The sequence below is a fragment of the Papaver somniferum genome, chromosome 9 (assembly GCF_003573695.1).
Source record: "Papaver somniferum cultivar HN1 chromosome 9, ASM357369v1, whole genome shotgun sequence".
NCBI classification, from domain to species: Eukaryota; Viridiplantae; Streptophyta; class Magnoliopsida; order Ranunculales; family Papaveraceae; genus Papaver; species Papaver somniferum.
In genome coordinates this window covers 112,982,695-113,054,783 of record NC_039366.1, presented here as the reverse complement: position 1 = coordinate 113,054,783, position 72,089 = coordinate 112,982,695, and the positions used below count along the sequence as shown (strand labels likewise).

At 36.8% G+C, this 72,089-nt stretch overlaps 3 protein-coding genes and 1 long non-coding RNA gene across 6 annotated transcripts; 2 read left to right on the top strand and 2 right to left on the bottom strand.

Annotated features, from left to right (window-relative positions):
- Positions 1-1,310: 1,310 nt before the first annotated feature.
- On the bottom strand, positions 1,311-2,709 carry LOC113312435. Its single transcript, XM_026561189.1, has 2 exons — positions 2,196-2,709; positions 1,311-2,053 (listed from the first exon to the last, which is right to left on the bottom strand). Exons 1-2 carry the CDS (start codon positions 2,707-2,709, stop codon positions 1,311-1,313), a joined length of 1,257 nt encoding a protein of 418 aa, XP_026416974.1.
- A 31,339-nt stretch (positions 2,710-34,048) lies between these two features.
- LOC113307561 lies at positions 34,049-36,668 on the bottom strand. Its single transcript, XM_026555997.1, has 3 exons — positions 36,492-36,668; positions 35,555-36,006; positions 34,049-34,406 (listed from the first exon to the last, which is right to left on the bottom strand). The coding sequence occupies exons 1-3, from the start codon at positions 36,519-36,521 to the stop codon at positions 34,241-34,243; spliced, it is 648 nt and encodes a 215-aa protein (XP_026411782.1). The 5' UTR covers positions 36,522-36,668; the 3' UTR covers positions 34,049-34,240.
- A 4,714-nt stretch (positions 36,669-41,382) lies between these two features.
- LOC113312434 lies at positions 41,383-49,022 on the top strand. Its single transcript, XM_026561188.1, has 2 exons — positions 41,383-41,855; positions 47,857-49,022. Exon 2 carries the CDS (start codon positions 48,309-48,311, stop codon positions 49,020-49,022), a length of 714 nt encoding a protein of 237 aa, XP_026416973.1. The 5' UTR covers positions 41,383-41,855; positions 47,857-48,308.
- A 17,148-nt stretch (positions 49,023-66,170) lies between these two features.
- Positions 66,171-67,845, top strand: LOC113314013. 3 transcript variants are annotated; one of them, XR_003342217.1, is made up of 3 exons: positions 66,171-66,335; positions 67,056-67,238; positions 67,506-67,845. It is a non-coding gene; the product is annotated as an uncharacterized LOC113314013 (long non-coding RNA). The 3 variants fall into 3 exon arrangements; XR_003342220.1 differs by having other exon boundaries at positions 67,056-67,242; XR_003342218.1 differs by having other exon boundaries at positions 67,056-67,374.
- Positions 67,846-72,089: the final 4,244 nt, after the last annotated feature.

Below are 72,089 nucleotides of genomic sequence, written 5' to 3'. Positions count from 1 at the left end.
ATTCAAAAGATCCGGAATCACGTTTTCGTATTGCAAAAAGGAGTGTTGAAGTGCGATTGATACTGTTGGAGTGGTTGTATTTTTATTGCAATTAATCAATAATATAATATCTCTACAAAATTAGTCGATATTGTATTTACAATTTACAATTATTATTCAACATTCAAGCTAGGAATTATTCTTCAAAACTATAAAATAATAATTTATTATATTATTGATAATATAATGTCTCTTTAAAGTAATAAATTTTCTTGGTCCCAAGGCTATTATTTTATAGAAGTTATACTGTATATGTCCGCCCAATATTTACCAATGTTGAATATTATTCTTTGGGTTTGGGAGCTGTAACTGAGGGCTGAACATGGTTTCGGTTTTCCGCCGGAACCGGACCGAATCAAACCGATTAGGAAGAAACCGAACCAAACCATTTACTAATGGATTGGTTATGGTAAAAAAATTGAAAACCGACATTACTGGTCGGTTTTGGTTTGACCTGAAAACCGAACCAAAAACCAATGCAAAGCCGATAAGTATAGTCCGTTGATTAAAATCAGATAGATTTAATCTACCCCGTCCATCTCACTCTTTGTAAACCTAAGTTCTACCCTTCCCCCAGACGATCGAGTTCACTTTTTCTCTTCTTCTTTTCTTCGTCTCCAGTCGGCATTCGCCAGAATCTTCAACTGAGTTATGAATTTGGAGCATGCAGAACTTGGAATTTATGTATTTTGAATCTGTAATGTTTATGTTTTGAACTATGCTTATAAACTTGAGTTATGAACTACGCTTGTCTGTTAAAAAAATTCAACAGTTATTTTTTAAAAAGATTTGAACTGTCAGTTTCAGAAAACTGACATACAATCGGTTTTCCATTAACCCAATGGAACAAACCGAAACCGGCTATAACTATTTAAAAACCGAACCAATGATTAATAGATTGGTTTGGTTTAAATTTTTAGAAACCAATAGTATTGGTTTTGGTTTTGGTTTGGCAGGAAACCGAGCCAAAACCAACCATGAACAGCCCTCCGCAAGGGATTGTTAGATGAACGAAAGACCAGTGGTAAAGAAATCAGAGTTTTATTAATAATAAACTCATACCGATGAATATTGTTTCTTGCGTACATGGGCAAATAATTATTTCCCTTATTTACATTCTTAATTAATCAGAAAATTAAACGCAGCCAGACAAAGAACCATTAGTTCATTCTTTCGAAAATGTGAATCAATGAATCTTTCTGCATGTCAGTACATGATTATCAAGTTAGAATGCTTAACTTGGCTTTTATTGATCGGATAGTAAACGATATCTAAACCACCATACTGATGGCACCCAACTCGGATTTCGTGGTTTTACCGGTGAACCTGCAACGTTTGCATAGAGGAGAAAGAAGGGAAGGTGTTTTGAAATATCCCTCTCCACCCATCATTGGCATCGCGACGCCAACCTTGACGGGACTAACGTAACCGGACTTGTATGTCTGGCCTAGAACTCCATCAACTGAATCTGACAAATTCTTAAACTTGAATTGAGTTTCAAGATGAGCAAAAGCATCATCAGATGGAATTTGATACTTGTGGACACGGTTTTCTTCAACGCCAATTGGTGTTACTTTTACGTCCATTTCAACCAACCCGGTTACGCTTACTCTTACGCTGTTTGTGTCGTCGGTTCTCTCAATTATAACTTCTCTATCTCCGTCTACAGTGACTCTCCACTCTGCCTCCCCATCTGTGGGGATTTCAATATTTTCTCCATCCCATCGAACAATAAGAGAATCGACCTTGTCGTCCCATGTTGAGACTCTCTTGGCTGCAAGAACAAGATTGTGAGTATCGAACATAACTGAGAGAGCTTGAATCCAGGTGAAATCACGGGTACGTCCTTGTGGTCTGGTTCCAATGAAGTGTGCATTGATTTGGAACTCATCGTCAGTTACAAGTGCAAAGTCACTTCCGGTGGCTCCATGGAAGTAGAACATAACACCGTCACCACCAACAAATCTTGGATCGTAACAGATGGATCCGTAACCTTCACAGTTTGCTCTCCTAACTGTAACAGAAAAGACATGGTTAAAAACAAGCACCCTCTCATTTTTATAAATTTATTATTTACTTGTTGATGGAAATAACCAGCGTGCAGGTAAAAATGGCTTGCTTACAGAAGTCATTTACGTAAGATTTAGGAGACTTACATTTGCAAGTTGCCTCACAAGTATTACAGTCGATGTAGCATCCCTTATTCCTCTTGTTCTTCTTAGGTTTTCTTAAAGGGCATTCAGGAGGACAAATAAGGGGGACATTGGAGCATCGCCCTTCAGCAGTGGCAGGACATGTATATTTATCTGGGCTTCCATTGCCATTACCATTGCCATTGCCGTTGTTGCCATTTCCATTTCCATTACCGTTGTTACCGCTTCGGTCTCCATTACCGTTGTTACCATTTCCATTCCCGTTACCGTTGTCATTTCCATTGCCGCTGCCGTTATTACCATTTCCATTTCCGTCAGAGCCGTTACCATTACCATTGCCATCACCATTGTTGCCATTTCCATTACCATTGCCGCTATTTCCATTGCCATTTCCATCGCCGTTGTTACCGTTTCCATTGCCGTTGCCAGCACTATCATCACTTTGAACAAATGTTGCTTCCATGGCGATGAAGGCAACAAGGAAAGCCACGAAAAAACATGCGAGTCGCCTATCCATCTTATTAATAATTAGCTAGCTAATTAAAATTTATTAGTTAGCTAATTATTAGTAAGTGTGGTTTGTATTAATGAAGAACAGATGCAACTCTTTATATAGTGAAAAATTGGCGTAGGAAATGAGAGTGAAAGTACAACTGTGGGCTGGTATGTTCATGCATGGAGTTCGCTCTAATCGATCCCAGTTCACTCCCTATCGATCGATAAACAATTAATATATAACCAGCTGACATAACTTAATACTTTTGTAACTTATATTGTAATGGTAACTGCAAGATGAAACTTAGCTTATATAAAGACAATTTTCTTTATTGATGTTTAGAAAATCTCTCAAAACTAAACACAAGCTCTAATCTTGTTCATATGATCATATATATATAGAACTATGAATTCTTTTTCCTAGTCCTATTACCTTATTACATGTCTTTCCTTTTCTTAGAACTAGATGACTTCTAATTCCCTTAGAATTACATCAATTTCCTAATTTTGTCCTAACCAACTTGTTAGTGACTTCTATGTTGAAGTTAATCCAACATTTGGTATCAGAGCAAATGTTGGATTAACACCGATATTGTTTTTAGGATTTTCACGGACCGCCGGACCCTACTTCTGGGCCCGACCACATAGCACCGATATTGTCCCCACTTAACCACCTGTTGCAGCAGGTGTGGGATTTTAATCTAAAAGGCCTCGGTGCTATGTAAGGAGATGCCCAAGCTTATTAAACACCACATGTACTTCCTCTTATTCCATGTGGGACTATCCTAGCTATATATATGTGGTTTACATCGCGCCACATACTCCAACAATCTCCACCTTGGCGAGATTAAACCACCTCACCAATCCAATCATACTCCACCATATGATCATCGTCCGTATATGTTACCCATCGAACATGATTATTGTCACTACGCGCCCTGGAACCCTACTCCACCTTGAGTTAATGGGAAGGATAGCACTAACTCCACCTTAAGCACAACCTTGCCCATCATAGAACCATGCTCCACCTAAGTTAATGGGGTGCGGCATTAACTCCACCTTGAGCAGCTCTACCTTGGGCCTTGCCTGCTCCACGTGCGCCGTACCGGGTGACATCCACAACCACTTCTCCGTTCGGACAATAGCCCCAACCATAGGTTCTGATACCAGTTTTTAGGATTTTCACGGACCGCCGGACCCTACTTCTGGGCCCGACCACATAGCACCGATATTGTCCCCACTTAACCACCTGTTACAGCAGGTGTGGGATTTTAATCTAAAAGGCCACGGTGCTATGTAAGGAGATGCCCAAGCTTATTAGACATCACATATACTTCCTCTTATTCCATGTGGGACTATCCTAACTATATATATGTGGTTTACATCGCGCCACATACTCCAACGTACTGTAGTTCTTTGGTTGACAGAAGAGCACTTTTCTCTTTATTTGATCCTAATACGTAAATGGGATGCCAAAAAGTTGCTAGTATATAAGAAGATTCCATAACACATAAAGATACATGACTGGTTGGAGTTTTAAGGTTGTGTACTTTTGAGATTATTTTCCATTTTTATTGTTATGGGTAATGGAAGAATTTGTTGATTGTGAAAAGGGCAAAGTTATTAGATTGGGTTTTCAGATTATTTTTTTCTCAGGAGATTATTAAGTAGTACGGCAAATATTATTTGACTTTACCGACCAAAGGATTTAAAAACTAGAGTTGAAAAACTAGAACTTTGAGGAGATCCAAAGCCATGATTTTTTTTTTTTATTATTATTCTACGGTCAATCTACCGAAAATGATAACATGCCGCTGATTCTTCAAACTAAACTTAAGTTTCATTCGGCAATGGCTACTGTTTGATTTGAGAGAGGGACATTCTAAACCATCTCGGCATTAAATTTGGCGTAACGATGTAAAGTTTTTGTAAATGATTAGTGTACCGCAATAAAATTCAAAAAATTTCATCGTATGAGAAAGGTAGTGGGCCCACTTAGAATCGGTGCGCAATGCGCATCAGAAATCTGAACTTACTTCCTGCATCCAACAATGCCATATTGGCGGAACTCATAGAACCATTTTTAGGGATCATGATTTTTTTGGGGACCATGGTCTTATTAGGTCAATCTCCCTATATTTATAAGGGGTGTCCTAAAGTTAGGTAAATACACATTTACCCTTTACTTTAATTTAAATTAAAACTAACCTAATAACTATATAAATCTAATCATATATATCTAATCTAAATGAATTAATTAATCAAAATCAAAATCAAAAATAAAAACAGTGGGGAATCGAAATTTTTTAGTTTTGAAAAAGAAAATTGTTCTCTTCTTCTTCTCTCTTTCCTTGACGTTCCTCGTTCGATTGAAAAATGAGTATTAACCATCAAATGAGTTGAAAATGGAAGTTGCAGAGAGAAGTTCGGCTAAGAATTATGTGAAAAACTTTGTCTAACTAACCGAACCTAATGGAAATGATGAACATGAAGAACAGTTTGGCTATTTCGCAAAACAAAATTCCCAACCGAACCTTAGTTCGGTTATGTCGCAAAAAACATTCCAACCGAACCCTAATAGTTCGGTTAATAGCAAAAAACATTTTCCAACCGAACCCTAATATTTCGATTAGTTGCAAAAACATTTCCCAAGCGAACCTTAGTTCGGTTATTTCGCAAAGATATTTCCCAACATAATAACAGTCTGTTTACGTTGCAAAATATTTCCCAACATAATAACAGTCCGTTTACGTTGCAAAAAACATTTCCTAACCGAATTAAGGGTTCGGTAAAGTCGCAAACAATATTTCCCAACCGAACCCTAATAGTTCGGTTAGTAGAAAAAAACATTTCCCAACCGAACATAATAGTTCGGTTAGTTGCAAAAAAACATTTCCCAGCCGAACCTTAGTTCGGTTATTTCGCAAAATATTTACCAACCGAACCATAGTTCGGTTACGTTGCGAAAAACATTCACAAAAAATACTTCCCAATCGAACCTTTGTTCAGTTTTTTTAATTTAATTTTGATTTAATCTTGCACTAATCATTTAGTTTAGTTTAATTTTTTTTGATTTAATCTTGCACTAATTACTAATTGTGTTAACCTAATGATACAACTAATCATTACACTAACTTAATTGAAATGGATAATTTTGATATTAATATAAATATTTTTTGATTTAAGAAAGAAAAAAAATATAAACTGTGCACATATAGGAGTCGGGTTGCATAAAAAGAGACACCAAAGTGAATCAACCACACTCGTCCGATGGTCAAACCTAACAGGAGCAATAACAAGTTTCATGCGCTTTTCTCCTAGGCGGTTCAAGCCTTTCGTACCCCTTTTCAGATCAATAAAATTCTTTCTTTATCGATCAAAAAAAAAAAGAAAAAGTTTCATGCACTTTTTGTCCACCCTTGGATTAGGCTTGATTATTATTTTTAACCTTTTAAAAATAACCTCATTCATTAAGTATAAAACTTTCATTGATATGTGCCACTGTAGTATAGTGGTAAAGTTACTGGGTGTTGATATCAGTGACCTGAGTCCGAAACTCGACAGCATCAAATTCTTTATCGATAAAAAAAAAAACTTTCATTTACATTAGGGGTTTTCTGATGTTACCCCCCTACAAAATGATATTCTGGGGTTCTCCCCCTATATACAAAATCACTGGCTTTCCCCCCCTGTCACTGTTTTCGTCCATGACCAGTTAAGTTCGACGCGTGCGACTTACACACTTACGGGTTATCCTAATTCTTTGATTTGAGTGACCATCTTAACCTTCCAAATCTAACGGCCTACAACAACAGATCAAACAGTTCTATATGATCATTGATCTTTTTCTTCTCGTTCCCCACTTCCATTAGATCTTTTTTCTGTGTTAGGATCATAAGTCCTAATATCCTTGTAAACAAATCATGACTGAAATTTATAAATAATGCAAGAATTCTTGTAAACAAATTATCATGACTGAAATTTATAAATAATGCAAGAATTGTATGATTTATTGAATTTGTGTTCCAAAATAGTTAACAATAACAAAAGTTACGTTTCATTTCAGAATATAATTCTGTTTTTAGGTGAACTAAATTATAAAACTTGCTAAATATTTTCATCTGATGGGTTGAAAACGGATTCCACAAAAGAATGTTTCCTTGTTGGGATCAGTTTTGGTGTGAAAACTTGTTGAATTGGTCTTGATGCACTTCGACTGTAACAAGGCAAATGCCCATGAACATGCATGTAGTTGTCCATTGTTGTGGATGTTGTTTGAATCTCTCTATGGGTAGTCGAGTTGTGTGTTCCATCCTTAGCAGCAACAAAACCACCCCTTGTAACACTTATTCCGCCTCTAGCAGCAGAAGATCCTCCTCTAACAGCAGTTAGTCCGCCTCTAACAGCTACAGATCCTCCTCTAGCAGTACTTCGTCCACCTCTAGAAGCAACAGATCCTCCCCTAATAGCACTTAATCCACCTCTCCCCGTTGTAGTATTCTTAGATACAGCTATGAAAGGTGTCCTAGGTTGTACTGGTATCCCTGCAACACTTAATCCACCTTATTCATCACTTCGTTCATTTCTCCTTGTGTCACAACACCTGAAACACCATCTAAAGAAGGAAACTCATCAAGTTCTTCTTCTGGCAAGTCCTCGATATCACGAGTGTCATCGAATGTAACTCCAACGGGTGGAACAAATGTGAATTTTTTCTTCTTTGATGGTCTTGGTTTCATCTTAGTTTTCTCAAGAGTACTCCCATTAGCAATAATGATTTGCTCTACATTTGACGGACAAACATTCCCAAGATTAGCATGATCCAAAAATTTTCAAAAACTATCTTGATTCGCATCATTACCATAATTGTCATCCGCGGCACGGTCACTGTTACCACTAATACTATCAATAACTCTTTTCTTAGAAACTTTCTTTGTTCTTTGCTTCTTAGGAGTCGCATTAACAACAGCAGGAAAAACTTTACTACTCTTTCGCATGGATGTGCTAGAATATAAATACATATACATCCTACCACTTGCATCTTTATCACTACAGTCCCACCATTTAACTAAATCACCATCACATTCGGCATACAATCTACGTCCTTCACTGAGAAAGAAAAAAAACATACCCGTGATCCTTTAACTTCCTTACCTTTCTTTCACATTCAGTTCTCAACATGTCCAAACTCAAGTTACACTTATCAATAGCAGGTAAAATAATTATACCTCCCCCTTTTTGAATAATCTGTACATGCCCAACCTGTTGTGTATTCAGGCCTCTCATTCCACTGACCCCCATAATGTACCACAACAACCCTGCATAAAACAAAAAATACATTATAAACCAGAAATCATAACCGCTTACTCGCTTCCAAAATGTCAAAAAGTAACACCAAATTATTGTCATTTCCAATCAATTAAGCCTTAAATTAAAAGTTGTGTATACAAACAAAAAACACTAATTTTGATTGCAACCCATTGATCCATATGATCATATATATATATATATATATATATATATATATATATATATATACACACACGTACATTTTGTGCAAGAATCTAATTTCTTTTTGATAACAAAATATGAACTAAACGAAAACTCGTACTTTACTCCTGTGATTTAGTAACACAAATCGTGTAAGGTACAAAACTAAACCCCAAAATCAAATATTGATTTCTTTTTAAACTTTTTTTTCGATTCCAGTACTGGAAAACTAACCTGGGTAGATCTTCTACTACTTCCATTGACATCAAAACATTAACCTTCAATCTAAATAATTACCACTAATATACTGATCACAGTTAAATAAGTAAAAATCCTAACTTTATTTTAGATTTTGACTAATAATCACGGTTCACGAGTACTTAACGAAGAAACCCTAGTTTTTCCATTCTTTTCCATCTCGCAGAGAGTATGGGAAATAAAGAAAAAGAGTTTGTGTATACGAAACGTTTTATCAACTTAAAGAATTAGGGTCCTTACGATATTAGTCGTTAGATTTGAAAGGTTAAGATGGTCACTCAAATCAAAGAATTAGGATAACCCATAAGTGTGTAAGTCGCACGCGTCGAACTTAACTGGTCATTGACGGAAACAGTGACAGGGGGGCAAAGCCAGTGATTTTATGTATAGGGGGCCAACCCCAGAATATCATTTTGTAGGGGGATAACATCAAAAAAAAAAAAAAACCTTTACATTAAGATGTGGATGCATTGTGGTTACATAGTTAATACAAATTTGAATGTAGAGAATTTCTATTACAAAAAGTAGAGATGTTAGTTGCTTTTAAATTAGCATATCTACTTATGAGAAAAAGAAAAATACAGACTTTGAAATTGATAAAAGGTGTGTGACTTGTCCACATAGAAAGCTAATGTTGTGTTTGTTTCCTAACTATAACATATCTTCCCATCAACAACATTAAAATGGGTTTAAAATCACTTCGGAAGGTGATATTGTGTCCACTTCATTTTGTTGCCCATTAAAAGGTTGTTTCAACTTTTTTTTGCTCTAACTTTTCTCTTTTTATACAAATGCCTGAAATGGTAATAGGTTTAACATACATGGAGCAATATTTAGTTTCAAGCTCATAAAACTATTTTCGTTGTTTAGTTTTCTTTTCAGGGTTTCCTAAGTTTTATCATGTATTGGGTTTCTTTAAGTTACACATGCGATATAATTCGAATAATACTTTTATTACGGTTGCATTGTTTTCAACAAATAAAGGACTTGTGTAATGACCCAACCCTTCACCGATATTGTCCCCACTTAACCATTGCGGTCATCCGGCAGTGTGGGATTTTCAACGGGTACTACTACGGTCATCTGGTAGCAGCTTCCCAGGAGGTCACGCATCCCTGGATTACTCCCGTGCGGGCATGTTGAATTGTAAAATTTTCTGCCAACTTTAGATCCAATTGTGCTGAAAAAGCCTCGGTGTTAAGGAAAGGAAAATTCTCATCCCTAGTTCCCGAGCAAAAAGGAGGGGGCGCTCAAGAGAATTCTATGACTATTGGGTTATTTTACAATTAACCCAATAGTTAGGGGACTAATGTTGATACATGAAAAAATATATTCCTTAGCAGGTTTGGGCTGCCCCCAAGAGGAGAGGAAGGTCTAGCATGAGACATGGGGACTAAGCCAAGTCCAATGAGAAAACACCCATGAGATAAAAGGACAAGGAAGAGATTAGTGAATAAGGGGGAGGTTATATTAAGGAAAGAATAGCATTAGGGGTAATTAAGGAGGTTTAGGAGATGTGACATGATGTCATAAAAGGAGGGGCTTTTGGAAAGTCTCTATAAGGAAGGACAAGGTACAATAGAAAGGCAACTCTCTCTCTTACTATTCCTAGAAAGCTGAGGTTACTTGGTGCAACTAGGACGGGTAGCACCAGAACTAAAATCACCCCTCAACAAAGAACATGTGAGAAATAGTATTTATTAGGTTAATATAACCATGATGAATGAAAAAAATCCAAATCGTGTCTGGCGTTATTCCGACCCGCCTTGTAAGTAGTGACAGACCTGTTTACAACATTGCTCGGTTAAACCAACAAGTGTTGGTATGTCAAGCTTGTTGTCAATGTTGATTAACCAAAAAAATTTATTGATTTTTGTTTACTAGAGTCATCCTCGGACTAGAATTAAATTTAAGTAGTTGAGTATATCGCCGATATCCTTGAAGATTGAAAATTGAAGATCACGATGGCATCAACCAAAACTGACTATCCTATTTAATCATTATTTCTACCGTTCTATTTTCTGAGATAATGTCTCATTGCTTAAGTATATGATAAGTTACATAGAAAAAGTTTTGAGTTCAATCTTGTACTTCACTAATTTCGAAACACGAACTGAAGAATTTGATTGCATAGGATTTATCGCATTTTAGGTTAAGAATATTTCTTATTATTCAACAAACGATGCTTGCGAAATAAGGTCCTGAAAACATCAAGTTGCAATAGAATCCGCAAACTGAAACTGGTAGTTCACGAAATGTGCACAAAACTTGATGTTATTGAATTGAACTTTTCAACATATTCCAGGAACTCGTGATATTATATATGAGTTGCCGAACTAGTTTTCCTAGTTCATGAATTGTTCATGTAATTGCTTAACATCTAACCACCACACCCAGGTAGAGATAAGCTCACTACGAAGCTAAAACATAAGTAAAGGAATATTCGAGAAATAACTGGTACCTCATTGATAAAATCTTAAAGTTGGGGTCCTCGAGGAGATCAAAGGTTAGATCTGAAAAAGCGGGGGTCTAACAACTACACCCAAAATTTCGGTTAGCAATTTGTATGGACTAACTCCAATATACTTTCAAGAGAATCAACTAGACAGTCAGACTCAATCTTAAGAAAAGTATATCAAAGAGTTATATCTCAATTCAATCTGCAATCAAACAAATTGGAATTTGCGAGCCCGATTGAATATAAGAAATAATTTAGACGGTATCAACAACCAATATCCAAGTGTCAATCAACTTAATCAATAATCAAAGGTTGGATTCACAATTGATTGAACTTACGCACAACCTGTGATATTTCAATTATATAAACAAATATAATGTGGAAAAGAAATAACACAGACACCAGAAGTTTTGTTAACGAGGAAACCGCAGATGCAGAAAAACCCCGGGACCTAGTCTAGATTTGAACACCACACTGTATTAAGCCTCTACAGACACTAGCCTACTCCAAGTTAACTTCGGACTGGAATGTAGTTGAGCCCTAACCAATCTCACACTGATCAAGGTACAGTTGCGCTCCTTGCGTCTCGGAATCCCAGCAGGACTCTACGCACTCGATTCCCTTAGTTGATCTCACCCACAACTAAGAGTTTGTAGATGGTGGATTTTCGACAAAGGCTAAAATCACAAAACCATAATTGTACATATTCCTGATCCAGCAACCAGATGAGTATTGAGGCTCATGTCTCTCATTGAAGCATGAAAAACTCATGCCGTAAGAGTCTCTGACTGAGTTTATTGTCTCTCAGAGCATACGTGAATACGCAGTCTCTCAACTGAGCGAGGCAACGACATATCTCATGAATACTTAGCAATTTCAGTAATCAATTTTATATAGAATTGAACGGTTGGAAGGCTCCTAGACAGCTCGCCTGCTAGTATAGAGCATAACGTCTTCAGGATGTAACAATGTTTTCCCTGACTATATAAAAGACATGCATAAAGAATCTTAACGATTGGACGACTCCTAGACAGATTGCCTGCTAGTATAGAGCAATAACGTCTTCAGGATGTAACAATATTTTCCCTGACTATATAAAAGAAATATGACGCTTCAACAAGCTCATATCGCCCAATTCTTGAATAATTAATGCTCCTAGACGATCGCGCTAGTACAAAGCCATCAATTAATTATTTCTAAATCATTAGATTCATTAACTGAATCCTTAGAAAATATTCTATGTTCTTCATAATATTTCATTACTTCAATTCATGGTTCTTCCCAGCAGAGTTCCATGGGTTAGTGATAAATATTCAACGTACGGGCATCTGAGCCGCCATCGATTAAGCCCCGACCAAAATGGTGCAAGCATACTCAACAATAATGCACTAACGAGCACATGAATACACAAACGAGCATTCAAAAATACGAAGGAACGATGAACCTATGCAAAATAGGAAGAAAAATAATAATAACAAAATTTTAGCTAAGGCGCTAGGGGACTGGGTCCACTGCCCGGCCATTCATGTCGTGGCCAGTCCCACGCCTAATTCTTTATTTTATCATGTTTTATTATTTTTCCTTGATCTCATGAAAATCCCTTCATTTGAACAAATATCCTTAATTTTAATGAAACTCCTCAGTTTCATGGTGTTTCCTCCGTATCAAGGAAATAATAAAAATTAGGAAAGGTGTCGCGGGACCGAGCTCCATAGCCGGCCGGTCATGCACTAGTTGTGGTCGGTCCCACACCTTGCATTCCTTATTATTTATTATTATTATTTCCTTCATCCCATGAAATTCCTTGGTTTCATGATATTTCCTTCACATCAAGGAAAAGATATAAAATTAGGGAAGACTCGTGGGACCGGGCCCTAGCCAGCCGACCATACTCTAGTTGTGGCCGGTCCCACACGCCCCTTATTTTATTGTTATTAATTATCATTGTTTCCTTCATCTCATGGAAACTCCTTCACTTTAAGGAAAACTCCTTTATTTCAACAAACTCCTTGATTTCATGGTATTTCCCTAAAATCATGAAAATAATATAAAATTAGGAAAAGTGCCACGGGACCAGGATTATTGGCCGGCCGGACGGCCATGCCTTGGCCATAGCCAGTCCCACACTTCATGATTACTTATTTTATTATTATTATTTCCTTCATCTTATGAAGTTTCCCCAGTTTGAGCAAAAACCTTGATTTCTTCATATTTTGTCAAATGAATGCTCAAATGCACGCCAGAAAATATCAAAATTCTCAGGACTGAGACATGAACACTTTGGTGACATGAGCATATTACCTTGACCAACCAAGGTTGGCTCTTTGGCTTGCAAGAGGCCGGTCCCACACATTTTCATCATTTGACCTAATTTGTTCACATTAGGTTCAAACTCTTCCAAACAACTTGGAATTTCATAAAACGATCGTCAGTAGGTCACATGACCAACCAAGGCCGGTTTCATGACCACTTGGTCGGTCCTTCATCTCTTCATAATTAATTAGGTTTTGTCACCTAAGGTTCAAACGAGCATTATTTCAATAAATGATTAAACCAACATTTGATCATCTTTTCACCAACTGGTCTTCAAGAGACTTTGGTATTTTGCTCACTAGAGCATCTGGGAGTTACATGGTCGACTCATCATCCCATGTATATGGTCCTTCCTTCATTCTGTGGTTGATTTTCAATAAATCATCAATTGATCGAAATTAGGGTTTTTGGATCCAAGGTTCATAATTCCAGATTCAAATGCTAATAATTTTATGTTGATCCCGTGATCGACATTTTAATTAATTATACTCGGTTCAGTTGCAATTATTCTAAATTAACATTTTATTCGGTTCTGTTACCAATAATTCATCAAACGAGCAACATTTGCTCAGACTAAGGAATATTGGTTCAACTATCAATATTCAACAATCCATCGAGTGAGAAATATTTGCTCACCTTAACTATCAACATTTACTCGAGAATTATACCTCTGTCTCAACAGGCACGTTCAATTCATGAGTCTTAGAACATTTGCAAATCACGTTCGACTCAGAAATACAAGGACTCATCGTCCCATGAAGTCAGCAACTGACTAACTAATTACACGTCTGTCTTGCAGACTCACAATCACGAGACATCAATCGTGTTACATGGGGGATATTAATTAATTAGGGTTTTGGTCTGGCGGTCTGCGACACGTGTGTTCATGCAAACTATGAGAATGTGAGCAAGTCGTGCAATCAGTTGGAGGAGTTAGCAAAGTAGTGGATGGAAAATCAACCAAGTCTCTGCATGATCAACAACTGGTTTTAACACGATTTCCACTTCCCCACTCTTTGACTCCAGCAACTGTCACATTTCATGGGATCAAGGTGTTTACGATTCTAGCAAAAATAATTCCCTGAATCATGATTGAAAGAACAGACATTCTTTCTTCGACAAGACACTCTTTCGTCGAACAGACAACTAGAGCACACGAACTCATCGTCTGAACAATTACTCTCAACAGAGAAAATTCAATCAATCATAACTTATCTTATTTCTTCATGCAGAATACATAATACACCTACAATTTCGATCACCATTGATCTCACACATTTCTCAGCTTCCCTCCTACAGATAGACCCATCCTCTCTTGTGACCGAATTGACTTTGGAACGACCATTGTCTTGGCTTAGACCGGAGTCCTACAGATTGATCTCTCGAATTCAAAGCACTCCCTTTTGCAGTGTATCTGTGTTAGGTTAAACAGTTCGCTCGGTTCAAGGAGTTTCCTCCGCACGGTCGTCTCCTCAATTCCTTAAAAACCAGCAACTCGTTTTGCCCCATCTACAGATTGGCGACCACAGTGGGAGATTAGTCTCTCGGTTGCAATCTCAATTCTCACAAAGATGGTCGATCTTAGGTCTGGTTCAGTTACCAATTCGGGTTCAATACCCAACTCTAACATTGCAAGTTCTAGTGGTACTGCCACTGCAAGTACTACTCCTCTCAACGTTGCAGGCTCTAGTGGTACTGCTAACACCACTCCTCCGGCCAGCAATGTCACGCCACATGTTACTACTCCTCCTCCGAATGTTGGTGCTCCAGTGATCACTCCTGTCAATGCTGCAAGCAGTGCTACTGGCACTATCAACAATCCACCTCTTAGCGAATCTCCTGAAGAAACCAGAGGAAATCAGCCTACCGTAGTTTATCTCATGAAGGTTCAGACTGAAATGGCTGCAATGCAGAAAGATTTGTGTGCTTATCTCAAAACTCTCACGGACAAGCTTGCGTCTGAACAAACTCAGCCTCAACACGAGAAAGGAAAAGCTAAAGAAACATCTTCAACCGATGATCCTGAAATCTCTCCAATCCATGTTGTAGATGATGAAGAAGTCCGCAAAGCTACAAACAATCCACCATCAAAGGAACCTGCAAGTTTCATCACTCGAAAGGACCTGAAGCGCTTTTTAGAAGATCGGGGAAAAGACAAGACATCATCTGTCCACCGTCACCAACCTCCGTACCCTGCTGTTACACAAAGGATTCCTCTGCCAAAAAGTTATACCTCTCCAACGTTCACTCTTTATGATGGAACGGTCAATGCTCGAGAACATGTTTCTCGGTTTCTGGAATCACTAGGTGAACATGAGCACAACCATGTCGTCCATTTGAAGGAATTATCAAAGTCTCTGACAGGCAGAGCATACACATGGTACAACAACATTGCACCAGGAAGTATCACCAGTTGGGGAGAAATGATTAATGCTTTCTACATAAAATACTTCTTCGTCTCAGAGCAGATCACTCTCTCTGATTTTGTAAAATTGTTTCAGAAGAACAATGAACATCCGAACAATTATGTGAAGAGCTTCAGAGTGCAAGCTTTGGATTGTCATGACCCGAATGTCACAGAACAACAACTGATAGACTTGTGCATCAATGGAATGATACCGGTCTATAGAGCCTTGCTGGAAAATCTCCGATTCTAAACTTTCTCAGAGCTTCATGAAGCAGCCAAACGATTAGCGACTACTGCACCTGCTTTACTGGAAAGAGCAAAGTTTGCAAGGTCGAGGAACCTCGAAGCAGCCGACGCCTAGTCAACAATCAGTACAATCTCCAATCTCCGGTCTTCAACAAACGTTGTTGATGAAAGGAAAGCCGAGACACAGCATCAGAACGCTTCTCCAACATCCCAGGCTCCTCTGCAGGCACAAAGAAAAGATAACAAATCCTGAAACGCACAAACCTCGACCCGGCATCAACGAATGAGGAAATGGTCTGGCATACTCAAAATTCTCTCTTCTCATGAAGGAGTGATCGAATTACTGGAAGTCTGGGTTCAATATGGTACAGTAAAATTGTCGTTCATCAGGAGAGAGCCAACTGAAGAAGAAATGGAGAATCTTCGGTACTATCGCCTTGATAGGTTCATCGATCATCCAACAAGTAACTGCAATATTTTTAAGCACATCTTCAAAGAGAAGGTTGATCTATAATAGCTTCAACTTGGGACTGAAGGAGTACACAAAAATCCTCTCCAGTCAGAACCTTTACACTCTCAACAACCAGTCAAAGAAGCAGTTCAATCGTTGATCGAGCATATCTGTGAAATTGCTCTATCTGTCTAAGGCACAAAGGAAAGACATGTTCACAACACCGAATTATTATGTGACAGACGTCTGTCCATCCCAAAAATACTCCTTGAACCTTCATCCATAGACAAGGAGACGCACGACTGAGGATTGCTTACCACGGACCATATCAGAGGAAATGAATTCAGAAGAATGTTGGTCGATGCTGACACCACCATCAACATCATTTCACTGAAAACTCTCAGAGCCGCAAGTATCACTTGACAAGAAGCTACTTGTGATCTATCTCAATCAGAGACCTTGAAGGAACGCTCTGAAATACTTATAGCTATATCAACATAAGTTCAACCTAGGAAGAAACCAAGTTTCACACATAATCAGGAAGATCCAGGATATGACATGTTCTTCAAACGAGCTTAGATTCATGCTGAAAAGATGGCTACTGACAAAGCACTTTTGGTTGCACATCTCTCCAATGAAGAAAGTTCTGATCCAGAAGATTTGGTGGGTAATCCGTCATCAGAGCACTTGGAGGAATTTTGAACTTTGACGAGGTTGAAGAAAGAACCTGCAAAGATGCATAGACATTCATCAAGAGGTTCCGTACTCAGGCAAGTCTCATTCCTCCCATGTCTATGTCTTTTATTTCCTCACATGCTATCTTAGCATGGGCACTTAATATGCTAGCCACTCTTCTATTGCAAGACGAATGGTAGCTTCACCGCATTAGTATTTTACCAAGTGGTTGAATTTGACATTTCTCCGAATTGAACACTGAGACATTCATTACTGAGATGATGTTCAAGCCTGGCAAAGAACACTTTGGACGTAGCTTTGCAGGAGTGTTCATGTGTGCCACAAAATCAGAAAGCTCTGATGTCTGCACAAATGTTGAATCCCACTACTGCAACGAAAGGAGTGCTGAATCAACATAAGATACTCAGGGCCGAGATGATCAAACCTAAGATCTTAAGGGATATGACGCTTCAACGCTCAAGCATCTAAGAAGCCTTAAAATTGTACTACCAATCAAAGAGTACACCTTCTATAATGGAGCCTCTAGCTTCAGCACAAACATCTCGACGATGACACACTGATTCAAAAACAGCACGATCAAAGTGTAACTGAATTTATCCCATGATAAGACTTCTGAAGCAGATGAAACATCATTCATCCATGGATGGCACAAACTCCTTTAACATACACCGGGGACTTGATCTTATTGGAGAAATCAATTCTATTTCAATAAATGTTATCCACATAACAAGTTATTGCAACCTGATGTGATTCCATGAAACTTCATCAACGAGTCTTTCTACATCACAAGCCCCTGCACGACTAAGGAACTTCCTCTCTTCACCGATCACATCCAGAATGGAAACTGCCGTTGCTATCTACCGCAACAACATCGATTCCCTGACAAGGCACTTCACAGTAAAGGTTCGGGAGAATTTGGGTTAAACCCTACACTCTCATCTTAGGGACGCTCAACTCATCAATTAGTTCGTGAATGTAAAGACTCACTGGATGAAGGAGTAAAGATTATGTCGATAATCATGGATCTAGCCTTTTCGGTCTCTAGAGAAACTCCGACCATAGTATCCTCATCAACAAGCATTTCTGGAGAAAATTTTATCGTGATCCAGCGTCAACGACGGTCTCAGGGGCAACATCCTCATGACCAGCTTCATCAACTATCCATCCGTTCTCTAAAGTGTTACTCGATGGATCAGACTTCTCCAAGCACTAATGATTGATATCAAGGTGTGTAGACATGAAATACGTTCACATGAAAGTCTTTCCGAAGCTTGCACAACAGGCGGGCACAATCCCAAGTCTTATATAAGATGTTTTCATCACCTCTACAAACGAGATACAACATACTTCAGCCCATGGGTTTACAAAAACGTACCAATGAGTGAGGAATGGTACAATACTTCCTCAATGAAAGATGTTCGTCTATGTCTCTTCTACAACATACCAAAGGGCGCATCAATCGGACATACGAGCTGTAAGATATGGCCTCCACACTCAAGTTCATGGAATCTGAAAACTTGCACGGGATTACAAGTTCCAAATGTGCACGCTTCGTTGGCTGACCTAGATAAATCCAAATTGGGTGATTCTTTTCTCATATGATAACTCGGTCTCCTAGCTTCAAAAGTTGGGGTCAAGCACCGAATTCCGACGACGTATGAAGTTGCTACAGCCTCCAGAGCATACAACATGCAAGCAGAAATTCGTGGACGGGATTCATAACCTCTACAGTCGATCGATGTCCACCAGGTCTTTTCGCTAAGTCCTTCATCAAGGTACCTCTTACTTCGACCACCTAGGAGTTTACATCAAGTTTTTTGTGCCTAGGTCCTTTATCTAGGTCTTGCCAGAAGAAGGAAAAAAGAAACGGAGAGATTTAACAAAATACTGGGGACTGACGGTCCACTGATTATGACGATCAGTTCACAGTCCAAGACTCGTGACTGGCACCAAGTTCACCTACTCTAATCATTCATCATGAAAAGAATGCTACAACCAATACATACAACCATGGTCATTACATCATCCCCTCTTGAGAGCAACCTCAGTTAAGGTCCCGTGACCAAGGTTTCAAAAGTGATGTTTCTACGACTAACAGAAACAAGATGGCACTGCAAGCACCATGCTCATGTATTAATCACGGGTCCTAATCTCAAATGCGTCGATGCCATTAAAATCCTTCACCAACCGTTCAAGACATAAGCGAATGGTCTAAAGACACAACAGGAGTGTTTTACAACAAGCTCGTCTGAGATGATTTTACATTGACTCGCACAAAGCATCGAGCTGGGAGAAATTGGTGAAGAATCTAGGATGAATCATATACCATTCTCTTTGTATGGATGTCCTCTACAACATATCCAAAACTCACAAAAATTGGATAAACGAGAAAAGAGATGTGGCTGAAACATTGGACTACATGCCAGCTGAAAATTTTCTGAAAGTCTCCTGGAAGTTCACTGTTTCGTCGATTTCGACCCTTAAACGTGCTCAAAAGACGAAACGCTACTTTGATAAAGCTTGGAAATTCTCTGAGGATGAAGAAACATGGGTATATAGTGAAATCCCGACATAGGACGAAGATTCTACAACATTTTTGCTAGAAGACCTAACTTCTGAATTTGCTGATGACGAATTATGATGAAATTCTTCATTCATCAACATCTGAATCAGGAGCGACACCATCAACGCGAAGCCGAACTTCATATTCAGCCGATAATATCACTTGCTGAAGTCGGTGGTGCTTCTGCTGATGAGATATGAGCTTTTCATCTTCAGCTCTTTTCTTATGTGATATTTCATCACGTCCATGCTTTCCCTGCGCATCTGCTAACACCAATAAAACATATATCTTAGCACGGACGACTCCCAGATGATCGAGAGACATACAATGTGTCAGCCTTCCAGCGTCTCTGAAAGGTTGATTCACCTCGGCATGGGAATCTACAGAAGTCTTCATCTTTGACTTCATAGAGCGTTCCTCGGAAGAGCCAGAAAAGTGGTTGTAACCAGAAATCACCACTATCTGAGGCGAAATACATGGAGTCATGGATATACCAATAACAAACTCATAATAAAATGGTAAAATCCAACTCTTACCTATTTACAATTTCACTAGTTGTAGTGATTATAACGTCATAATTTCGAAAAATTGATCCTTCATTCAAACCTGCAAAGACGAGCAAGATTCATTATTCAAAATCATGACTTGATTTTCATAAAACCATGTGCAACCCACGTGAATTTTAACATCCACTGGTTTTTCAAAAATTGGACAGACGTCCATTCTACAATTGTGAAAACTCACATACAGACATTATTTCACCATGTATAATTGTCTACTTTCAACGCTTGTTCAAAATCAAAACATTGATTTTACAAAAAATACGTTTTAACGTGAAACTCACGTAAATTTGAAAAACATATATATATTTGCTCCCTCGAGAGTATATTTTCAAAAATTTGTGAAAGCTTACATATCGAAAATAAATTTTTCATGAAAGCTCATAGAAAATTTTTTTACTAACGACGCACGTCTATTCAAAAAAATAAAAATAAAATTTCTCTCATACAAGCATCCACCTATGAAACGAGAGTTTATTAAAATCTCACATATTTAAAAAAAAATCTCTCCTACATTAGGGACTATTGCTAGTTTCTTAAACTAACCATCGAACGAACGTTTGTTCCTAAAACAAGGGTTTTTACAAAACTCACGTCTATACATGCATATGTATATATAATTTTAACATGAACAACTCATGAACAAGTTATCAACTTCTGAAAAGAAATCAAAAAAAAGCGGTGCTACACCAATTTACGCTCGTTAGACGATGCTCTTTCATGCTACTGGGATCTTCGTTCAAGCCATGGTTTGCTCGTACAATCGAAAATCCGGTAACATTCTATCTTACGACTAAGTTCAATTACTTATTTCGTATGTAACTAAAAAAATCACCATCCAGTACTGACTGAGGAACATGACTGTCCCTCAATAAGCAGGGGACTTAATGTAGATGGTGTATTTTCGACAAAGGCTAAAATCGTAAAACCATAATTGTACATATTCCTGATCCAGAAATCAGATGAGTATTGAGGCTCATGTCTCTCATTGAAGCATGAAAAACTCATGCCGCAAGAGTCTCTGACTGAGTTTATTGTCTCTCAGAGCATACGTGAATACGCAGTCTCTCAACTGAGCGAGGCAACGGCATATCTCATGAATACTGAGCAATTTCAGTAATCACTTTTATATAGAATTGAACGATTGGACGGATCCTAGACATCTCGCCTGCTAGTATAGAGCATAACGTCTTCAGGATGTAACAATGTTTTCCCTGACTATAAAAAAGACATGCATAGAGAATCTTAACGATTGGACGACTCCTAGACAGCTTGCCTACTAGTATAGAGCACTAACGTCTTCAGGATGTAACAATGTTTTTCCTGACTATATAAAAGAAATATGACGCTTCAACAAGCTCATATCGCCCAATTCTTGAATAATTAATGCTCCTAGACGATCGTGCTAGTACAGAACCATCAATTAATTATTTCTAAATCATTAGATTCATTAACTGAATCCTTAGAAAATATTCTACGTTCTTCATAATATTTTATTACTTCAATTCATGGTTCTTCCCAGCAGAATTCCATGGGTTAGTGATAAATATTCAACGTACGGGCATCTGAGCCGCCATCGAGTAAGCCCCGACCAAAATGGTGCAAGTGTACTCAACAATAATCCACTAACGAGCACCTGAATGCACAAACGAGCATTCAAAAATACGAAGGAACGATGAACCTGTATAAAATAGGAAGAAAAATGATAATAAAAAATATTAGCTAAGGCGCTAGGGGACTGAGCCCACCTGCCGGCCAGTCATGTCGTGGCTATTCCAACGCCGAATTCTTTATTTTATCATTTTTTATTATTTTTCCTTGATCTCATGAAAATCCCTTCATTTGAACAAATATCCTTCATTTTAAGGAAACTCCTCAGTTTCATGGTGTTTCCTCCATATAGGAAATAATAAAAATTAGGAAAGGTGTCGCGGGAGCGAGCTCACTAGTCGACCGGTCATGCCCAAGTTGTGACCGGTCCCACACCTTGCATTCCTTATTATTTTATTATTATTATTTCCTTCATCCCATGAAATTCCTTTGTTTCATGATATTTCCTGCACATCAAGGAAAAGATATAAAATTAGGGAAGACTCGCGGGATCAGGCCCTAGCCAGCCGACCATACCCTAGTTGCGGCCGGTCCCACATGACCCTTATTTTATTATTATTAATTATCATTGTTTCCTTCATCTCGTGGAAACTCCTTCACCTTAAGGAAAACTCTTTTATTTCAACAAACTACTTGATTTCATGGTATTTTCCTAAAATCATGAAAATAATATAAAATTAGAAAAAGTTCCATGGGACCAGGCTTATTGGCCGGCCGGCCATGCCTTGGCCATAGTCGGTCCCACACTTCATGATTCCTTATTTTATTATTATTATTTCCTTCATCTTATGAAGTTTCCTCTGTTTGAGCAAAAACCTTGATTTCTTCATATTTTCTCAAATGAATGCTCAAATGCACCCCAAAAAATATCAAAATTCTCAGGACTGAGACACGAATACATTAGTGGCATGAGCATATTACCTTGACCGACCAAGGTTGGCCCTTTGGCTTGCAAGAGGCCCGTCCCGCATATTTTCATCATTTGACCTAATTTGTTCACATTAGGTCCAAACTCTTCCAAACAACTTGGAATTTCATAAAACGATCATCAATCGGTCCCATGACCAACCAGGTACGATTTCATGAACCCTTGGTCATTCCTTCATCTCTTCATAATTAATTAGGTTTTATCACCTAAGGCTCAGACGAGCATTATTTCAATAAATGATTAAACCAGCATTTGATCATCTTTTCACCAACTGGCCTTCAAGAGACTTTGGTATTTTGCTCAGTAGAGCATCTGGGCGTTACATGGTCGACTCATCATCCCATGTAGCTGGTCCCTCTTTCACTCCGTGGTTGATTATCAATAAATCATCAGTTGATCAGCAATTGATCGAAATTAGGGTTTTCGAATCCAAGGTTCCTATTTCCATATTCAAACGCTAATAATTTTACGCTGATCCTGTGATCAACATTTTAATTAATTATACTCGGTTCAGCTGCCAGTATTCTAAATTAATATTTTATTTGGTTTTGTTACCAATAATTCATCAAACGAGCAACATTTGCTCAGATGAGCAATATTTGCTCAGACTAAGGAATATTGGTTCAACTATCAATATTCAAAAATCCATCGAATGAGCAATATTTCCTCACATTAACTATCAACTACTCGAGAATTATACCTATGTATCAATAGGCACGTTCGATTCATGAGTCTTAGAACATTTTCAAATCACGTTCGACTCAGCAATACAAGGACTCATCGTCCCATGAAGTCAACAACAGACTAACTAAATACACGCCTGTCTTGCAGACTCACAATCACGAGACATCAATCATGTTACATGGGGGGATATTAATTAGGGTTTTGGTCTGGCGGTCTACGGCACGTGTGTTCATACACACGATGCGAATGTGAGCAAGTCGTGCAATCAGTTGGAGGAGTTATCGAAGTTGTGGATGGAAAATCAACCAAGTCTCCGCATGATGAGCAACTGGTTTTAACACGATTTCCACTTCCCCACTCTTTGACTCCAGCAACTGTCACACTTCATGGGATCAAGGTGTTTACGATTCTAGCAATATAAATAAGTATTTGAATCATGATTGAAACAACAGACATTCTTTCTTCGACAAGACACTCTTTCGTTGAACAGAAAACAAGAGCACACGAACTCATCGTCTGAACAATTACTCTCAACAGAGCAAATTCAATCAATCGGAAATTATCTTATTTCTTCACGCAGAATACACAATACACCTACAATCTCGATCACCATTGATCTCACACATTTCTCAGCTTCCCTCCTACAAATCGACCCATCCTATCTTGTGACCGAATTGACTCTGGAACGACCATTGTCTTGGTTTAGGCCGGAGTACTACAGATTGATCTCTCGAATTCAAAGCATTCCCTTTTTGCAGTGCATCTGTGTTAGGTTAAACAGTTCGCTCAGTTCAAGGAGTTTCCTCCGCACAGTCGTCTCCTCAATTTCTTAAAAACCAGCAACTCGTTTTTCCCCATCTACAGAGTTGCTACGGACCAAAGTCGAATACTTGATAAACCAATTTGTGTCACACAGAAAAGTCTATTGAATAGATAAATTTGTCTCCCACAGATAAACCTATGAGTTTTGTTCCGTCTTTTGATAAATCAAGGTGAACATGAACCAATTGATATACCGGACTTATATTCCTGAAGAACATCCTAGAAATATCAATCACCTCACAATAATCTTAGTCGTATGGTAGCGAAACAAGATATTGTGGAATCACAAATGATGAGACGAAGATGTTTGTGACTACTTTTTATCTTGCCTATCAGAGATTAAGTCTCGAGCCAATCTTAGAGAACATAGTACTCAATCACGATAGAAAAAAGCAAGATCAGAACACGCAACTACAGAGAAAATAGTTGGGTATGTCTTCACAATCCCAATGAAGTCTTCAAGTCGTTAACCTACAGGGTTTTGGAAAAACCTAAGGTTAAAGGAGAATTGACTTTAGTCGCAACTAGTATCACACAGGAGGTGTGGGGATTAGGTTTCTCTGTTTCTATAGTTCTCCCTTATATAGTCTTCAAATCAAGGTTTGCAATCAATGTTACCTTTGTAACAAAGCATTCAATATTCACCGTTAGATGAAAACCTGATTAGACTCAAGCTAATATATTTCAACCGTTAGATCGAACTTAGCTTGTTACACACAAATGAAAAGTGACTTCGTTTAGATATGAGTAACCGTACCTAAACGTGTACACCTTCGTTGGCTGAACAATAGTTAACCGAAGTTAGCCATATGAACACTTTCATATCAACCTTATTCATCTTAACCATAACTAGTTAAAATGACTCAAATGAAACTAATTCTAGAGTTGTTCAATTGTTTATATTCTCATAGAAGTATACAAGACACAATTGAAGTAAAATCGATTTTGATTCACTCGAATCAAGTCATGAACATTATAGCCACGGTTTGCAAAAGATTGCATTCCTTATTATATATAAATGTAGTAGTTCATGAACAAACCGATTTTAGAATGCAAACAGGTACACATACCTTAGTGGCCGGACTAAGTTTGGGTTCACCAGTATGCAAACGGGTACGCATACCACTAAACTCAGTAAAGTCCCGGAACTTGAACCTCACGCCAGTACGCGTACCGGTATGCGTACTTAGTTCCCAGACCTCTACTAAACCAATAAGTACGCATAGGGGTATGCATACCATGGTTCTCGGACTTGGATCACACATATGCAAGTACGTATACTGTGCTTATATCCAATTGTTCTAAACTCTCTTTTCAACCATAACATTCTCGGAAGACGACAATATCTGTCTCACAAAATCTATTAGCTTCAAAGCAATTTTCAAGTGATCGAATGATCAATACGAAACATTCCGAGTCTACATCAAACGATTGTCTCACACAAATCATGTAAGATGTTACAAGGAGATTTTCACATGATCATCTTTTGACTTTCGTCAAGAATATAAGATGAACTTGGTTAAAGCGAAAGCTTACTACCAGTTGCACCATGCATTAGAGTTGATGCATTTCTTTATCTTTCCGCCAGTTACACCATGCATGGACTTGAATGTAGTTGTATGTAATGAGGTGAGTGGTGAGTACAATTTTTTTTTGATGGAAAACGAAATTATATTAAGACTAAGAGATACTGTATAATAATTCTACAATTTCATTTTTCAAATATATTGGAGATGATACTCTCCTTTTTGACCTTCTGGTGAATGTGTCTATTCTTGTGTTAGGATCTTGAAATCCTCGCTTCTTTAGCTATTGAGTCCGCCGCTGCATTATGGTCCCTGATTATGTGTCTGATTTTTGCTTGGGGAAGTCTTTTTAGAATTTGCATAATGTCTTCAACAGTGTTCTCAGTTACCCAAGAAGTGATCTCACCAGCATTGTTGAAAGAATCGACTAAGATTTTGCAATCTGTGGCTATTGTAACACTTGAGAGAAGATTTTATTCTAACCATTTCAAAGCTCTTAGGAGCGCCTTTGCTTCTGCATGAACAGATGTGAAAGCCAACTCCGACCCCACTGAAATATGCAGAACGCTTCTTGGTCCGTCGAGTAAAGGATGAAAGCGTATCCCATAGAAGAGTCCTCCTTTTTAAAAGCAGCATCAACAAATATTATCCAATCCGAATTGAAGTCCGACCAAGAGGATCTATTAGACTTAATTTCTTTTTTAGTCAAAAGATTGTCCTTTGTGTTTGCCTCTTTCATGAAGTTGTTTATTTGTTCGATCAGTCTTCTGGGATCTGGGTTTGTTTGCTGAAAAACTACCTCACACCTGTATTTCCAAATAAACCACATAGTAGTAGAAATTTTTTCCTTGAACTTAGAGAAATTTGAGTCTTCAATCCAAGTTTTAACCCATTCCTCTATCGAAGCTGTGAAGATTTGCGAATTTGCTGCATCTAGAGAGCACCCAAACCATATGGCCCTCGCGAAATGGAAATTTTTGAAAAGATGTATTTTCGTTTCCACCTCTTGAGAATTGCACATTGGGCAATTTGGCGAGATTTCCGAATTGTGTGCTGCCAGTCTACTTTTTGTGGGTAAGGCCTTTTGAATTAACTTCCATATGAATAGTCTAATTCTTGGGATAATTTGAATTTTCCGTAAAGATATACAGGGGAAATCATTTTCGTTCTCATTATCCTGTCCTTGATTGATCAAAAAATTGTATATATTTTTTTGCTGAGAAGACCCCCGAATCATGGTGTTTCCATCTAATTTTATCCGAAGCTTGTACTCTAGGTTGAATTGTCAGAATATTTTCCTTTATTTTAGGAGGGAATAAGCTAGTTACTAAATCATAATTTCATCCTCCTCTTGTATTAAATAGCTCTTTTACTTTTCTGCGGCAAGGGTTCTTCTTTATTGGTTGGTTCACGATGTCTTCATTAGGTATCCGATTGTCTTCCCAAATCTTCACCTGATTTCCATTTTTCACTTGCCAAGTGTAATTTCCTTTGATAATATTCAGACCTTTTTGAATGCTTGTCCATATCCAAGAAAGCTCATAGTTTCTAGTTGGTTCCATTGGGTTTCCGTTATCAAAATATTTCGCTTCTAAAAGTTTTACCCATAATTGGCCCTTTTCAATAATTAATCTACTGGCTAGCTTTGTTAGAAGAGCTATATTAAACTTTTGTGGATTCTAGATGCCCAATCCCCCTGTGATTTAGGTCGACACATATTATTCCACGCCCTTATATATCCGCCTTTTTTCTTGGATTCATCTTTTTTCCACCAAAAATCTCTCTGAACTCTGTCTAGCTTATCCAAAGTTTCTTTTGGGAAAGCTAACATTTGCATTTGATAAGTGGGGTAAGATTGAAGTGTAGCTTGTATTAAAACTGTTCTTCCCGCTTGAGATAACAGTTTTGCTTTCCAACCCTGAAGGGTGTTGTAATATCTTTGTAGGAGAGGCTCAAAATTCTCTTTTCTATTTTTGTGGAAAAAAATGGGAGTTCCAAGATATATATCTTTTTTCGTCATCAGGGGAACTTTTAAAAAATTTGCTATTATTTTCCCATGTTTAGGATGGATTTTTGGGCTGAAATAAATTCCGGATTTTTGGGCTGAAATAAATTCCGGATTTTTGGGCTGAAATAAATTCCGGATTTTTGGAGATTTACCATTTGGCCAATGATCTCCCCGAAAGAGGATAGGATATCTAGAAGATTTTTCGCTTCTCCCAGGCCGGCTTTGGTGAATAGAAAACAATCATCGGCAAAGAAAAGGTGCGAGATGGTTGGGGCATTTTTGTTTATCTTTAGACCCGATTTTTTTTTTCTCTAAGGTAGCTTTTTCTAGAAGTATGGAAAGGATGTCCATGCTAATGAGGAAAAGATAGGGGATAGAGGGTCCCCTTATCTGAGGCCTCTAGATGTATTGAAAATTGGACCTGGGGAGCCATTTAGGAGGATTGAGAAAGAAGTAGTGGAGATGCATTGAGAAATTAAATGGACCTAGTTATCACTAAAACTGAAGGAGGATAAGGCCTTTTTGATAAAATGCCACTCAACCCTAACAAAATCTTTAGAAAGATCTAATTTTAGCGCTAAGAAACCTTTCTTTTTCTTCGATGTTTTCATCGAGTGGATTAGTTCGTGAGCAATGATGATGTTATCGGAGATTTGTCTCCCTGGTAGAAAAGCGGATTGGTTTGGGGAAATGATTTTTTTTAGAAAGGGCTTTAGTCTATTTGCGAGAATTTTTGAGATAAGTTTGTAGACAGTATTACTGAGGCTGATGGGTCTAAAATCACCGGGGGTTTGAGGAGTGGTGTTTTTTGGGATTAGGGTAATGAAAGAGTGATTTAATTCCTGATCCAAAATTCTTGTTTTAAAAAACTCATGGATTGTGAGGTGATATCAGTCCCTGAAGCTCCCCAATTTGCTTTTAAGAAGCCCGGTTGAAAACCATCTGGGCCAGGAGCACCCCAAGGATTCATATTGGACAGGGTAGACCAGATTTCTTATCGAGTTGGGATTTGAGTTAAGGCAATGTTTTCTTCAATGGAGGTACAAGGTGCAATTATTTCCGACAAATCGACATTATAATTACTCAAATTCGAGGTTCCAATCTGGGTGAAATGGTTTATTAGAAGGGAATTTAACTGTTCTCTATTTGAGATCCAAAGACCTGAGGGTTCTCTGAGGGTGTGGATTGCGTTGATTTTTTTCCTACTGGAAGCTGAAGCATGGAAATACTCAGTATTTTGATCGTATTCCTTGAAAAACTTATCACGAGAGAGCTGATGGTAATAATCATTTTTGATTTCATACCATTTCCCAAGCTCCGCTTGTAAATCCTTGAGAATTGTTATCTTGGAAGAAATATTTCCCTATTTGTGTATATTCTCTATCCTGGTAATCAATCTTTTTATATTTTTGTGGTTATTACCGAAAACTTCATAATTCCAATGGGCTAAATCCGAAGATAAAGATTTTAGTTGTTGGGCTAAATTTGAGGAGGTACTGGATTTTAGTTTCCAAGAAGCCTCAACAACTGAGGTTAACGTAGGGTGGTTTAACCAGGATCGGATACATCTAAAAGGCTTTTGTAATTTCTTGGGTTCCGGATTAGAGTCAAATAAAATCGGAGTGTGATCTGACCCCACTCTGGATAGATGGCTTACCTTTGTATCCGGAAATAATTGAATCCACTGGAATGATTCAAGTGCTCTGTCAATTATCTCACAAATGTTTGCTTCTCCACTCTTATTATTTGACCAAGTGAATGGTGCACCTTCATAACCCGCATCTTGTAAACCCATTGAGTCTATTACGTTTGTAACAAAAGCTTTACTACTCGAGCTTGTGTTGTTTCCACCTTGCTTTTCGTCTGGGTCTAGTATTATATTTAGATCTCCAATTAAAAACCACGGGTTTTTAATTCCTTTCGCTAACTCTGAAATATAAAACCACTGGGAAAGTTTTTCATCAGCTTCCACTGCGCCATATACACACACCATTTCTATAACTGTTTCTCCTATTTTTGATTCTAAATGGCAAACATTGAGATTTTCAGATAATAATTTCATTTCCAAGTTATTATGCCAAGCAATGGCTAATCCCTTAGCTATTCCCACAGATGGAACAATGAACCAGTCATGAAAATTAGACTTCTTTAAGAAAAATTCCATTTTGTCTATTTGGGATTTTGTTTCAGAAAGAAAAATTATGTCTGGTTTATGATCCTGGCATAGCTGGTTTAGATGATCTCTAGTCAATGGAGTTCCAATTCCTTGTACATTCCATGAAAGGAGTTTCATTATGAAAAGCAGTTGAAAAGTCAGAGAGAACTGAATGAAGAAGGGATATACAATACACTATTTTAGGACCAGTTTGGAGTAGGAAAAAAAACACTGACCACCAAAAACAGAGCTAAAGAATGACCAACAGTATAGTGAGAAAAAATACAGCTAATAAATCTCAAAAACAAAAAACTAGAGATCACAAGAGAGAAAAAAACAGAATGAGAACTACACCAGGATCAGGTAAACAGTACTTGGATTGAGCAAATAACAGAAATAAACTAAAACAAAAGGGAGTGAATGGAAAATATATCAAAACAGGGAGTTTAAATTATGAGCAGATCACACACTGTAAGATGAGAAAAACAAATTAACAGCAGCAAGGATGGAGCAGGCTATTGCAAAACAAGATAATTACAGAAAACTAAGATTGTCTAAGAAAATTTCAGATTATAAACAAATGATTGTTGAGGAGAATATCAAAACCAGGGGATTATGCTACCATAAATTCAAATTTCAGTCCAAAATTCAGGGAGGGGACTAGGATTACGCTGCCATAATTACAGTGTGTCAAGATTTTCTATTGTGCCAACCCACTAAGCCACCCAATGTAAAGGAAATTGCAGTAAGAGTAAAATAAAACAAGGTAGCTTAAGATGACTAGTTGTGCAGAGATACACATGGCTATCAGGAAACACAGAGAGATTCAGAGGGTTGAGGCCTAAAGATTAAGCTTGACAGAAAAGTAATACTGAAAACAGATTAACTAACTGAGACTGAAATTAAACAGATTTAACAAACTAAACAAGGGCTACAAACAGAAGGAAAATACAGGAAAAAAAGAGCAACTAAAGCAACAATACAAAGACTCAACAAAAAACAAATATTAAGCAAAAAGACAGATAAAAGGATCTCATGAGCTCTGATGGCAACGTAACCCTGGATTCATATTTGCTGCTGTTATGTTGAGATCATTTTGCAGATAGATTAATCTTCATTATCCTTCTCTTGGGTATGTCCACTAGAAGAACCACCATTGAACCACTGATGAGGATAGTTCTTCATGGAACTCGCAGGATCATATTCTTCAATTTCTCTAATTTCCACTTGTCTTGGATTAGGAGGAGTAAGAGTCAAATCCAGGTTATCAAATTTTGGCCTTTTTGGTACAGGTAGGGATTATCCCAGTGGAAGTAACTCTGCATCAAGATCCAGTTTCTAAAATAGGTTGTGCTCATTGAGTTGTTCTGCTGCTGAGATGAAGAGCCTTCATCCCATGATCTAAAAGCTGGAGTGAAAGGATTTCCAGGTTTATCTCTCTTTTGAATGACCTTCCACATATATGCATCTAGTTTAGGACTAACAACAGCAATGCTAAGAACAGGGGTATTAGGGACTACTTGATCATCACTCAAAGCAGATGCATGACTTGCAAGTTGTCTTGAATCACCCTGATTTTCCTTGTCATCTTCTAGTTGAGAGATATAGTCATTGCAGGTTACCTCAGTTGCATCTTGTTCCACAGAAGAGTCGGTCAATCTGTCCTCAGAAAGACCCATATTATATTGCACCATCACTGGTTGCATCTGCTCTTGTTGCAAAACCACCTCTTGCTGCATTGCTAGCAGTGTTGCATATGCATGTGCTTGGTTAACTTCAGCTTGGTGTTGATCTAATTCAGCTTGCAAGCAATTCCTCATCTTGTGTCCAATCAAGTCACAGTACTCACTAAAGTTACATGGAAAGTTATGGAACTGAAAGTAAATTGGGTTAACAAAGCCCAATTCATTTTCTGCATTGACAGTAAACCTAAGTCTCTGCCTGAACCTTATGTTTGCCCTGACTGTGATTGAGAAGCTCCCATTATTTTTCCTCACATGATATGAGAAAGATAGAATCTCCCCCATGCAAGTCAAATACCTTCTGAGGTTCTCACTTGTAACTTGAGTTGGTGATAAGTTACTAATAGTTATGAAGAACATCTCCATAGTTGGGTACCAGTCTTGTAGGTTATCTGTAGCTTCCCATTTCTTGATACAAAATAAATCTCCAAAAACTCTTCTTGTTGCCAGGTTTAAAACTCTCTGCATCTCATAATCATGTTGAAAACTTATGATATAGATCCACTCACTAGCTTTTCTGATTGAAAGACCCCCATGAATCTCCCATTGATATAACAGTACATTTTTGACATCCCAGCAGTTTCTATCTACTGGTTCAGCAAAGGTTCTTATCAAGCAATTGGTCCATAAGAGATGAGTGTTTTGAAATCTAGAAGGAATGATTTCATTGAGGTTGAATTGCCTCCCATTTCTCAGATTCAGGGACTGTTGAAGGTGGGTAGTAAGTTGTGAGACATCACCATGCCAGATTGCATACATGGTGATACACAAAAACACAGCAGAAGCTACAGGGTATTGGAAGAGGATATGGCTAGTAAGAGATACTACTGTATTGAAGAGGTTTCTAAGCATGAGAGGGATGCACTATGTTACTATGGAGAACGTCTTCTTAATCAAGAGTTTAAATAGCAATGGAAATCAACTGTGGGAATAAAAAGACAAGAATTTTGATATAAAACTACAAGTTGAAACCCTAACCAGCGTGTAACAGAGGGGAATTCAGAGTATAATTTAGAAAGAAGGGGATAATTCACCAGGTGTAAGAAATTTTGAGAAGGTTCTTACAGATGTCAAGGATTATTAATATAATCGCTCCATTAATTTGTAAATTAATCATTTCTTTGATGATCCACTAATTTGTTCTTCACAAAACTTCAACTTGAAAAGACAAAATCAAATCATTACCTGACCGTCGAAGAAAAGATTAGAAGAAACCGTGTGATTTTGAGTTGAATCAGAGAACAAATCTGGCCAAATCTAACTTTTCTGCAACTTGAAAAACTGTATTCTCTTCTTTTTTTGCTTTTCCATCTTCTACGTGTAAATCACCCACAGAAATTTCTAATTGTGATCTTATTTTAATAATCAATTTTCAAATCAGTGAATAGAAAATCCAACTTTTCAGTCGGTGCAACTTGAAAACCAAATCATTATCTGACTAATAAAGCCTAAATCAGAAGAAACCTAAAAGTGGATTGAATGAGAGAAATTATAAAAAAAAACCCTTTCCTGCAACTTTTAATCTTGATTTCTTTTTCTTCATCTTCGATTGTATTACCCATTAAAATTGTCTATCTTTAAAGAATTTTAAAGTCTGATCTCATATCTTAACATCAGCTTATGAATCCATAAAATATTATACCATCAGAGCCCAAGAATCGGCTAATTAGCCGCTCATGTTTTGAATAAAATTTTCAGGGAAGAAAAACTCGAAATAAAACTGGTTCTATCGTGGGAAAGCCCTAAGGGGATTATAGGACCAATTCGCCTTTAATTGGCTCAGCTCGGTGAGAACATTTGAATAAAAAGTAACGAATATATAAATAATATCTGAAAACATATTTATATAGAAGAAATATTTGATTTTATTGAAGGAAAGTTTCTTAATTATTTTAGTTGTTGGATAAACCCAACAGATATTTTATGCTCCCTAGTTTTATTTTCGGTGACGTGGATAAAATAACGACACCTCTTTTCGCCACATTGATCTGACATATCAGGTCATCTTTGATTCAACTGTCAAAGCAGCGCTAGCTACTTAGCAAAGTTGGTTTATAAGATACTAATAACTAAGGTTAGTTATATAGCTAATATCGAGGGACATAGATGGTTTTACACCAACTTTTCTAGCCTTGTTAGTCAAACAGATGGTTTGGAAAGATTTTTATTTCCAATATTCAAGTAAAAATAACATTCCATTGAGACAACTAAATTCTCCTAATTACATTCAAGCAAGAAAAACAACTGGCATCACAAGCTCTAAAGAATTCCACTGAATGGTTTAGACTTTTAGCGGGTAGGCTGGCTCCGCCACTGTTTGTGGGTGAAATTGCAGAAAATTGAGACTGCTGAAGATAAGAAACAAGGAACTTGAATTTCTTGATTTCAGAGATGAGCTAAGAAAAAGTATATCACATAATTCTTATTTAGACACAAGAAATAGTGATCTGAATTTCTGGAATTTTATATACGTTGAAGTATTAAACGAATTTTACACAAGAAATGAGACTGCAAATAGAATTCGAACATATTAAACGAATCTAGCAAAACTACTCTATGAAGTTCTTTTTCTTTTCTTGTTTTATATCTAGTCTGGCTGTTGAAGATGAATTTTTGTTGCCCCGCCACCAACACTTCAGTAGTCGTAATATTCCATGGAATGAGGCACGACCTTCTTCCCTGCATCGGCATAAGCACAAAAAGCGCCGAATTTCTGAGAGCTGTAACCCTGCTTCTGCAATTTCATCCATTTCTGCTTCTTTTCAGCAAATCTTCTTTCCTGAACAGGTGTAATCCCAGCCCTGCATGCAGCAAGCATCACAAAGAATAATTGAAAAATAAGTCTTACAAAGTTCAATACTCTTGAGGATATCACTTTCAACTTGAAGTAGAGTTGCTGAACCATTTTAAACATATTGCAGAAGTAGATTCCATTATTCTTGCCCAATGCATCTGTTTCTGTAGAAACCCTGTCACCAGGCACCAATTCGTATCCAGAGTAGAACCATGCTAATTACATCAGAAAAGATACAAAGATAACCTCATTCTTCTACTCCACTACGTACCACTATAAAATTTACAACAGAAAAGATACAACGCTAATCTCATACTTCTACCCGACTACATACCACTATTACTGATAAAATTACAACACAAAAGATGCGAAGCTCATCTAATGCTTCTACCCGACTATCACTATTTACTGACGGTCATATCTCAATCTTCATCATTCAACAATTCAACCCCAATCAACGGTAAGATACAGTAGATAATAATTGAACCTTCAGAATCAAGTGATGGCAAACAAAAATTGAAGTACCCTTGTGGTCTTAGTTAGATTGATCATATTCCACTCACGGCCTCCTTCTTACACACAACTGCTTAGGAACATAAAAAGACTTGTAACCTCTGCAGTGCAGCAAATTGTGAACTCAGGGTCATATAGGGAATGACGTCTCACAGCTTGAAGACACAATGTGCCAGGCAGTTGGAATAATGGTATTCATGTTCACACAAAATTACACAGAAAAGCTGCGCAATACAGAAACCAGAAAGCCTGATTGATCAACTTGGAAACGTTCTGAACTATACAACTAATAATCATCCTGGTAAACTGCCGAGCCTGAGGGGATTATCGAAGTCATTTACTTCACGAAATAATCCAATCTTAATATGACATACTAGTGAAAGTTTCCCAGCCAGTTAATCGACTCCTCAACCCAAATTAACTTTTTCATAAGCAGCAGTGTGACAAATATCTTCCTTCCTAAGATACCAAATTAACTTTTTCATAATCATGAACGTAACTAGATGTTTCTCCTTGGTAAAAAGAGCATAAAATGCAGGATGACAGAAAGACCCAAACTTGAATACTAGTAGAAAAAAGCTCCTTAAATAAGCTGGAGATTCTTCTGATGTGATAAGAAGAAACTAGAAAGCCACGATTTACCTTGAGTTGCTCAAATTAAGCATCTTGTTGCGAAATAGAGGCCTGGTACGAGTTGTAGCTGGTTGCACATTAGTGGCAGTCCCCCTTATGATATACTGGTTGTCTCGGAGGTTTAGGTATCTTTGAGAAGGCAAACCCTGTCTGACAGAAGGTTTAGAAACCTTCAAACGACTCCAAACACTTGTAGAATTCCTCCCTAAAGGAGCACCAGCAGTTGGAAACTTGTCCCTTCTGTTGGGATTCATAGATGATTTAGATTCCCTAAAACTACATACATTGGAAAAATTCCCACCAACAGCTGGAACGTTCTTCCTTTTGTTCAAATATGGCCTTGGTTTTCTGGGGTCAGAGCCAGCAGTTTTTCTGGAGATCTTGATAATATCATCCAAAGTCATGTTCATTTTCTTCTCGTTGATAGCAATTTGTTCAGCTGAAAGTGGTTGAAAAATCATCTGCAACAATGTACCTCAAAGTGAGATCATATTTTGCTATGCAAATACACAATCATAAAACAATTGACAAGGTGACAACAAATTTTGCAACCTCAAGTATTAAACAATCGAACATAATGCATAACTGCCACAGGTAACAGACATCCAAAACACGATATTCAATTTCACATGGATAAATTTTTCAAAGAAAATTTTGATGCCAAGCATTCACATGAGACCGAACCAAAACCCAGTCCAAAGAACATAGAGAATAGGTATGAACTAGAAACGCTTACAGCAAACTTTTATACAGAATAGGTATGAACTAGAAATTAGAGAAAATAATCAGCAAAAATCCACTTTAAAAAAAATAAGATTATACGGGTATCTCTATAAAACAATATCAAAATTGATCGGATCAAACAATCGAAAAATAAAATCATACAGGTTTTCTCTATACGAAATCAAAGCTAATCGGATTAAAACAAGGATCAAAGAGAACTTACATCTTGATTCTCTGATAAATCTATATCCATGTCTGTTTGTTTAACAGATGCAACCCTGACCTCTGCGAGGAGGAACTTCGGAGGGAGAAAAACACGAGAGGAAGAATAAAGGTGAATGTCTTTGAACTCGAGATGGCTATTTATAGAATAAACTCGACGCTTTAAAACGGGATTCACAAGGGTTAGGAAACAAGTTTATCGAACGGCTGCGCGTTTTAAAGTTCGGGCGGTTTCTAAATCTTTGCGGAAAGGGTTTCCTAATCCTACACCTCATGGTTTTTAGTAGTCGAAATTGGATTATTATCCTTATTTTTGTTGGGTTTTACAAACCTGATTAAATTGGGGTCTATATGATTTAATTGGGGCTTATAACTAGATGACAAAAAAGGTCACTGGAAATCACTTCACACCAACCCTTATCAAAATAATTACCAAACTACCTATTTTATCCATGATTAATTAGCACTAATTAATCATATTAGGATTTAATTTTGTTTTGGATGTGAGATTAATTAATGTTAGAGAGTTCATCAAAACATCAACATTTTGATTTTTTTTTCGTAAAAGTTACACAGAATCGGTTTATGTTCATCCACTTGTAAACCGATTCTGGATTGGTGTTTAGAATTACCAGAGGACATCCAGAATCGGTTTACTTTGACATGATTTATAATCCGATTATGAAAATCGGTTTTTTCTTATGACACATATAAACCGATTGTTTCTTTTCATTACAAAATTTTCATTCATCGCATTATTATTGTAGGATGCATTTAGCACATGCATCAAGCCTTTAAACCCCTAGGCGACCCTAGTGGACGAGTTATAGTCTCGTGAGGGTTTACATAGAGATCTACCCACAAAACCTACACTAAAACTTCTAAAGCCATCAATCTTCCTCCGAAGAAGACGATACATCATCCAAGTAGTGCGGGTTATCCACCGGGATTCTATCTGCCAAGAAGTGATAGCTTGCATCGAACGCGAATGGTTCCCCCTTTACCTCCAAGTAGCGTGTTTTCACGGCTTCGTGCTACAAAAAAAAACTTACATTTTTTAGTGGTGTTTCATTAGAAAATAAAACAACATGGGTTACGTAAAAACAACCACAAAATTACTCACAAATTGCGCAATGGACAAGGTGAAGGGCCGAGTGTTAAAAATCCGAGGTTGGAGAGCTAAAAAATCAAGTATCGCGTTTTCGATGACAAGGTGCCTATCGTGCACTTGTTGAACACTTCTTGCGTTAGGATTCCAAAACTCTTGGCTAATTTGTTGTGTACCCTAGCCCAAAAGGTTGTGGAATCCACCCTTTCGGAGGATTGACGTCTAAGTCGTTTTTCCGCATACCAAGCCTTGGTGATTGCCAAATCTTCATTTGAATCAAATGAAGTCATTCTTGTGTGTGGATGTATGAAATGAGTAGTTGTGGAGTATATGAAGTGAGGGGGAGTAAATTGATCAATTTTGGGGCAAATGCGGTCCAAGGGTGAGGTCTCCATTTATAGAGAAAGTCCCAAACGACTATTTTTTTTGAAAAACGTGAAATAATTCGAAATAATTGGTCTTTTAGAAAGACTGTAAACCCCGATTGTGTTTGCATGGCACTAGAAATCGGACTTTCTTGAGACCAATATAAACCGATTAAAGACAGTTAAAACTTTGAATTTTCACCGACATCAATCGGTTTATATATTTCCATATGTGATCCGATTCTAAAACATCCAGAAAGATTGGCATGCATAATCGGTTTTTATATTTCCATATGTGATCTGATTTTGTAACATCCAGAAAGATTGGCCTGCACAATCGGTTTTTAAAGCCATATCGAGTATACCGATTGTTGGCATGTCAGGCTAGAATCAAAACACAAGATCATCCAAAATAAAAACATAAACCACACCAATATCATCCAAAATACAAACATCAACCATCCCAAAAGACTTAAAAAAACCAGAAGTCTTATAAACTTAAAGTTTTAGAATTTAAAAGTGAAATTAAAAACTTAAGGAGCACCAGGAGCATTTGCAGCAGCACCAGCATCAGGAGCATTTGCATCAGCACCAGCATCAGGAGCGTTTGCAGAAGCACCAGCATCAGGAGCGTTTGCAGAAGCACCAGCATCAGGAGCAGCTGCAGCACCACCATCAGCATCATCATCATCAAGAGCAGCAACTTCTGCATCATCCATGGCCATAAATTCAACCATTTCTTCAAACATACCTTCCAATTCTTGATGGACATTCCTACCAGCTGAATAATCTTTCTCCTCATCCTGGCAAACGTCATGACCTCAACAAGCTCTTCAAGTGAAAGCATATCAATCAATGCAAGGGCTTGCTCAAGACGGGTCTCAGCTCCGTAAGCAAACTTATATAGGCTCCTCACTGGAACTTTTTGTGGTTTCCTCGTAATATCCTCCAAGGTTAATTCTCGATTGTAAAATGGTAGGTGTTTGAAGTCCATTCTACACAAAAAATAAACAAAAATCAAGTTAACAATCGGTTCATAAAGAATTATATGTAACCCGATTCTGAAGAAACAACCAAAATCGGATTAAACATATTACATATATAAACCGATTCTGGCTATGTATTTTCATATTTCATTTCTAAGACAGAATCGGATAATGTTAATCCTAATGTAACCCGATTGGTGTGCATGCTCTTCATGGTCGGGGGAAAAAATCCAAAATCGGTTTATTCGATAAGTCAATAAAAAACGATTCTGGATTGAATCAGAATTTTGATTTGTCAAAAACGATGATTTAAAGATGTAAATCAATAAGATAAGAAGATGGGTTGATGGAGATTACCTTCTTCTTGGTTGGATTGAAGATCGTCGGAGTAGAGGATGAAAAAAAAATTGATTAGGGTTTTGAGAATTTGGAAAGTTTATGATAGAAATGGAAAGATTTTTTAGGTTTAGGTTTTTTTGATTTTGGATTTACTAAAAATAGAAAGATTAGAATATATATGAGTGAGATTTAAAAATTAATGTGGGGGTAAATTAGTATTTTTGATAAGATTTGGGTGCCTAGAGTAATTTGGGGTGTGAGAAGGAAAAACCTATAGGCCCCAATTAAATCATATAGGCCCCAATTTAGCCAGGTTTTACAAATATGCTTATCACACAATAAATATGAATGATTTTTTAGGGACCATGGTTTTATTGAGAGGACCATGGTTTTATTAGGCCACCTTCCCTATAGTGATAAGGGGTGTCCTAAAACGTTGAAATGACTAACCTACCCTTAACCTAATTTAATTTAAAACCAACCTAATAACCACCTATATATATATAACCACCACCTCCTCCCACCACCACCGCCGATTACCACCACCACCTCCTCCGATTATCACCACCACCAATTACCACCACCACCTCCGATTATCACCACCACCAACCACCGATTACCACCTCCTCCCACCACCACCGCCACCGCCTATTTAAGAAATGTAACAACATCAATGCAATCACAATTAAGTTCGGTTACATAATAATTTTATCGAGTATAAAAGACGCCAGCCGCAACCTGATTCTGCCATGGGACCATTCCGGAGGTATTTTCCAACAAACCCTTCACTTTAATTTGATTTTGATTGCTTCAATCGAATAGAAATCATCAAAATAGGGTTTTAATAGGAGTTACAGAGTCATGTTCGGTTAGGCCGATTTTCCAAAAAACCCTAGTTTACTAACCGAACTTCTTGAAATGAAGAACACGAAGAACAATTCGGTTCTATTGGATTTAAAACTAAGTCACCGAACTCTCTGTTCGGTTGTTTCGCAAAAAAATTTAAAACTACAAAGTAACCGAACTCCACCCTTAGAACCGAAAAAAAACAAATCCAGTCTAACCGAACTGTGTTGTTGTGGCCACTATGTTGAGTTCCAAAATAACCGAACTTAGCCAATATAGTTCGGTTTGTTCGCAAAAACTTTTAAAACTACAAAGTAACCGAACTTAGCCAATAGATGTTGGAACTTCATATTTTTTTTGTTTGTTAAGTTCGGTAACTTCACAATTTTATCGCAGAAACCGAACTCAGAGTTCAGTTGGTTAGCTGTTAGGTTCAAGTTTGCGAAAGAACCAAACTTTGTAAACTTATATACTCTTATATTACGTAAAGTTCGGTTAGACCAAAAGTGCATGCAGTTTGCGAACCAACCGAACTTTGTACACCAAAGTTCGGTTAGTTGAGAACCAACCGAACATAACGCTGTAACTCCTAGAAATTCTATCATTTGAGAGTTCGGTAACCTGCGTGTTTGGAACAAGTAACCGAACTACACTTTCAGATGAGTTCGGTTACTTGTTCATCTCACGGGGCAACTGAACTACAGCTTCAGATGAGTTCGGTTACTTGTTCTTCATATAAAGTAACCGAACTGTTCAAAATCCAGTTCAAATCCGGATCATTTTGAAGATTAACAAATATTCTAGGAGAGGATGGAGATGAAGAATCAGATGAGTTTTCATCACTTGAATACTCAAACTTAGTGAATTGGAAAAAAAAATCTATTTTTCATGTTTTTCTCCTTCATCTTCTCTAACTCTACTCTCAATAATTCTACTCAACTAAATCTTTTAATTTAATCTCACTAATTGTTTTTAACTAAATCATTCACTAATCATCACCCAAAATTAATCAGGAGGGTAATTTAGGTATTAATATAAATATCTAGATAGGGGGTGACCTAGATTTACTTCTAATGTCTTTACCCAAAATAAAACCATGGTCCCCAAAAAATCGTTAATAAATATATCCCTCTCCTTGTACAAGCCCATTAGGGATCCATTAATATTTTTCCTTCTTACAAATTTACCCCTACTTACTAATAACGTTTTTAAAGACAATCGTTTCATGTTTTCATTTTCAGATCTAAACTCTCTGTGCTGCTCTCCCAAAAATCGCCGCCACCGTCATCGTCGTTTCTCCAACCATTTTTTTTTTTTGATGTCGTTAATGGTGATAGAGGATATTGAATCTGTATTATTCAATCGATATGAATTAATTTCTAATTAGATTTCACAAATCTTTATTCGCTGGTTGACAACGGTGGTGGTGGTGGAGGAGGATTAAGATTCTTCGTTGCATGGTTGTCGTTTCTGGTGGTGGTGCTGGCTAAATTGATGAAGTTAGGGTTAGTGGTTTGAGCTGCCGGTGGTGATGTTCGTACATTTTTGTTCTTAATTGTTTTCAGTAATTGCTACCAAGCCTTTGAAGGGGGTGTATCAAGATGTAACAGGAGGTGGTGAGTGAATGGTAGATGGTAATGGGTGGTGGTGGATGGTGGATGTTAAACATGAGGGACTAGATATGCTTCTTCGTTCAATACAAATCACTAATTCTAATTCAGGTATAATAATTTTTTATCTCTAAAAACTGAGCAAGGATTTTGGGTGCTATCTTTTGTTCTTTAATCATGCTTTTCATTCAATGGTAAATAAATACTGGTTGGATTTATTGCATTTCCGACTTGTTATACGTTTTTTTTAATTTTGATGCTATTATCAATTTTTGCTTTCCCGTTTCACTGTGTAGTGTTTCATTTTGATCTAAGTTTTGACTTTTTGGGTTTTTACTGAATTTTTTGTTTTAATGAAATTAAGATTGTCGGTGGAATATCTTAAAGTTTCTTGATCATTATAGATAGATGTTGAATGTTAGAGTGAGTGTAGCTCTTTCGTTGGGTTATAGTTCTAGTATTAGTGTACAACCAAATTGGAATGTGGTGGTGAATGATGTCGTAGTGGAGGTGACGGTGGTTGCGGTTGTGGATGTTTTGTGTTTTGTGTATGATAGTTCTTTAATTTGTTTTTTATTGTAACTGGAGATGGAAGGGGTGAAATTGGTGGGGGTTTGAAGTTGGTGGGCGTGTAATTGATAGGATTATAGGAGTAGAAATGAAGTTGTTGGCGTTGTTTTGTGTTTAGCTTCGTATGGAGAGCTTGGTTTTGAAGCTGTTGTTGTTTATGAAGCTACAGGTGATGATAAATTGTTATTGTTTATATGTTTTTATGGGATCAATTTCTGTTGTTGACCCAATTTTTTATGGAATCAACTACTGTTGTTGATCCAATTTTTTATGGGATCAACTACTGTTGATCCTTTCAACTACTATTTGTTGATATCATTTCTTGGATTAGTATAATCATGCTTATAGTTTAAATCATGTAATTTTCTTCGCTGAACTGGTGGTGCAATGGTAGCATGACTGACTCCATGTCAGATGATGCGTGTTTGACTCACGCCAAGTTCACTCCATTTACATGGATCAACTTTCATTGTTGATCCAATTTAGTGGATCAACTACCATTGTTGATCCCATAAATTGGATCAACTTCTACTGTTGATCCTTTTTTTTTTGATCAACTACCGTTGTTGATCCCCTAAATTTGATCAACTTCTACTGTTGGTTCTATTTTTATTTGGATCAACTACTGATGTTGATACAAAAATATCTGAACCAGTGGTTGCGGCGGCGATGGTGGCGGCGGCGACGGACTAGTGGTGGTGTAATGGTGATGGTGGTGACGGTTGGTAGGTGGTGGTTGGTAGGTGGTGGTGGAATGGTAGTTGAATGTTGGTGGTGGTGGTGCTAGTGGGTGGTGAAGTGGTAGAGGAAGAAATTTGTTCCATTTTGAAATAAAGAAAAATATTATATGGATGAGGGTATTAAGGTAATCTAATTTTAAATGGATAAGGTTATTAAAAATTAGGGACATATTTATTACGGTCCGCGAGTTATAACCCCAAAGGTGTCACTATCCATATACAAAAACTCCAACAAAACAAATTGTTCACAAAAACCCCATTTAATATAAACTGTCTATATTACCCTTCTAGTTTAAATCACCCCAACAAAAATAAAAATCAACCACACACTTTAATTCTTATTATATTGTCATCCCCAACAAGAAATAAACAACCACCAATAATCACCGCCGCCACCGATAACCACCGCCACCACCTCCGACCACCGCCACCGCCACCTTCCGCCACCTTCCGCCACCTTCCGCCTCCCCCACCGCCACCCTCCCCTTCCCCCCCTCCGCCCCCCCTCCTCCCCCCCCCCTCCTCCTCCTCCACCCCCTCCCCATCCTCGCCTCCCCCTACCACCACCGCTCCCTCCCCCAGCCCTCTCCTTCTTTTGCACCACCACTGCAGCCACCCTACCATCCACACCACCATTGTCGACCACCACCCACCTCCACCACCTCCGACCACCACCACCACCACCACCACCACCGATACTACGTAATTGCACCACCAATACCAGCCACCCTACCATCCAGCACCACCACTGTCGACCACCGCCGACCAAAACCAGCACCACGACCGCCCACCACCACCACCACCCAAAAATACAATGAAACCAATTTTGGTTTCATCTTGGTTTCGTGAGAAATCACCTGCAATAAATTTTTTAAGAGGTATTATACATCTTCATGGATAGAAATACATTGTTGAAATACGATAAAACCGATTTTGGTTTCATCATAAATAAGAAACCATAATTGGTTTCTGCGCTTTAACAGCAATACCACCAGTTATGTCTCAAGACCCATTACTCAGCTTCACCTGGTTTATCTTTCCATCTAGGTTTACAGGCAATTCCTCATTGTATTGCAGCACTTCATTGCACCTGCAACTACAAATTCACTTCAAATCTCATACCCACTGCATTACTGCCTTCCATTTCAGTTCAAGCTCATACCTGAACACCACAAATGCTCCATCTCAGGCTCAGTTTGATCTTCAACTGGACCTGCAATATCCGTATTAATTCAACCAGAGCAACACCAGTTCCTCCATGGTTTCTGATTATCACCAGCTGCAGTTCATAATCACCACCAACATAGGCATCTCAGTTCTTCTCTACACTCTCAACCTGCAACTGTACTTAAAAACCATTCTCAAGCATCAGCTCAAACCATTCTTCATAGAGAACCAACTCAAAGCCAACACCAGTACCACCTTCTCTATAATATTAACTTCAGCTGCAACCGGAGCTTACTAGCAGCATCAAATGAAACTCGTCACAAGACCCTGTCACTGCAATAACCATATCAAACCCATCACTGCAATAACCATATCAACAATACCAGCAACTACACTTGCACGCTGCCAATCTGAAAGCAGCGGCAGCAACATCTCCTAGCTGACTCTACTCAGCTCCACAATCCAATTCACCACCTGCAATTGCTTCCCATTTCAATTCTAGCCATCATTTTTCTCTATTAAACCTTCTTTTGGACCCTCTCCTTCACCTAATTTCAGAATCAGATTCTACTGTTTCCAGAACAGTTTCATGTTTCCCTTCTTCCTGTAGTAAAGAAGTTTCATCAACTTTATTCATCCCAAGAGCAGTCCTTAATGTCTCCATCTTTCTCTCAACATCACAACAACACAGATCCATGCTCTATACAACAACATTACAGCAACACAGATCCATGCTCTATGCTACAACACATATTATCAACTGCCAGGACCACCATTGTCGACCACCGCCAACCACCACCGACTAAAACCAGCAACATCGCCAACACCCGCCGACGACCACCACCACTGACCAAAAATTAGATGAAACCGATGTTGGTTTCATCATAAATACGATGAAACCGATTATGGTTTCATCATAAATAAGATGAAACCATAATTGGTTTCATCAGAATTCATCAGTAGCTGCACTTCATTTAAGCTTCATTTCTTCTCTAGTTTACAGCATCATCTGTTGTAACTCAGCTCTACTTTCATCCTCCGTCTATCCACAACAGCACCATCTGCTTCATTGACCATTTCAACTTAAAATCAGATCCCTCTTTTCAACTCATCAGAGATCCTTCTAATTTGACTAAATCGTCTGTTAGTTAAGGTACATTAAACGATAGCTTCATTAGTTAATCAAACTTAAGAAACTTCTGAAACTCGTGCTTGAAAAATATAGACCTACGGCTATTTTTCAGTCAGAGAAGAATAAAAAGAGATAAGCAGATACAAGATAACTTTGTTTGTGTTTTAAGGATATGCAAGTAACTGGCTCTATTCTAGAGTATCAATATTCGTAACATACTGCGGTTTCCATTGATGTGCACCTCAGATACTTGAAACCTATGCCAACGTACACTGAGAATGCTAAAACATCTACCATTCATTAACTTGCGTGACCTAGACAAAATAAGAATCCTACAGTTTCCTCATAACTAAGACAATTACGAGATCACCAGTTCTATATACTCAAACAGATGGATTAAAATAAAAAAGCAGGTTATATATACCTCAGTTCTTTCGTCACGCATCATATTAATGGCAACAACCTCAATAATATTTGCTAGCTAAGCTTCTACCATCCCCTCTGCCATACTAGCGACGACCATATAATCTACATCTTCAGCATTGTCTGTCATCCTCTTCTTATTAGATTTTCACTGCTCCAGTTGAAGTTTATAATGTGCTTGAAGTTTAGATTTCCACTGCTCCAGCTGAACCATGGCAGCAACCACCATTTCCTTGTCATCTACAGCTCCACATTCCACCACTGCGACACATAGCTTCTTAACCCATTCACAGCTCCATAACCTCCACCTGCATCATTTCAGTTCACAAGCCAATGCCATTATCTTCTTTATCCTGCATACCAACCAACACAAGGCTTCAACTGGTTTAAATCCTACCAGCAATCCATGGCTTAACCTGCAATTCCAGTCCTTGCGCTAGAGCTAACACCACCAGACAACTGCACCTACATCTCTGCCATCAGACCACAATAACAACAACAACATCAATATTACATCTTCTTAAACACCAGTTCTCAACACAACTTGCACTTCTTATTCAATTCCTTCTCTTCACTTCCATGACCACCTCACTGAACTGTAGTACCACCAATCCATCGTCACCTGCAATTTCAATAGCAACTGAGGCATCAATTCAGTCAACACACAGCACCAAAAACTCCATTCATCTTCTTCTCATTCTTTTCTCATTTGAATATGCCCAGCAACAACATCTTGCGACTCCAGAACCCATCTCAAATCGAATCGTAGTTTGCCAAGTTCATTAATGCATCATTTCGATCATCTACAGTTCCATTTCCGCTTAACTGATTTCACTATCACCAGCAGCCACAGCAGCTCATCTTCGATTTCTTCTCATCTCTGTTTCATAATTCCACCACCATCATTCTTCAGATCCATCCTCAACACCAGCGGCCTCATTCATTTCTCGAATTGACAGAAAATCCCTAATTTTTTCTTCAAGAGCACCAACACAAACCCTCAATTTCTCCAGATCCCCATTTCAGTTCATCCAAAACTCCACAACTGAATTCAACAGAAGCTAGCAGAACCCATCTTCACATCTTCTCAATCTAACTCAACTATGAGTTTCAATTTCTGAATCAACCCCAGGCGAGATGCAGATCCAATTTCTTGCAATCTCAGATTCAACCCATCTTGAATCTTACCAAAGTCCATCATCTCTATCTTACCCTTTTCTCATCTCCCAATTATCGATCTATTTCTCGATCAACAGCAACGATATTTACTCTCAATTTCAGGTGATAAAACAGCGGCAACTGCTGCTTCTTCTTTTCTCAGTTTTAGGGAAATGAATAAGAGAAAACGTCTCTCGAATTCTTCATCTCTCGAATCAGCGCCGTTCTTCTGGTGCAGTTCCATTGTTGCTGATGGTGATGATGGTGGTGGGAGAAGGAGACAGAAGAAAGAAGAAATCAAAGAAGAAAAAGAAAAGGTCGAAGGGTATGTTTGGCTTTTTTAAAAGTAACAAAAACTAAATTTACACATTATTATTTGGCTTGGGGTTTTTGTCCCAGTTTTGTTTGAAACGGTTTTTATTTATTAAAAATAATATGACCGGTTTTTTCTTATCACTAGTTTGTTCACCTAGGGGTTTTGTCACTAGTTTTGTATTTATTATTGTATAAGGATATATCTATTGGGTGTCAAAAGTAGGGACATAAATAATGTACCTTTTTAATATGTCCAAGTTTGGGATTCTTAAATTTGAAAGAGCCATGTGCCAACTTGGTCATAAGGTATTTTATTCAGTAAGGTACACAAAGAAAATCGTAGATATTTAGCATTATAAAGCTTCACCCATATCTACAGTCAGCCTCTTTTTGGGATTGTAATCCAAGTCCAAGTGATTCAAAAACCTGGAAAGACATGCTTTCTGTTAGAGAAATCTTCGTCAACAATTGTTGTTGGTCTATAGGGTCAGGGAATTCTATACACGTTTGGAATGATCCGTGGGTGCAAAACATATCGGGTTTTAGACCGACAAAATTATCTCAGTCGACAGTTCAGGTTAACTGGGTGTCATACCTTTTCATTCAGGGTCAGAAGGCATGGAATGTAGAACTTCTGATTCAACTCTTTCCGGAGAATCAGGTGGAGGCAATCTTAAACATCTATATTCCACAAGATGAATCTGTAGAGGATAATCTGATTTGGTTAAAAACAAAAACAGGAAATTTTACTGCGAAGTCATGCTATAAACTTCTGGCAGATAATGTGGCGACATCTTTTATCTCATCGTTTCCGTGGAAACTTTTCTGGAAAAAGATGAAGACTCAACCAAAAATTCATAACTTTATATGGAAGGTTCTTCATAAAGGTTAGCAGTTTATAGTAATCTTTCAAGATTTAACTCTCATATTCAGAATATATGCCCTCTCTGTCAACAAGAAGAAGAAACAGTTCATCACCTGCTATTCATCTGTCAATTCTCAAAAGCTGTGTTTCAAGAAAGCCCATTATACATTGATCTCCAGGATGGTATTTCACCGATGGACGATATACAGCTTTGGTTAAATCAGGCAGATCAAGGGATGATGTTAAATCTGGGCTCATGCATTCTTTGGAAAATATGGAAAATGAGGAATGATAAAATCTTCAATAGTAATCAACCGTCGGTACCAGTTTGTATTCGCAAAGCTCTGGAAGATTTTAAGAATTTCGACTTACACCATGCCCTGAATTATTGTGCCTCAACCACCATACAGAGGAAAAACACAGTTCATTGGCAACCTCCTACTTTGTTCTACATTAAGATTAATGTAGATGTTGCTTACAACAACGGTAAAGGTGTTGCAGCAACGGTGGCAAGAGATTCATATGGTAGACATTTGGGAAGTGCTGCCTTTTGTTTTGATTCCTTCTCTTCAACAGTGGCGGAAGCAAAAGCATATGGTCTTGGTCTCCAGTTGGCGAGAAGACTGCAAATCTCTAACATAATCATTGAGGGGGATGCAGAAGAGATTCCTAAAGCTATAACAGGGAACACGAACGATATTCCTTTGAGTATTCGATCCACTGTTCTTTCAATTCAAGACCGCGTCAAGGATTTTAACGAAATTAGTTTTATGGTTGTTCCTAGAGACACTAATTCAATTGCTCATGACTTAATTCAATTTGCAATTACAAACTTTGTAAACAGATGTTGGTCTTATGATGAACCATCGAATTGTATTATGCAACGTCTCATTTTACATGAGGATTAATATAATAAAAGTTCTGTTTCCTTCACAAAAAAAAATCGAATGATTTCATATACATAGTTTTTTATTTTTTTGTTATTGTTAATATTTAATATTTGATAAAAGGAAAAACAAAACAACTAGATTTCGTGACCTGACAAGAGAGATACAGTACATAAAGGAGGTAAATTAACCACCACTTAGAGCCAATTCTAGATTTAGCATACTCTGAGTTGTCCGCTACACAATTGACAGTTTTCCTGATAAATTTGTACTCAGTTCGGGGTGTTTTCTTAATTAAGTCTTCGATCTGCAAAATCTGATTTCTAATATTTCTCCAAGAGACATCTGAAGTCACCTGATTAGGAATGTTGACAATGATTTCGGCATCTCCTTCTATAATAATATGGTTGAGACCCTTTTTAATTCCCAATTGGAATGCTAACATAATGGCTCTGGCTTTAACTTCGATTGGTAATTGACATACAAATGTTTCAGTACCACATCCCTCAAATGTTGTCTGGTAATTCCTAGCCATTGCAGCAGAGGCAGTCATGCGAAAATCGAAATCTCCATCCACGTTAATTTTGATAATATTTTTTCGGGAGGAGACCAACTGCAGTTCTGCATAAGATTAAATTATAATACTTGTGCTAAAAATAGGTTTCTCAACAATAAAATCATCCTCAACTATTTGGTATTGAATTTATACCAATAAGATGCAATCTTAATAATCTATCTTGCCAACTTTTGGATTTATCTTGTTAAAAACTATAACATTTCTTGCGTTCCAGATTGTCTAGAATACACAAACTCCCTATTTAAACGAAGTACCCTTCAACAACGCAACCAACGGTGTAATTTCTTAAAGTGACATTAGGATTTTGATTACCCGAAGCTCATAATAGAGAAAAATATCACTACTTTGTCCAGAATACAGAAGAGGAATAGATGACCTATGCATTATTGCACGTTCTGCATTCTTGGTTAATCTTTGATATAAATTTTCTAACACTTGAAGTAAACGGTAGCCCATTTGAATAAATTCTCTACATTAACATGTGGATTTCAGGAGGTATATCCTTTATATTCAAAAATATTTTCCAATTGGTACTCTCTTCATGAGAATTTAATGAGAAGTTTGACCACTCTTCAATATTTACTGAAATAATTTACTCATTGTTAGGATGCTCAGTCCAGAAAAGGGTGTCAGAGTTACCATCCGCTTCTTCAGGAATATAGATGTTTAGGATTTGTTTAGCAATTTGAGAGGGGAATAACTCTTTTATGAGATTCGTGTTCCACCTCATAGGGTTTCAAAAGAACATATCACTCACCATTTGATATCATTTATGTACTTAATCTCAATCTGGATGAAGTTACTTGAACCTTGTGGGATCCATATAGTCGTTCCATACCTCAATTTTTGTGTCATCACCAACTACCCAGCAACAACCCTTTCTCGTATCTTCTATATAATTAGCGCTCCATGTTGAATAAGCTTTGGTTTGCTTTTAACACTCCCAAAAGGAATTGTTCCTCAAATACTTAGCGATCATCAGCTTTCTCCATGGAAAATCTGGATCATTTAAGAATTTTCATATATTCTTTCCAAGTAAACTTTTTTAAGATTTTGGAGAGATCTAAACCCAATCCCACCAACTCTTTCTCATCTTAAAACTTCTTCCGTTTGATGAAGTTTAATTTTCTTGTCTCCTTGAAATGTTCCCACATAAATCACATACTACTCTAGTTAGCTTGTTGATAACCTTTTTAGGAACTAACATTATAGCCATGTAATATGGTGGTATTAATCCCATCGTACTCTTTATAAGCATTTCTCTACCCCATGATTCAAGAAGTTTATTCTCCATTCATCTATCCATCCATCCATTCGTCTTGTTTTCAAACTTCTCACTGAGAAAATCATACGAGTCTGCTCTATGAGTTGGTTTGAGAAGTTGGTATGCCAAATACATATTATTGATCTTCATTTTCTGCATATCGAGAGCATCAACTACTTCATTTTGCTTCTGAACGGGAGCGCCTTTGCTAAAAATGATCGAATATTTCTGAAGGTTCGCGTCATGTTCGCTTAATGTTGAGAATATGATGAAGAGTAGTCTATTTATTTACAACTTCTAAAATAACAAATCATCAACAAACATTAAGTGGGACACATAGGGTGCCCACCTGTTCAATTAATATCTATTTTAGAGGATACATCTTTTCATATTTCGCATCAACCAAGACAATCCTTGAGAGCATAAAATGAAAGTACAATGAGAGAGGACAACCTTTCCTTAGACATCTCTTAATTAAAAAAAATCCCTCAGCACTACCATTATTAACAATTATAGTAAAACATGCATGAATAACAATGCATTGCATGATCAAACCATGATGTTTAATAAGAGCGATGAAGCCATTATAGAGTTTGATTGGTTCATGGAATGAAAAAGTTCTTTAGCGTCTTTGATATTATCAAGAATCAATCTGCCTAGTATGAAAGTGGATTGTGCATGATTTCTCAAACCATCTAATATAACGCGGAAAAGGAAAAACACAAAACACCATAAATTTTATTAACGAGAAAAACTGCACCTGTAGAAAACCCCGGGACCTCTTCTACCATTAAGCACCAAATTGTATAAGGACACTATAAATACTAGCCTAATATCAAAATTTAGACTGGAATGTAGAGAGTGAATTAAACCTCCTAGCAATTCAGTTGCAGTCGTGCTCCTTACGTCTCTTCAACCTCGAAAGGCTAGCTCTACGCAATTGATTCCCTTAGCTGATGTCCTTTACAGCCCAAGAATTGCTTCAACCTCAGTGAAGAATTTTAATACAAATCTGCCTCTCACATATAAGCTGAAAAGGCGGGGGTCTAACAACCACACCCAATATTTCGTTTAGGGAATCTGTATGGACTAACTCCAATATAATTCCAAGAGAATCAACTAGACAGTCAGACTCAATCAAGGAAAATATATCCAAGAGTTATATCTCTATTTCTCAAATCAATCTGCAATCGAACAGATAGGAATCTATGAGCCGGATTAATATGAGAAATAACTTGGATGGTACCAAAGACAAATATCCAAGCGTCAACCAATTTCAACAATTTAAGGCTGGATTTACCAATTGATTGAACTACGCACAACCTGTGATATTTCAGTTATATAGAAAATAAAATGTGAAAAAGAAATAACACAGACACCAGAAGTATTGTTAATGAGGAAACCGCAATTGCAGAAAAACCCCGGGACCTAGTCCAGATTGGAACTCCACACTGTATTAAGACACTACAGACTCTATCCTACTACAAGTTAACTTCGGCTTGGAATGTAGTTGAGCCCTAACCAATCTCACACTGATTAAGTTACAGTCGCGTTCCTTACGCCTTTGAATCCCAGCAGGACTCTACGCACTTGATTCCCTTAGCTGATCTCACCCACAACTCAGAGTTGTTACGACCCAAAGTCGAAGACTTGATAAATAAATATGTCTCACGTAGAAAAGTCTATTGAATAGATAAATCTCTCTCCCACAAAAATACCTACGAAGTTTTTGTTCTGTCTTTTGATAAATCAAGGTGAAAAGGTACCAATTGATATACCAGACTTATATTCCCGAAGAACATCATGGAAGTATCAATCACCTCACAATAACTTAGTTATATGGTAGTAGAACAAGTTATTGTTGAATCACAAAGAATGAGAAGAAGAGCTCTGTGATTACTTTTTATATCTTACATATCAGAGATAAATATCGAGCAAATCTTAGAGAAGATAGTACTTAATACAATAGAACAAGTAAGATCAGAACACGCAACTACAGAGAAAATAGTTGGGTCTAGCTTCAAAATCCAAATGAAGTCTTTAAGTCGTTAACCTATAATGGTTTTAGGAAAAGCCTAGGTTAAAGGAGAATCGACTCTAGTCACAACTAGTATCACACAGGAGGTGTGGGGATTAGGTTTCCCAGTTTCTAGAGTTCTCCCTTATATAGTCTTCAAATCAGGGTTTGATAGCTTTGAAACAAAGCAATTAATATCCACCGTTAGATGAAATCATGATTTAAGATTCAAGCTAATTTTTCTTAAAACCAAAGAAATATCTCTCCACTATTAGATGGTCTAAGCTTGTTACACACAGATGAAATATACCTTCATTTAGATATGGGTAACCGTGCCTAAACGTGTATATTGAGTTGTCTCAATAACAGTTAACCGAAGTTATCCATATGAACACTTTTGTATTAACCACATTCATCCTAATTAACACTTCTAGACAAAATGATAATCAAATGAATCTAATTGTGTTACTCAAAGAGTTGTTCAATTGTTTATATTCTCATAGAAGTATACAAGACAGAATTGAAGCAAATCGGATTGATTCAAAAAAATCAGTTCATGAACATTTTAGCAACGGTTTGCAAAGATTGCATTCCGTAATTTATAAATGTATTCGTTCATGATTATGAAATCATACTTAACCTATTTTAGAACATAAACCAATTTAGTTTGCAAACGGGTACGCAAACGAGAGTTCCGGACTTTGATCTTTTCCGACAGTTCGCAAATACTATAGTTTCAAACCGAACTCAAGTGAAACAGTTTTCAAACATGTACGCAAACTTGGTTCCTGGACTTTAACAGTTAAAACCGTTCGCGTACGGGTATGCATACTTGGTTCGCGGACAATCATTCTTACAATAGTTTGTGTACGGGTATGCATACTGTGTTATATCCAGACAATGGTTAATTGTTCTAAACTCCTATTTCAATCATTGAAACATCCTTAGAAGACGAAAATAGCTGTCTCACACAAACTATTAACTTATAAGTAATTTTCAAGTGATCGAATGATCAATACGAAACATTCCGAGTCCACGTCAAATGAATGTCTCACACAAATCATATCAGATGTTTCAAGGCGATTTTCACATGATCATATTTTGACTCATAATTTAGTTTCTAACAAATAAATTGTTTCCAACTAAACTCGTCAAGAATAATGATGAACGTACTTAAAGCAAAAAGCTTTCCAATCACATATTTCGAGAAAGATATAAGCGAGTTAAACTCAGTTCGAAATATCAGATGTGTATAATGTAAAGTCTATATATCTATACGACTTAGTCTCAATAGGAGATAGAATATAATAGACTTCTGAGTGATAGATGAGTTCAAGTCTCCACATACCTTTTGTTGATGAAGTTCCTCCAAGCTCCCCTTAGTAGATCTTCGTCTTCAATCGATGAACGCCGTGAAGCCTAAAGCTCAACCACGCATCCTATCCTAATATGATACATAGCTATAATTAGACTAGAAATCAAGACTTATAGTTTTGACACCTAAACTTAACAAACAAGCTTGAGATAGCAATGCTTGCGAGTTCGACCGAGCAGTGCTCTAGCAACATTCCTTATGTTATTATGTATTGGTTTGATTGTGTGAACAATGGACATTAGTATATCCGCATAGTTTTTCTATTTGGCATTTGGGTTATTAGTTTATCCAATTTTGAGTTTGGTTCGTTGACCCATTAGTCAATTAGGTGTTCTGGTCAAACCGTTTAGAAAATAACGTTTGTTAGTGTCAACTCTTCATCACCACCAATCTGCCATCAAATGTTTTTTTTTTATTTCTCTCCCTCTTAACGTGCACCGTTTTTTATATCATACTCCCCCTCCCCACCCCCTCTTTTTATGTAATCTCTTCTTCTTCTATAGTTTTTTGTTTTCTTACCATCAATCTTATAAAAGCCTGAACCCCCAATTATTATCACCGGTTACAAACTCTCTCTGAATACATATATAAAATTTAAAATTGTTACGTGGTTTATATAAAGATATTATTCTTTTGTTGTCTTGTTGTTGTCGTTGTTGATTTTAGTGATTGAGTTATCTTGAATTGAGATCATTTTTGTTTGTTTTTACTGTTGATTTAATTAATGGGATGTTTTTGTATTGGATCAATATTATTGTATAAGTAAGATTGGAATGTAGGTATGATTGAATTATGGATTTTTTATTATGTTACTCAATTATTTTTCTTTGTTTTACTTTTATTGAATTGTAGTATCTATTCATGGAATTTAAAAAAGATTGATGTTTATTGTTTGACTGATCTTATAACCCATTTGCGTAATCTGGTTTTGATTCAAAATTTTACTAGAGTACAAAGAAAGATAGGGTGCTTCTCCAACCAAAAACTTCTTCAAACCAATCACGTTCACATTTTTTTTAATTAATTCTTTTAGGGTTGTTTCTTGTAAACAATTGGTAAAATAAGAAACAATTTTCTTGTTTTATTTTGAGTCTAGATCGAAATCATTCGGAAAAGATTGGTTCTTTTGCGTGGTTTATTGCTGATAATAAAAAGAGACAATAGTTAATTTGTTTACTGAAAAGATTGATTGGAAGAAGATGATGAAAGAGATGATTATATATTAAAGATCTGACTGAGAGAAGAGTCTTAGATCAATGAATGGGATTGAATCAATAGAGAAAGTGTAAATGTTAATAGTGACATACATTAACAGGGGTTTACTCAATAAATACATTTGTAGATTTGTAGAGATTTAAAAAGAGTCATGAAAATTAATAACTTTGCGAGAATTATACAGAATTGAGCAAAATTTTGCGGAGTTATGAAGAGTTGTCTAATGTCTTGCAGACATTTGTAGAGTCCTGAATAGTTGTAAAAATAAATTTTATATGGAAATATGCATGATAGACATAAATACAAAATTTATTGTAGCTTTTTTATTATAGTAACTTCAACTAAATTAAAATAAATTATTATTATTTTCTATATATGTATAACTTATTTTCTTTTGTTCAATAAAATACAATAAAGTGTAACAATAAATTAAAATAATTATTAATGTACATTTGTACATAATAATTAAAATTAAAAAAATATTTAATCATATCATATAATTTATACTCATCTATAATAGGAGTTTTATAGATTGTGTATTCATGAAATAAAATAAAAGAGAGTAAAAAACATTGTTATTGGAAGTCTTCCAAAATCTTACATATTTTGCAAGACTTTTATCATGGCAAATATATACACAAAAGTCACTCAAAGTCTTGAAAATAGGTAAGTATACAAAGTCTTTGAATTTTCAAGTTTACAGGAGTAACACAAACTTTAGAAGACCTTTTGACAATCTACAACGGGTAACATAAATTTTGAAAGATATTTTAAAAGTATACAACCAATAACACAATACTTTGTAAATCCATTAAACTCCTTGGAAATCAATAAAAATATTTATTGAGTAGACCCCTGGAACTTTCCTCACAGTTTGACTATAATACCTAGTTGACTTACAAATCAATAATAGAAATTCAAAATTGGAGAAACTTGGTATCAAAACTTACGACAAAAACGAAAAATAACTCTTTTTCAGAATTTTCATTTCTCGGTTTTTAACGAAGATAATTAAATTAACAACAAAAAATGGTGTTTATTTTTTATATATAAATTATTTTAAATTATAGAAATACCAGAATGTTCAAACTCATAAGAAACATCATAGTGAAAAAAAGTATTCATATGCAAAGGAAAATAAATAAATAATGTTATATAAAAAATGTAAATGTAAAGAGGTATTAATTTGCAAATATTCATATGCTAAAAAGATAGTTTATATCATGATATATTATGTTTGTTAACAAGTGAGAAACATTTTTATAATTAGTTAATACAGAAGCACAAAGTAAATATGTTAACATAAAATAAATATATTATTGAATTTTTCCATGCATGAATACTTTTATGATATCAATATTTTAATCATAAAAAAGTACTTATATACAAAAAGATATATTCATTTTGAAATATATTCAAATGCAGGAAAACTAAAAAACCACTTAATAAATTTCGCATATCTAAAACTAAAATTTAAGCTTATTACTTCTCAAATGTAAACAAATTGGTTTTCGCAAATGAAAATAAATATTAAAAGAAATTTAGTCTTTAAAGACGAACAGGAACACGCAACTAATTAGACTTTGGTCTTTTAAAGGTCTTGCTACAATAAATAAACCTAACCAATCCAACTGCATACATGATATCTGGTCTTGTAGTAGTCAAATATCTCAAACATCCAACAAGACCTTTAAAGTCTGTTGAATTCACAAGCTCTCCTGATCCTTTTCTTGTCAATTTCAATCTCTCCTCTACTGGTGTTAAGATTGGATTACAATTATCCATCTTGAAACGCTTCAAAATTCCTTTTGCATATCTTTGTTGATTGATAAAAATTCCTTTCTCAGATTGTTGTACTTCAATACCAAGAAAATATGACATCAAACCAAGATCTGTCATCTCAAACTCCTTCACCATATCCTCCCTGAATTCATTAATCATCTCAGAACTATTTCCAGTAAATATGAGATCATCTACATACAAACATACTATAATATGATTGCCAAGAGTATCGGCTTTCAAATATAGAGTATTCTCATGTGGACATCTTGTAAATCCTTTCTTAAGAAAATAAGAATCTATTTTTGTATACCAAGTTCTTGGTGCTTGTTTTATAAACCATACAAAGCTTTGTTTAGCTTGTATACTTCATTCTCCTTCCCCTCCATAATGTAGCCAGTTGGTTGTTCTACATAAACTTCTTCTTCCAATACTCCGTTCAAGAATGCTGACTTCACATCCATCTGAAATATCTTCCAATGCTTTTGTGCAGCTAAAGCAATGATCATCCTCACTGTATCAAGTCTTGCAACTGATGCAAATACTTCTGAATAATAAACTCCTTGTCTTTGTCTATAACCCTTTGCTACTAACCTTGCTTTCAGTCTTTCTATTTCACCATACTTGTATTTTGTTTTATAAACCCACTTAACACCAATATGTTTCTTACCTGGTGGAAGTGTTGTTAGTTCCCAAGTATTATTCTTCTCAATTGACTCTAATTCTTCATTCATGACTTGAATCCAACCTTGTTTTTTAGAAGCTTCTTCATAAGCTACAGGATCACAATCTCCAAATAGTGCAAAATTCACTACTTCATCATCAGTATTTCATCATCTCTTGATACAATATAATCATTCAACCTAGCAGGTATGATATATTTTCTTCTTGGTCTTGTATTTTTTTGTTGTGTTATTGCTTCAGTTCTTGCTTCTTCATGTTGTTCTGCAACATTGTCTTGAGGTTGCACTTCTTCTTCTACTTCAATTGGAACTGTTCAGACAGCAGCAGGTGGATCAACATTCATTGTTGAACCAGTATGTGGATCAACACTGCTTGTTGACCCTGAATTTGGATCAACATCCATTGTTGATGCATTATTCCAGTTCCACTGTGAATCTTCATCAAATATCATATCTCTACTTACAACTATTTTTCCAGTTACTGGATTATACAACTTGTATCCTTTTGTCACAGAACTGTAACCAACAAGAATACATTTTTCACTTTTATCATCCAACTTCTTTCTAAGTTCTTTTGGCACATGTGCATATGCAATGCACCCAAAAATTCTCAGATGTCTTACACTTGGTCTTGCTCCTCTCCAAGCTTCTTCAGGTGTCACATTATTCAAACTACTTGTAGGACATCTATTTGGTAAGCATACTGTTGTATCTACTGCATATCCCCAGAAGGTCTTTGGTAAATCTTTCGTTCTTCTGATTGTTCTTGCCATCTCCATTATTGTTCTATTCTTTCTTTCAGCAACACCATTCTGTTGTGGTGTATATCTAGCTGTTAACTGATGTAAGATACCATGTTCTTCCATAAAACTATTAACAACAGTATATTATGTTCCTCTATCAGTTCTTAATATCTTGATGCTCTTACCAATCTGTTTCTCAGCATAAGCTTTAAAACTTTTAAAAGCTTTAAAAGCATCACTCTTTTGTTTAAGTAGATAAACCCATGCTTTTCTACTAAAATCATCAATGAAAGTTATAAAGTAATTGTTACCTCCATGTGATGTAACTTCAATAGGACCACACAAGTCACCATGAATAACCTCCAAATGTTGCTTAGCTCTTCTAGCTTTGTTAACTGGAAATGGATCTCTGTGCTGCTTTCCAAAGATGCAGTTTTCACACCTTGATTCTGGTACCTCAATAAAAGGAAAGCCTGACACAATCTCCTTCTTTGCTAAAGTTTGTAAACTGTTAAAGTTCACATGTCCCATTCTCTTGTGCCATAACCAAGTATCATTAGGTTTCTATTGTAACAACTTTCCTTTTGATGTTGAATATTCAAAGGAAATAATTTGTTTCTAGTCATCTCCACCCTTGCTATCAATCTTCTTCTTCTATCTCTGATAAAACAAACGCCATTAAATATATTCATACCATATCCTCTTTCAGACACTTGTCCCATGCTCAACCAGTTTTGATGTAATGCTGGTACATAGAATACATCCATGATGTAAGTCTTCACTCCATTCTTGAGAACAATCCCAATCTCCCTTTTCCCATAACTGGAATGGTAGAATTATTACCAAACTTCACTGTGGATCTTACAGATTCATCTAGACTCTCAAATAAGTCTTTTCTTCCACACATGTGGTTACTGCAACCAGTATCTAAATACCACTTACGTTGAGGTTGTTCTTCAGGTGTATGACAATCCAACAACATATTTTCTTTCTTTTCTTCTTCTTCTTCTTCTTGGCTTTCTGCAATATTAGCTTTGAAATTTGCCTTGTAATTGTTATATGTTGTATTTCTAGGTTTTTTACATTCAGCAGAAAAATGTCTTTATAACACTAAACTTTTGATCTATCAATTGGTTTTCTTCCTTGATAACCTTCTGTATTAGATATCCCTCCATTATTATATCTTCCTTGAAAACCCCCAGCGTTAGGTTTTCCTTGATTGCTTCTCCAACTTACTTGACTTTGAAGTGCTTCTTCAACTTGTTTTGCAGCAACTGTTTTCTCCAACAATCTTTTTTCATAAGCTTGTAAAGAACCCAATAACTCATTATGAGTCATAGTTGCAGCAGTGTTACACTCTTCTATAACAGTTACTTTTGCTTCATACTTCTCAGATAAGCTTCTTAATATCTTTTCAACAATTGCTGAATCTTCTACAGTATCACCATTGGCTTTCATCTCAATGACAAGATTCAATGTCCTTGAGAAAAAATCTGATATTGCTTCAGTAGTTTCCATCTGCAACAGTTCATACTTTCTTTTTAGAGTTTGTAATCTAACCTTCTTGACCTTGTCAGATCCTGTATGATAGCTTATCAAACCATCCCACGCTACTTTAGCTTGCTTAATATAGATAACTTTGTCTATGAGAGATTCATGAACACCTTGATGAAGAGTATATGTATCTTTAGAATTCTTCTTTTTATTTTCAGTTAATAGAGTTTGCACAGCTTCTTCAAGTACAACTCTTTCTGCTGGTTCTACATAACCATCCTTCACAATATCCCAAACCTCTTGGAATATGAATATATTCTCCATCTGCAACCTCCAGTGTTCAAAGTTTTTACCTTCAAACACCGGCACCTTGATTGAATTTAAACTTGTCATCTTCTTCAACTTAACTTCTCATACCCATAGTCCTAGAACCTGATACCAGTGCTCTGATACCAGATGTAGAAAATCTGATATCAAAGACTTAATGAAAAACACACAGATTTAACTGAAATAAAACTCTCTCTTCTATTGTATTCGATTCATGGCTAACAACCTATTTATATGAATAACAGACTTGACTCTCAAGCAATAAAGACTTCCAAATATAACCAAACTCTAACAAAGAAACTTCTAGACAATTCTTACGTAAACCGACTCAATTACCAGTAAAACTTGCAACTCAAGTTTACTTCACGGACACCATACCATTGGGTCAACAATACATGTTGATCCATTCACTTTGGATCAACTACAGCAGTTGATCCATACCCTTTTTCCTTATTGGATCAACAACACTTGTTGATCCACTCGTAACTTGTCAACTCTTACAGTTGATCCATATCAACTGTATCAACAACACTTGTTGATCCCTCTTGTCTTCTTCACAGTATCTTGGTTTATTCTTCAACACTAGTGCCTCTTATCTATAATTGTTAATGGTAGTAGGGAGGGGATTTTCTTAAGTGAGAGAGGTTTTAGACAATGTTATATTCTCTCACCGTACCTTTTCATTTTATGCTCTCAAAGATTGTCTTGGATGATACGAAATACAGAAATTGTATCCTCTATAATGGATATAAATTGTGTGAGCATCCTTTGTGTCTAATATCATCATTATATCTTCTACTTTTATGTTAAATGGAGTGGACCACAAGTGAACCTTCAGTCAATCCTTTTTTAGCAAAGGCGCTCCCGTTCAGAAACAAAATGAAGTAGTTTGTGCTCTCGGTATGTAGAAAATGAAGATGAAAATAAGTATTTGGGATATCAACTTCTCGAACCAACTCACAAAAAAAAATCATATGATTTTCTCATTAAGAAGTTGGAAAACAAGATGGATGGATGGATGGATGGAGAAGAACTTCTTGAATCATTCAAAGACAACAATGCTTATAAAGAATATGCTAGGACTAAAACTACCATATTACATGGCTATGTCGCTAGTTCCTAAAAATTTAACAACAAACTAACTAGAATAATGTGTAATTTTTGGTGGGACATTCCAAGGACACAAGAAAGAATGGTAATAAACTCGGGTTTATGCCTTCGTCAACGTATATGGAAAATGAGATGGGAAAAATATCGTTTGGTTCTTTTTTAGGTGGGCCCATGTCTGTTAGGTCCTTTAGGAAAACGCCTTTACTGTTTGGTCCATAATTATTTAAAAATATTAGACTGACAAAAGTACCCTTCCGTGTTAATTTTTACTTATTTTCTTGTAGCAGTTCATTCCAAAAATGAAGTCCATATAAAAACCTAAAAAAACAGAAATGAAGTCCATATAAAAACCTAAAAAAAACAGACTTCATTCCAGAAATGAAGTCCATATAAAAACCTAAAAAACAGACTTCATTCCAGAAATGAAGTCCATATAAAAACCTAAAAAAACAGACTTCATTCCAGAAATGAAGTCCATATAAAAGCCTAAAAACAGACTTCATTCCAGAAATGAAGTCCATATAAAAACCTAAAAAAATAGACTTCATTTCAGAAATGAAGTCCATATAAAAACCTTAAAAACCGACTTCATTCCAGAAATGAAGTCCATATAAAAACCTAAAAAAAAAAAACAGACTTCATTCCAGAAATAAAGTCCATATAAAAAACCTAAAAAAACAGACTTCATTCCAGAAATGAAGTCCATATAAAAACCTAACAAAACAGACTTCATTCCAGAAATGAAGTCCATATAAAACCTTAAAAAAACAGACTTCATTCCAGAAATGAACTCCATATAAAAACAGACTTCATTTCTGGAATGAACTCCATATAAAAACATCATCATCTTCTTCGACGTCTTCAACAACAGCAGCAAACATCATCGTCTTCAAAACAACAACAACATCGTATTCATCATGTTCATCGTCTTCATCATCTTCAACAACAACATCAAACAACGAATACGAAAAAAGAACACAAAAACTACATCTAAAAACATCATCATCATCATCTACGGCATCAGCAACATCATCTTCCTCGTATTTATCATCTTCAACAGCAGCAGTAAATCAACAAAAAACGAAAAAGAAACGCAAAAACTTCATCATCATCATCTTCTTTATCACCTTCACCATCATCATCATCAACAACAACATTAGCAGAGAAAAAAGAACCCAAAAACATCGTTGTTCATCATCATCTTCAACTTTTTCATCATGAGCAGAGAAAAAAAATGGGGGAAAGAAAAAAAACTAGATCTAGAAATAAAGAAGAGAGAGAAAATAAATCTGAAAACAAAGAAGAGAGAGAAAGAGAATCTGAAAATAATATCTTCTCTCTTGATAGTTGACTATATATATCCTAGAGTGACGTCATGGATGATGTAATGGTCCCAAAAGGGTATTTCTGCCACTACAAGATGACAATTACATCATCCATGACATCACCCTAGGACCAAACTATAATTTATATTTTTAAAAAGGACCAAACAGACAGTTGACTGGGTCAACTGGACTAGCTCATCCTAATATATTATTCCTAGGACCATATGGTATTTACTACAAATGAGAAAGAGTTGTGTGGGATTGGTTTTACATCTCTTCAAAATCTGAACAAAGCTTTAGTTGGAAAGAATATACAAAAATTCTTAAAGAGTCTAGATTATCAATGGGCAAGCTGATGAGAGCTAAGTATTATCTCCCCCCAACCCCAATGAGCGCAAGGAAAACCAAAAATGCTTACCAATTTTTGGTATGCACGTATTTTTCGTCGCCGTATGTTTCGTTGGTGAACGTACTTTTGGTAAACCCGTTTTCAAAGCAGCCTCCGTTGGATTATCTGAATCTCCAGTTACAGGCGTTGGATTAAATTGAAATAGGAAGTGGGAATGTTATGAATACCCCTACTATCCATGAGTCCTCACAAATACCCTTATCCATTATATAAATACGCCTCCCCTTTTAGAGAGAGGTTTTTTGAAATTATAATACTAAATATGCCCTCACTGACATAATGATTTAGATCTGATTTTTCCACCAAATGAAAAAAGTCCATTGACTATCCTTTGTCTGCTCCTCTACCCTCCTCTACCGAAGACAGACACCACCAACATCTTCATCACCGCCGCCACTGTTGGAACACCACCTCCACTACATCACCACCTCTACTTCCGGCACAATTCCAGTACCATCTCTACTCAATCATCTCCATAATCAGACTCATAAAGTAATTTTCAGATTTAGATATTTAAATTTTGAGATTTCAGTTTCAGGTAATTTCTGAATTCGAAGATATCAGTCAGTGCCATCCAAAGGTTCAGGCGATTAAGAGTTTTGATTTTTAGGTTTCGATCTATGGCAACATCAAGTTGAAATATAGAATCAAAACCAGCCGAATTCCAAAGAGATTAATGAAACAGGTTTGTATCAAAAACCCTAAAAGTATCCATTTGATTTGAATCTCGCATCTGTTGGATGTGTTTTTATGATATAACTCAGTAAGTAGGACAGTGTCTTTTATTGTATTTCGATCTGGTGCTTGTTGTAGTGGTGGTGGTAGATGTTGTTGGAATGGAGGTGATGGTGGTGGATTCTGTTGTAATAGTGTAGGCGGTGGTTTTGGTTATAAAAGCATAAGTATTAGTCGTGTAGGATCAGCAATAGAGTGGTAGTACTGTAGATGGTGGCAGCAAAAGTGCTAAATTAATAGCGAAATGGAGAAATGGGAGCTGTGCTTAGGTATGGCTGGTCTGTATAATGAACCGTGCAGTAGATGGAGGATGGTTGTAGTGGCGATGGTGGTCGTGGATGGTTCTAAACAGTTGCTGTCATTCGTAGTTAAGAAGACCAGGTAGATAAAGAAGAGAACTGCTGCCATGGTTAGCAACTTTCGGTGGTATACGGTGATGAAACAATGAGAAGTTAGGACTTGTGTGTTGTTTTGTATGGATCCTGGGTGTTGTTGAAGTTGGAAGGAATCGGATTCTGAGCTGCGAAGAGAGTTTAACGTACAGAAATAGGAAATGGTAGCACTTCGGTAATGGATCTGGAATTTGTTGTTCTATGGTGTTAAGTTATCCGGGTGGTTGAAACCAGTGGTGCTGAGATGGGTTTATACCAATAAATGGGTAACTGCAGAAGATGTCGAGATAGAGAAGCGAGACAAGGGACTGGTGGTGTTGGAGTTTATCGAAGTTTAAATAACTGTGAGCATAAAGTTTTCGACTGGGAAAAATTTGACAGGCAACAAACAAGATCCTAGTAGAGTGACTCGAGTGAGAAATTGTCGGAGCCTGTACAAATAGTAGTGTCGTGACCAGAGTTGATGGATGAGTTGGCTGTTTGAGCAAATCAGTACTTGGAAACAATTGCTAGGAAGAAGAGATGTATAAAAAGAACAAAACAGTGCAAGAAACCAATAATGTCGATGACATTACAGAAGTTGTTTACTTCTTGTGAATAAGTGTCCAAAGGACCTGGGACGATTCAAAACTCACTAGAAGTTCAAAGTTCCGGCATATTCTTGGTAAGTTGATAATACTTAATTATTCATACTGTTTCAAAATTAGTTAATTAATAGTTACAGATTTTTTGTATACTGTAGATTAGGAAACATGGATTGTGTAAAACACATTTTGGTTAGCACATGGTTTTAAGAAGTATGGTTTTACTGAAGCATTTTCCAATCAACTTATTAGATTGGTTACTCTTCTTTGCCGGTCTGGTAATATTTGACAGTAGTTTTTTGCGATCAACTTTGGTTGTTGATACATATGTTGGGATCAACTTTGGTTGTTGACACCGTACCTAATCTGAACATTTTCTGAAGTTTTAATTTTGAGATCAACTTTGGTTGTTGACACCACATTTTGGGATCAACTTTAGTTGTTGATACCAGATTTTGGGATCAACAGTGGTTGTTGACACTTTATATAATTTGAGCATTTTCTGAATTTTAAATTTTTTGGATCAACTTTGGTTGTTGACACCATATTATTTCATTTTCTGATTTTTTTAGGAGTCAACTTTGATTGTTGACGTTATATTATTTTTTTTCCGCTTTTTCTGATTTTTTTGGGATCAATTTCGGTTGTTGACACCATTTTTTTTCTTATTATTTTCCGATTTTTGTTCTTGGGGTCAACTTCGGTTGTTGATACCATGTTATTTTTTAATTATTTTCTGATTTTTCTCAATCAACTTCGGTTGTTGATACCACCACGCGTCCACCGACGCCGCCGCCGGTATTGGTGGTGGATTTGTGACAGTGGTGGTGGCGGACTGGCGGTGGCGGCGGTGGTTGTGGTGGCGGTGGTGGTGGCAGCGACGGTGGTGGTGGCGATGGTGGTTGTCGATTGGTGGTGGGTTGCTTGTGGTGAAATGAGAATTTTTTTTTTTTAATGGAGAAATATGTTTGTGTGATAAAATAAGAAAAAATTATATAACAGAGGGTATTAATGTAATTTACACTTAAATGGATACGGTGAGGGGTATATTTATTATGTGATAGGGGTATATAGGTTATGAAAACTAGGGGTATATAATTAATGTACCCGCTTAAAAAGGAATTACAAAATTCACTTTTCCTCATGAACAGAAACACTACCTTTCCTCTTCGAACTCTCTCTCTCTTTTATACGCAGCTGAGATTCATTCCTGCAACTGAATCTTCATCTACGTTTCAGGCAATTTCAAAACATCTATGAAGAAGATGGAGATTTAGATCAATTTTTCTCCCCTTATACGATTAGGTATGCAAATTTCCGTTTGATTTGTGTCATCTGAAATTATATGGTTTTATAAATTTAGTTAATTTAGGGTTTGATTTGTTCTTCTCTTCTACAATTAGGTACGAATTTATCGTGTAGTCGTACTGCTTCACTCTTAGTTTAGGTTTTTCCATAGATCATAAGAAACAATACATACGAGATTATTTATCAATTTCAATTAAGAGAAGCTTGAATCAACATAACCCTTTACTAAGAACTATAAATTCGATATTTATGTTAAATTCGTTTAAACATCTCTTATGTATTTACGTTTTTAGTTTACTGTATGAAATTTTTTGTGACTACCTAACAATTTAAGGCTTGATGACAATGATGTCTAAGATTGCAAAAGAATCCAAACAAGTTTTTCAAGGAGTTGTTAGAGATGTTGCCTGAAGAAATCTTCAACTATGAAAAGAGGAGATATAAATATTATTCTTTATCTTTTCACAACTCCACTACCAGAAGTTGCAGATTTTTCACATTAAAATGTTGTGTATCACTTTGCACAATGTCTCCAAGCATACATCCTACAAAGGAGATAAACAGAAACCTCTATCTTTCATGCATAGTTTTAGCGCCGGTGCTTATGATGTTCAATGGATTCTCTGAATTTCCTTTTCATGATATCTTGGATTTCAATTCCAATATTCTATAAGCAGAAAAATAACTACTTTCATCCTTCCTGGGTTGGCTTGCTAGGATCTATTCTGTGTTGGCTTTTGCGTGTACTTTACTTGCGCGCCTAATGTTCGAAAGCTGTGAGATTTAAACTCAGTGGTGAAGCAAGAACGAAAACAGGACGAGCAGGGGAAACTAGCAAGTGCGGTACTTAGGATGAAGATGGGAAACTAGAGAGAGTGCGGTGATTTTTAAGTTGTCGAGGTTGGTAAGTGCGAAAGGGTATGGTAATACTCTTTTGAACTGAAAATCAGACCAAGCAGATGTTTGTTTGCGTTTCTTCAGATACAGGATGCTTCTGGAACCTGCTATTGTTGCTCATTATCTCTCACTCCTTTAAGTGTGTTACTTATATGTTTCACTACTGTTTATATAGTCTCATTTTTAATGTCTTTATTTATGTTATAGGTATAAATTTTGAAGGTTAGGTCCGTGATTATGACTAAAACTACTCAACTGAATTTTCGACAGGTACAATAGATTGCAAGTGAGGCTGTCATGGAAGAGAAAGGGTGGATAAATAACCATTTTAACTCTTTGTGTGTTTTTTACTTGGGGAATTCAGTTTAACATGTTTGTGGTGATCGGATTTATAAATAGTGGCGAGATGAAGAAGCTCTCCTTCCTGTTTGTAATGGGAACTAATAATACGATGGTAATGAACGTTGAGTACCTATATGTGAAATCTTGATTGATCTGAGAATGATGGCAGACAAACTTAACAGTAGTTTGATAACACTTTTATTGTTGTAAGAAGATCAATGGTCTTGTCCATTCCAAACTTTTTCAGATAAATCGCCAAATTGCTTCAGATTTTTATTTTGCTTTCATAATGTTGCGTAGGTAATTTTTCTTGACTATAGACTGCATTGTACAAAAAAATCAAAGTTTACGCTAGGAGCGCGTGTAATTAATAACTCCGCGTATAACGTGCAACGCACGTGTACTCTACTTGTAGGAATAATTCTTTTTGTGATTAAAAAATGAAAACCAAAGCTTCTTCAATATGGAATGTTATGATTAATTATAGTAATGCTATGGTTAAACCATTTCTCATATCTTTTATTTTCGGAGTATAAAAGATATGAGAAATGGTTTTTCTGGATAATTGGTGATAGCACAATGTTCCATATCGAGACTACGTACAGTGAGTGATCTGTTCATTCATAACCCTACCAGGTAATTCAGACCTCAAAAATGAGTTATTCCCCCTTCAAATTGTTAAACAGATCCTAAACATCTATATTTTAAAGAAGATGATGGTAACTCTGACACTCTTATGTGGACTGCGCTTCCTAATGGCGAGTTTTCAGCAAAATCATTTCAGAAAATAATGAAGAGTGGTCAAGCTTCATCATCAAATTCCCGTGAAGAGAGTACCAATTGGAAAAGATTTTGGAATCTAAAGTATATACCTCCTAAAATCGACATGTTCATACGGAGAATTCTTCAAAATGGGTTACCTATTGCTTCTTGTGTTAGAGAATTTATATATGAGATTAACCAAGAATGCAGAATATGGAACAATGCTTAGGAAATTATGGGTCATCTATTCTTCTTATGTCCTCTGGACAAAATGGTGATCTTTTCTCCTCATATGAACTTCAGGTCTGATCTCGATCCTAATCTCACTTAAAGAAGTCGAATTGCTGAAGGAAAAGGGTATACTTAGTTTAAATAGGGAGCTTTTATATTCTGGGCAATCTGGAAAGCAAGGAATGATGAAGTTTTTAACTAGACAAATCCTGAAGTGGGAAAGATTATTAGGACTACATTTTACAGGTATAACTAGGTAGCTGAGGATGATTTTATTAATGAGAAACCTATCGTTAACACATGTATTATGCTTCAACATATTCAGAACTATCGTTGGTCTCCTTCCGAGGAAAACGTTATTAAAGTTAATATGGATAGAGCTTTCGAGTTTGGCATGGATGCCTGTGATGCGGTGGCAAGTAATTACCACTGAAAATGCTGGGGTCTAACAACCACACCCAACAATTCGTTTGTCAATCTGAGAGGACTTACTCCAATATACTTTCTAGAGAATCAACTAGATAGTCAGACTCAATCTAGAGAAAAGTATATAAAAGAGTTTAATATCTCTAACTCTTAATTTAAACTGCAATCAGCAAATAGAAATATGCGAGCCCGATTGAATATAAGAGGAGTAACTTGAACGGTACCAAGGACCAATGTTCAAGTGTCAATCAATTTAAATCAACAACCAAAGGTTGGATATTCTAATTTATTGATCTTAACGCACAACCTGTGATATTTCAATTATATAACAAAATATAATGCGGAAAATAAATAACACAGACACCAGAAGTTTTGTTAACGAGGAAACCGCAAATGCAGAAAAACCCCGGGACCTAGTCCAGATTGAACACCACACTGTATTAAATCGATATAGATTATATCCTACTACCAATTAACTTCGGAGTGGACTGTAGTTGAACCCTAATCAATATCACACTGATTCAAGGTACATTTGCGTTCCTTACGTCTCTGATCCCAGCAGGATACTATGCACTTGATTCCGTTAGTTGATCTCACCCACAACCAGGAGTTGCTACGACCCAAAGTCGAAGACTTGATAAACAAATCTGTCTCACAGAGAAAAGTCTAAAGATTGAATAAATCTGTCTCCCACAGAAATACCCAAGAGATTTTGTTCCGTCTTTTTATAAATCAAGGTGAACATGAACCAATTGAGAAACCGGACTTATATTCCCGAAGAACAACCTAGTATTATCAATCACCTCATGATGAGTCCTAAAAAGTGCATATTTCTATATATTTTTCTTGGCATTTAACTCATCTTTTGTGCATTAATTCTACATTTTATCCCATATTCTGTATTTTCATTGTTTTCAAGAATAAATATTTTTCTTACTTAATTTTGCATTTTTAGGTAATAAATAAAGTCTGGATAACTTGCGGAGCGGAAAAGAGCTGAAGAGTGGTGAAAAGCCGGGAGGAATTACACAAGGAAGCCGCGAAGAATGTTGTGCACAAGACCAATAGGCTAGAAGTGGGCTTGAAGAGGAAGAAATTGTTCTTAAAGAAGAAATGGGCTCAGAATTATCCCAAGCCCAACTTATCTCCCAAACCAAAACCCAAATCCATAACCCACTTCTCATGTAGCCGTCAGATTGGATCCATATCATCATCCAACGGTCGCCTCCTCTTCGTGCATCAAAGTCTGAATTTCCTGACCAACACTACAACACCTAACTCCATCTCACGCCGTTAGTTTCGTTGTATCTCTTCATCCGACGGTCGCTGAAGGCTATGTTCCATCTTATCGTTGGATGCATTTCAGATGTATCGATCAAACGCCTATCACTCGCCTAACATCGAAATCTGATGAGCCCGCCTCACACCCGAGCAACCTAACCCTATACCCATCGCCAAACACTCCCCTCCTTCTTTCCATCGACTTCTTTCTCCCTCACCCTCTGCAACCACCATACTCTGCAACCACCATCACCACCACCTTCTCCCCTATCATCTCCACCAAACGCCGCCAACAACTCTCTCCACCAAACCGTATCTACCCACATCCCCCCATACCCTACATACATCTCTAGCCACCTATTTTACCCATTTCCCCTCTAATTTTCCCCTGAAACCCTAGGTGGGAAATTAGTAAAATAGGTGAGGCTATAAGACTGAATTGGAGCAGGAGAAGGACTGAGAGAAGGCAAAGAAGGATGGGTCGACGTCAATTTGAAGATTAGGTGAGTTAATTTCACTGTTTGAATTTGGGTATTTTTCTATAAACCCTAATTGTATAATTTAGGGATTTGGGTATAAATAGACTGTGGTGTTGTTGTAAAAGTTATGCCTGGATTAGCCAGTGTGTCCAGAACCAAGTTCTGTTAATGATCATTTTTGTGCTGTTAATGTTGTGTTCATGTTTAGTGTAATATCCTGTTGTGTTCTGTGTGTGATGTTTGTTCCTGTGATGTTTTGTATCCATCTGTCATGTTATGTTTGTGTTAATTAGCATGTTTGTAATGTCTCTTCACATGATCATGTATTTTCCCTGTTTAAACCTCAGAGAAGACCTTTGAACCATGATGGTTAGCTATTAGGATGGTTTTTGTTGAACTCAAAATAGCTTAGGCTAGTTAGATTCCTAAAAGCCCAACTGATTTGTGATTAGTGGTGCTGTAAGAAGACCACTAATGCTAGGGGTCAGTGGTGGCTCTAAGGAGTTAATCAGCTACATTAGTTAGTAAGCCACTGCCTAGTTAGTCTGTGATTGGTTGTGCCTTAAACAGACAGCCAATACTAGGGGTTAGCTAAGGCTGTAAGGTTAGTTAACTAGACATATGACAAAAACTTAACCTAGATGAACTAGCTAGGTGAAGGGAATTCTCATCCATCTCCTTACACTTCCCATCCACAATTTCTTTTCCATGTTCTGTTTTGGTTAAGTTGTTCTTAGTTTCTTTCATTCTTTACTTCACTGCCTTTGGCTCATTGCCATTGTAACTGTCACTATCTCACTGCCACTTAGTTACTTGTTTAGATAACTTTAGTCTAGGAAACTTCAATACACCCCAAGTCTCTGTGGAATGATCCCTTGCTTACTTTCTATACTAAAACTTGGCCTTGTATACTTGCAAGAGTTTTTGTGTGTTTTCTAACCACACCAAGTTTTTGGCGCCGCTGCCGGGGACTTGGCTGCCGTGTTTTTGAAGTTTTTCTTGCTGTTCTTTGCATGCTCATACCTGCTGTGTAGTTCTGATAAGCATCTTAGTGTACTCATCTTGCATATTGCATCTGTAGCTGTAACTTAGTACCACCTCTAGTGCATCTGCATCATTTGCATAATCTCTTCTCCTTTGCTTCAACTGCATCATTCTGGGAACTGAACCTCTTCTCTGAGTTGCCAGGTGCTTGTGGTGCTGCTGTTGCAGCCTGTTGCTGCTGAATTGCTCCTGTTGCTGAAGCTGTTGCCCCTGCTGTTGTTGCTGTGACCTTGCTGTGAGGCTGAGAACAAACCTCTGGTGCTGATGTGCTGCTGTGAAGCCCAAATAG

Coding starts and splice junctions, on each gene's coding strand:
- LOC113312435 (XM_026561189.1), bottom strand. CDS start 2,709: ATGGATAGGCGACTCGCATGTTTTTTCGTGGCTTTCCTTGTTGCCTTC. Junction 2,054..2,195: donor TTGTGAGGCAACTTGCAAAT/GTAAGTCTCCTA, acceptor TTTCTGTTACAG/TTAGGAGAGCAAACTGTGAA.
- LOC113307561 (XM_026555997.1), bottom strand. CDS start 36,521: ATGGATATAGATTTATCAGAGAATCAAGAT. Junction 36,007..36,491: donor ATTTATCAGAGAATCAAGAT/GTAAGTTCTCTT, acceptor ACATTGTTGCAG/ATGATTTTTCAACCACTTTC. Junction 34,407..35,554: donor CTTAATTTGAGCAACTCAAG/GTAAATCGTGGC, acceptor TGCTGCATGCAG/GGCTGGGATTACACCTGTTC.
- LOC113312434 (XM_026561188.1), top strand. CDS start 48,309: ATGGACGATATACAGCTTTGGTTAAATCAGGCAGATCAAGGGATGATG.